The sequence below is a fragment of the Pararge aegeria genome, chromosome 10, assembly GCF_905163445.1.
Source record: "Pararge aegeria chromosome 10, ilParAegt1.1, whole genome shotgun sequence".
NCBI classification, from domain to species: domain Eukaryota; kingdom Metazoa; phylum Arthropoda; class Insecta; order Lepidoptera; family Nymphalidae; genus Pararge; species Pararge aegeria.
The window spans coordinates 3849665-3921753 of NC_053189.1; the positions used below are offsets into that span (position 1 = coordinate 3849665).

A 72089-nucleotide genomic window follows, 5' to 3' on the forward strand; every position below is an offset into this window, starting at 1 on the left:
TTCGTATTATAATATGCACCTTTTTGTTCCTATTTTTTCTTCGTGTACTACACTGAGCGTCGCAGCGTCTCTAGATTAAAAAAGTTAATACGAGACGTGATTCTTGTTAGTGGCAAAGCTTATGTGTGGTAAGCTATATATATGACGCCCACCCAGGGCGTCACTGACATGCGACTTGTTATTGTGACGGTACGCGGTAAGTACATGTATAGGCATATTTAATATACACGAATGCTTTCACTTCTCATGTTTTCATGATTGCCTTTTTATTTTTTGTTTGGAAAATATTCATGGAATATCAATTCTAACTAATAGATAAACTAAAACTAATTTATATTACAGTAAACTGTACCCTCGTGTATAGATTCTTTACATAGAGCAATAGTTTAGACCATACAACGTAACACTAGCAACAATATACCGATTGTTCATTTAACACGCCCCGACCAGTGAGACAATGTTTAAATTTCAAAAAATATAATAAAAAAAACGTAACGTACATGCGTACACCGACTTATGCTACCGAATTTTATACACTAGATTTATCTCCATTTTGCAGTTATTTTGTACTATACGTTTTTAAATATCATTAGACATTATTAATATTACATTGAACAATAAATATTATATTGCTTTGGAATTTATTCATATTTTATTATACTTTATAATTTATATGGGAGCTACATTATCTATTTGGGGCGTTGCACCTACATCGAAACTAGAATCAACTAATCACTTAAGTTAGAGATCCGCTGGCAGTGTTAATAACTACTATTCGCTTTATAGCTACGTTAATTTATTTATATTTTAGAGCAGTGTTTCTTGATAAGTACCATGAAAAAATAAAGAATCAAAGGGATACAACTGATATTTCTGCAATTTTTGTGGTCTTCTCATAATAAAGAGGTGGAGCAGTGAAACTATTAAAGCATATTTCTGGGGCGATATCCTTTTTGGAATGAAAAAAAAACACCGCAGAAACTTCAATGAAACATTTGGCATCAAATTTATTTTTTAACTCAACGAGCTATTGAGTTTATGCCTATTTTATCACTAAAATGAAAAGTTGTTTATTTTTACGGAGATTCTACTTTGACTTGCTTAGAACTAATCAGGAATCACTGTGCCAAAGCACACGATATTTTGCGATGCTTAACGATTTAAGAGGTCCCATATTGTAAAGGTATTTTAGCCAGTAAGTTACCAAGAAAATTTACGAATAAATTTTGCCTCACTGATCCCCACACAAATAACTTCACATTGCATACTATGCCCAGATTAAAAATACCTAAATAATATACAGCGGAGGAATTTATATCACTAATTGGTAAATGGACGTTTGAATCGTAACACGATTGATTTTGTGCAAGATATCCACACTTACTTAAGATTTGTAAAAACACTTAATTTCTTAACAATATCGAAACCAGGCTTGGGTTTTTTTTGGATCAATAACGATTATTTGAGTAGGCCAAATGTGCTAGTATAATTCGATTTCTGCCTTGTGCTTCAAGTTATAAATCTGCGCTGGATTCTAATTATTCGATTAAAAATGCAATAATTGCTTCAATTTTGATTATTGAGTGCCCTCCAAAAATATTTCGAAAATATGTTCAACATACAGAATTGGACCTTTTGGTTTTATTATAAGTAGGAAGAATGCTCGTATATCGTTAACCATTAGCGTTAGCATATACGTTTGAGAATAAAGGAATAGACGTCTCAATCAACGGTACAAATTTACATCAAAACAATATCAATATTATACTACCGACTATTAAATAGTAAGTGTCACGTGATCTTTAATTCATTTGATTGGTGAAACCGACGCAGTGTGTCTACTGATACTTTCTGGGAAAGTGTTTGTGAACACGACTGCGAATATAATAATTTTGCGTTAAAAAATAAAAAAAAAAGTTTAATGTTCACTTTTTGATCTCATAATTCGAATAGCAGTTGAAAAGTTTTCATGGCCAGATATTATTTATTCCATACCAGGTTTCGATGTTTTACACTTTAAAAAATATATCGCATCATTCCTCAACTGTATAATTATCAACAAACTAAGCGTAAAATTTGCTGACAGACTACGACACTATTGAAAAAATACTATCTCTCGATTCAATAATTTGTCAATAAGCGCTGACCCAAAACGTACAACTGACAAAATCGTCCAAATATAATTTTAAATAAAAACTTTATTTATTATTCTAGTGATTGCACTGAAGGCGACACAATCTAAACTAATCTGATCTGATCAAAAGAAACATAAAATGAAACACATAATTAGAACATGTAAATGAGCAAGGTCGGTAATAAGTTTTTAACACTCGGGGTTAAAGCCTCGTACTCATTTGTATACAGTTTTGTTTATATACATATTTCAAAAAAAAAATTAAGTAAGTTAGTATGTCACTCAATGGTTTGTAATATTTGCACGCCAGCTACTGGCAATACACTGACTTCGTAATTGACATTGAAATGACATCTATGTAAACATGTGTATTAAGCAAATAAATATCTATCTATCTATCTGTCAAAAGTTTATTGCACACAGAAGGCTTGAGGAGACATTCAGGGCAGGTTTGTATGTTTTTAGCGAAATATTCGCTGGAAACCTTAACAATGTAGAGGGAAAATCATCTGAATCACTTGTTACAGTATGCACGAACATTCTTGGACAGTCTGAAGTTTTTCACCATTTAATTCTTAAAAATGATTTCTACCATTTGCTTTACGTGCCCCAGTTGTGACTTATTTCAGTCCAGTCAATTTAAATCCTGTGTACTGCACATAATGCATACGATTTCTGCGATTTTTTTGCTTTCCTGCTACTGTCTCATATAGCAGTGAATAATTAATGTTTTGTTAAATGAATGTTTGAAATTTAGAATATATACAAAATGTATACTAGTGAGTACGTGGCTTAAATCTACACTGGAGTTGTAAAAAATATAATTGAATCTTATAATACATTACCTACGTTTATGTCAATAACTAAATTACTGGTCCAGTGTAGAGAAAATGTTGCAGCATACAATCCACTAAAACTAATTTACGATCCAGTTACTATATTACTAAGGCATATTACCGGCGAGATACGTTTTCTAGTTATTTGCGTTTACAATGATTTATCCAGTACCTCAGGTACGATATTGTTACACATTGCAAAAGTACGTGGTTTTCAAGAATCGAAACACTGTAATGTCAAGAGTTAAATAGATCTTCGGTCACTTGTAATAAAGTTGTGTATTCCGTGCTATAGATTTTAAGTATAGAAAATTTCGTAGCTTTTTAAAATTACACAAAATTATGCTTTAAAACAAGTCACATTGAGTCCATTTTGATCTGATAAAACGTGACACGATAAGCATCTACGATATTGAGGTGTGAAAACTCGTACTAAAGGCACAATACTGTGATACAACTACCAACTTTTAGTGTATATAATTTGATTTTTAACTATATTTAGAATTTTCGTTTGAATATTAACAATTTCGACGGGCGCATTTTAGATAGATGAAGGTTTTGTAATAAATACAATTACTGTATCGATAAACATTGAAAATATGATTGCTATGTAAAACAATTGTACTATTTTTATTATAAACCTGACAGACGAATCTTTGAAATCATAATTACGCTGACTGTACAAGAGTAATTAAAATAAACTCTGATATCTAAACTAAAAAAAACTTATTAGTGCGATATGCGAAATAATGGTTTACCTCAAAAAACCTTCATTTTAGAATATGAAGGTTTTTTTGTGCTAAAAACAACATATAAAATGTCGGCCGAACTTCTAGACCTTCCTTCACTCGCCAGCGGGCGATGGAATATTAGATCTATTAACTTATTAAGGGTTTACGTTGAACTATAATTTTATCCGCATGTATCGTACTGGAGTTCTGTCTTTCTTAAGCATTGTTTCTTTTTTTTTCTATTAAACTGTCTCGCACAAATTGCGTTTTTAACTGAACACTTGTGTGTTACTTTTTGCGTTTCAGTTCCGGGTAATGAGCTGCCTTAGCGAGTCAACGTTAAGGAGCGATGACTTCTATCTGCACTCAATGAATCTGTGTGCATACTTTCACAGAACAAACTAGAAGTTGGGCACGACCAGTATGTACGCAGTAAACTATATATTAAAGGAAACAATCCTAAACATCAGCAAAAATGCGCCCCCCAAATAACGCAAGTCAATAAATTTACTAAAAGTTGGTAGGCGTCACTCTCACGTGTCGGGGTGTTTGTTTGGTTTCTGGTGTTTGTGTGGTGGTTGTTTGTGTGTTGGTTGGTGTTGGCCCTTGTGCTGGTGCCGCTGGCGCTGCGCGTGCTACCTGCGCCCGATCAGGCCGTTGCTGTTGCTGCTTGAACTCGGGGACATCTCCAATTCTACTAGCAGCGGGAAGTGGTCTGAAAAATATTCAGTTAAATCAACGCCTGATGGTAACAATCAATCTAATCCAATATCTCCAGAAGGCAGATAGCTTAAGATCTTTATTTCTCAACGCTTAGTAGAGAAAACATTAAACTTAAAACCATAATATGTTGCGAAAACTCTATAAAAGAAGGTATATACAACGTGTAAATGCAAACCGAGGCTTTAAGAGGTACATTATTTACCGTCTCTGAGACTTATCTGTGAAACCGAAACGCTAATAGTTTTTGAGTTAATCATTGCCATAGCTTTTACTGAAATAAATCAGATATAGCTCTAACATCACATGCAAAGTAAAATCAAGCGACTTCTGTCAGGTACTATGCTTAGCGTAGGTCTTTAATCTTCAATAAGGTGGAATCTTTTGAATTAGTTTGCATGGAAATATGCTTCTTTTGATTTAATATTTTTACAGGGTGATTCCTTATGAAATATACACAGTCATGCACCCTTCAACAGTATTCCGTAATTCCGTTACATCTTAATATATATAAATCTCCTGTCACGATGTTTGTCCGCGATGGACTCCTAAACTACTAAACCGATTTTAAATTAAATTGGCACACCGTAAGCAGTCTGGTCCAACTTAAGAGATAGGATAGCTTAGATCTTTAATTATAGTCGCAATTTTATTTTTAAAAGCAAAATCAAACGCAGACGAAGTCGCGGGCAACAGCTAGTGTAGTATAAATTAAATGCACTAGTTACACAAATAATCCGAGCAAAAATATAACACTAAAACAAAGATAATCGTTTACTGGAATCGACTTATAGTGACATATTATTTGTAAAGTAGAATTTTATTTTTTTCTTGAAAATAAACAGATTTGACTTCTTTTATACCAGATGGTAGGTTATCGTTAATCTCCGCTCCTTTAAATAAAATATTTTTGTTGCTATACGAATTTGTGATGCAATAAAAGGTGATTTGCACGTTCTTAAATCCATTTTTGCACTAGAATTTTTTAGCATTTCGCATTATTATCAAAATTAAGCTTAATTTGCTATACTCCGCGAAAAGCAGGAGAATCTGTGTGGTGTAATTTATAATTTCTTCAATCCTTATACTCCACACCAAACAGATCTTTGGCAATATACCGTCTACGCACGTTTCGCTCGCATGTTGACTTTACAATGAATAATTGTTAAAGCCAATTTCAAGTCAACATCTCCTGAGGATGCTCCGGTTTCGGTGCGAAACGTGCGTAGAGGGTATATTGCCGAAAATCTGTTTGGTGTGGAGTATGAGGATTATAGAAATAATAAATTACACCACACAGATTCTCCTGCTTTTCGCGGAGTGTAGCAAATTAAGCTTAATTTTTATAATATATAATGGATTTCCGCAAAGTAACGCCTGCTTCTATCCAATATTACGCATTATTTTAGCTGCCAGGCTGTATATGAATTACGGTTGCTGTATTAGGAGGTCGGAGACAATTATGCAGCGTCGGTGCTCACCTGAGGGTATGTGCGGGTGCGGACAGCCGACGACCTTGTGCTCGCGGAACCAGTCCTGCGACAGCGGGCCCAGCAGCCCGAGAGGTGTCATCGACTGCTTGCTATAGAAGATGTAGTCGATAATGCCTTTGAAGTCGAATCTGAAACAGGTTGCATACATTTAAATAAAACTGTACCTTATAATATTGACTTGGTTATGCATTGTACTTTTATACATGTAGTACGGAGTTTTTGTCTAACATGTAGCAGGTATATTATTCTCAGTGCCGGTCTCAAGGAGGTCGTGCTCGCTGGACTTACCCCACTCTTCTCTAGCGGCAGCAGTAGCATAAGGCAGGTCATCATCATATCAACCCATTGCCGGCCCACTACATGGCATGAGTCTCTTTCCACAATGAGAAGTTGATATTATATTATTTCATAACAAATTACCGAATGAAATCCTTGAGATGTCTCTCAATAAGTTCAAAGTTTATATAAAACGTAAGCTTGAAGAAAAATTCTATTATAATTATTACTTAAACTATAAAAAGCTTGGGTGTGAATTGCTCTAATTTCATAGCTTAATATTAATTTACCTTGAGATGGTGATGAAAAATAAAAAATTACCCGGCTAAGTTTGTTGTGGGTTATTCTTAGACCAGGGCGCGTTTGGAACCCTCGTATCTTTAGGTTTAAGTTGGCGAACGAAGCTATCACCATTCACAATTATGTAAATAAATATGTATGAACGCTTGTGATAGACCTACATGAATAAAGAAATTTTGAATTTGAATTTATTGCTTAAAACGCGCATAACTTAGAAAAGTTAGAGGTGCTGGGATTCGAGCATACATGCATTATATCATCATAGCCTAGCCTAACAGTCCACCGCTGTACAAAAGGGCTCACCCAACCAAATTTGCCCGAATATGAGTTTCTTTACCGGCGAAGAAAATTATAATGAACGACGGAAGCTTGCATTCCTGAAAGTTCTCCATAATTTTCTCAAAGTCGTGTGAATGGAATATGGCCGAAAATCTTCCCATTCTGGCAGGAGATTCCTACAGTGGGTTAGTAATGGATTGCTAATGATGATCATATACTATATGCACATATGACTAATGAATTATTAGGATTTGTCCAACTTATTCTAGAGTACCTGATAATAATTAAATATTATTAATTTCTTATCTTCTTTTTAGTTCGCATAGAGTTATATATTATTAAGTTATTATTCGATTGTTTTCTTTTGCTCTAGAGTAGGTACTAATTGTGCTCACGTGTAGTTAGTGTAGGGCATGATGTCTTCGCTGTACGCGGAGGCCAGTTTGAAGTTGTGCGTGAACTCGTGCTCTGAGCCCGGCATGCGCCGCAGCGACCCCGCGTAACCTAGCTCCTTGAAATCCCGATGCTCCGACGATACCCGTCCCGCTGATAGGAACTCGATCACACCTGATAAGTAGACTCAATTTTTAATCTTCTCTCTTTGAGGAGATTTCCTCTTAGGGGTGGCCAATAAATAAATAAAATAATTCAATAAAAATACTACGACATTACACACATCGCCATCTACCCGGAAAGTAAACGTAGCTTGTGTTATAGATACTAATATGATGAGCATATTTTTATGATTCATATACATAAATACTTATATTATATATATAAAACTAACACAGACACTGAAAAACATTCATGTTCATCACACAAACATTTTCCAATTGTGGGAATCGAACCCGCAGTCTTGGTCTCGGAGAGCAGGGTCGCTACTCGCTGCCCACTGCGTCTGCTTAATCGAGTGTAGATTGGCCAATGCCGATCCCCTTCAATATAAGATTAAAAAGAGGGGTTCTCTATTTTCTCCCCGTCTGACGGAAATAGTATAATTTATGGTTAGTTGTAATACACTGTAGTCTGTAACTGTGTCGCCAGTTCCTTATTCTAGGCTGGACCTTGGCTGACACACTATCGTGTGTCTTGATTAAGTTATATTATGCAACTAAAAACTTATTAACAATTATTCGGTTGTAAGTCTTCGACCGAGCTAATGTATTTGAAAATAAGATTTGATTTACCTAAACGTTTACACCTATTTGTACCTAACCATTTATAACAAAATGCCTATTTGTATTAGGTATCTATTAACAATATCTCCATATAAAGTTATATTTCTTTTTCCATGCGAGCAAAATTTAAAATGGTCTATATCGAAATCACTAGTTTATTCCTCACGGTCGGAGGTGGGATGATGCTGTCTTTTTGTAAGTCGTTTTTTGGTTGTGTACTAAAGAGAAAAGTTTAAGTGTTCTGTTGTCCATTTCCGATAAACTTTAACAGATCTTCTCCAAATCAACATTATACTGGTAGTCTGTGACGGAACCTCCATAATAACTTTGAAATGAAGTAAGGGATATCCGTATTCACGTGTTCAGCCGACGCTCGAGTTTGTTGAGTTGAGTCGAGAGATATCGACATCGGTTTAGATCGCACGGAGATATTGAAATTAGTAAAAAATTAAACAAACAAAATATTAGACGGCCGATTGGCGCAGTGGGAGCGACCCTGCTTTCTGAGTCCAACGCCGTGGGTTCGATTCCCACAACTGGAAAATGTCTGTGTAGTTATTTTTTTTCAGTGTCTGGGTGTTTATATGTATTTTATAAGTATTTGTGTTTTATATTCATAAAAATATTAATCCGTCATTTTAGCACCCATGAAACAAGCTACGCTTACTTTGGGGCTCGATGGCGATGTGTGTATTGTCGTAGTATATTTACATTTTTTTATTTATTTTATAAGCGCCCCCCTTTATGAAGTTGGTTTAAAAGGGTTCGAGAAAACGAAACCTTTTATGTTTAAATGTCGGGTAAAGAGATCGGCGCGATAGCCGAAAGGTTAATGGTAAACCCGCAAGTGTACAGTCCATTAAAAAGAGGTTTGTTTATAACATTATTTTTTGTCAATCAATCATATGTAAGTGATAATGAGGAGTAGGTAATAAGCACGTTTGCCTTCTTCTTCCTTAAAAGCCTTTCCATTACCGAAGGTCAGCAGTCAGTTTTTAAAATTCTTGTCCATGGCTGCACGGAATACCGTCCGACCTGGTTGGTTCCGGTTCATTCCCGTATATTCCGTAGCCGATGTAATATAGCAAAAGATAGATTATAGTCTGGAGAAGCACAAGGGCATACTTTTTATCCCGGTGTTATGTCAAAAACGTACGGTTCCCGAAGGGTAGGCAAGAACTAGTAGTTTGACGCAAAGCGTCTTTGCAATGCTGTGTTCCGGTCTAAAGGGCGTGGTTGCAGACGTTATTACGGGCTCACGAGGCTAAACACCTACACCAGGTTCATGGACACGGGTAGCAGTACGTGTTCCTGGCACGCCTTGCGAATTGTTGCTCCGTTTACAGGCGATGTTTTTTTCACTTTCCATCAGATGGACAATCTGCAAATTAATACGACAAAAAAAAACAAAAGATATATCTAAGATAAAATATCTTACCGCTATCAGGTAGCGAGTTGAAATCGCCGCATAGCAATAACTGTACATTTTCCTTCTGGCCGGACATACGCAGCGTTCTGGCAGAGTCGTCCAATAAAGACCGCAATTCGTTGCTCAGCATCATGGTTTGGATCAATTTCACGTCGCAGAACTCAGGGTCCCAGTGTATGTGCGCCGTGCATACTAGAATTGGTTGTGCTAGGGTCGACGGGTCCGTAGGTATCCCGGATAGATCGTTAAACGCTGAAAACAAAATTCAAATTTAAAAAACCTCCACTTTATAGAGTTTAGATTATTCAACTAGTCAAGCTATTTGATACCATTTTGAAGTAGTTTTGAAAAAGGAATGCAATTCGCCATTTTATAGTGGCGTCCATGTTGGATTTCAAATATGTCATAGTGTATAGTACACACACACACACACACACACACACACACACACACACACACACACACACACACACACACACACACACACACAGATACCCACACGACATGCAAAACTTTAGTTTTAGCACCAGGTTTTTGGTTGTTATTTATATTCGACTCAACCGGCTTCTTCTTGGCGACTATAACATTTTGCGTTTTTGTTTCCAATTATCATACTAAGCCAATTCGCAACCTTTAATACCTAGTCACTTTAGTTGACTGATCAGTTTTAGTAACTTTTACTATAAATTCAGTCCAAATAAGACAAAAAAAATGCGGCCTAACTCGTGTTAATAAGCTAATACTTCTATAAATACAAGTAGGTAATAAATACATTTTAACGGAATTTGACACTTATATAGTGTCAAATTCCGTTAAAGTGTTCCTGCTGTGAATTTAAAACCATATTTTCTTAAAAAAAAAAAAGGAAAAGGAATAGCCAGTTGAGCTTTTGTCCCTCACCATTGTCCCATGCCGCATCCTTTGTTTTTAATAATGCAGCTAAGCCGATGTTGTCCTTTGGCATCACCCGATTTAACATGTTGTCTGAACCTTCGCTGTTCGCCATAGCTAGTTGATTGAATTCAATAAGGTGCTCCTTTACTAAGGTGAATCTGTGGAAATAAAAACATAGCAGTAAAGTATAGTATAAATTATGGATAGAAGAAGGATGCTATGCGGAAATCCATGATATTATGAAAATTAAGCTTAATTTGATATACTCCGCGAAACCGCGAAAACCAGGAGAATCTATATGGTGTAATTTATAATTTCTCTAATTCAATTTAATTGTTAACATCTGAGGATGCTCCGGTTTCGGAGCGAAACGTGCGAAGAGGGTACATTGCCGAAGATCTGTTTGGTGTGGAGTATAAGAATTATAAATTACACCATACAGATTCTTGGGGCGAGCAGGCAAAGTATAGCAAATTAAGCGTAATTTTCCCAACAGTATAAATGACTACGTTATTGATAAAATAGCTTGGGTGTAAATTATTGCTCTAACTAGGTTGCTGTTCTAATAATTCAAAATGACAATGTAAGATGGTGATAACAATAAAAAAAACACACGGCTAAGTGTTGTGGGCTTCTTCTTAGACCAGGACGCGTTTGGAACCCTCGCAGTTTTAGTTTTAAGTTTACGTAAGTATATGGTTATCGCCATCATCTTACTACCGTGTAATTCTCAATAGAAAGTGCCACGTATGGGCCTAAATAAATTTTTTTTTGACTTAAGGTGTGTGGATTCGAACTCGGTCCTTCGGTCGGTGAAGACCAGCTCCTACCCATTGGGCTATCACCGCTTATCAAATATTACTTGCTTTAAAATAGTGCGGAACCTGCATGGTCTCAAGAATATTCTTAAAGGCGTGTAAAGTCTAGCAGACTGCACTACTGAAATCAATCTGTCATCTAAAGGTTTTTGGATTAGATCTATTATAACTTTCGGGCGCAGCATTCATATATGTACTTGTTTGTAGGCTCAACAAAATATTAGAAGAATGTATTCTCCAATATTTAAGTTATAGGGTTATGCGAATTAACTGTGCTAAAAATATATTAACACATTGCTGTCGATTATAGTATTGGAATTCTCATTCATCTCAATCATTGTTGATTATATTATGGATTACCTTTACCTAACCTAAACTATATGAGCTTTGGTAAGGGTAAGGGTTTTGGTACGGCTTTGTGTGGTATGAGTTCCAATAAAATAAATAAATATACTACGACAATGCACACATCGCCACCTAGCCCCAAAGTAAGCGTAGCTTGTGTTATGGGTACTAAGATGACTGATGAATATTTTTATGAATAATATACATAAATAAATAGCAATATACATATAAACACCCAGACTCTGAAAAACATTCATGCTCATCACAGAAACATTTTCCAGTAGTGGGAATCCAATAAATTAACTAAGTTCAGTGTCAAGAAGCCTGTTCCCCGTGGTAGGTGATAAACAGGATGTTGAACTCACTTTGAAGTTCTGAAGAAAATAGCGCATCCATCGACGTACTTCCGTTCCGATTCGGACATTGTCTTTGCGCGTGATTTGGGCGAAAATATACCATCGTAGCCATCCTGTTTTAACTCCGGCAGAAAAAAAGCATAGAATTGATCCGTTTCGACTTCCTGTAATTGAAAAAAAACGAGTAAATAGGTGCTCTGGTGTATTGCTACCATAGCTTTAAATCTTTATTATTTTAATGTTGACGCTCTTGTTTCAGAAATATAATCCTAACTAGCCATTACCCACTTTCTTTGTCCACTTTTATCCAAATCCCTCGGGAACTATTTGTTTTGCTGGGATAATATGTTACTCTCCGTTCTTTAATCTAACTCTATGCAAAAATCTATTTGATTGGTTGCTTAGGTAGGGCGTGAAGGAAGGACTGTTTGTCCTAAACAAACATACTTTCTATATATAATATTATATTATGTATTTATAATATTATTACTAGTATTTATAATATTAGTAAGGAAGCGAGTGCTCTTTTTAATTAAAATACTACAATAAGCGATGATTACTACCTACCTACAAGTAGAAGGAGCCAGAAACTTAGGACTCGGTGCGAAGTTTCTGGGATTTTGAGAAATTCCAACTAAATGCACTGAGAGGCTTTTTTTAAAACATAATTATTTCGAATCGAAACTCGCAACAAACCATAAATCTCCATACATTTCACAGTTGTCTACTACGCATTCCTGTTAAGAATTTCTGATAAAATCAATGAAAACACCGGTTAATTTTTCATTCAGTGATCCAATGGTGTTACAAGAAATAAGAGGTAACCACTGGTACCTACATGCTTTCTAAGAGGACACGTTTAAACTTGGATAATTATTTTAACGAATGGGCTTTGACTTTACCTACTGCCCTGTACTGTGGGTATAGTTTTGAGAGATGTTCTATTGACCAGGGCAGGACATCTTAAGCTATAACCACATAATTAAAAACATACATTTACAAGACCTATATTAATGCATAAAAAAAAACTCCACTTTAGTAGTGTTTCTCGAACGAAGTTGAACTTCATATCATTTAGCAGTTAACAGTCATTATTTTACCTCTAATGTTCTAAACATTCGCATGGCTAGCAACATTACGCGGTTGTGAAGTGAGACGTGCGCGGGGCGTTTTTACTGTTTTTGTACAGAATGTACTCCTGGATTCTGTACGTTCTTATTCCATGGGTATAACTAACCAGGGGATAAGGAAGTATGCTTTGGTCGTGGATTTATTATTTCATACCCATAAGATCAATGCGCCTTACAGTCGAGTCAGCGGTCAAGTATTGTTGTTAAGTCTCATACAACTCGTGAATACGCGTTTACCTTTCGACATTGATGACTTCTTTAATGGGATACAATGTCCAGATTAATGAACCGCATTGCATGGTTGAGCTGGGAAAGAATGCTCGGACTCTTTTTGTTGCTTCACGTCATTACACAGTACTCCATCAAAGTTATGAATTGATTGACGTTTGAGACTAAAGTATCATTTTTTATACCATCCAAACATTAGTCTTAGTAGCACTTTTTACTCGCGACTTTGAGATAATGTTATAATCGTTTAAGAGATTGATTTTGAGTTTTTTAATCTGCTTTAGGTATGAAGAAAAATTTATGTATGAAGGAAATTCAGTAACGAGGCTTTTGATAGGAGGCGGTTGCCGGGGTAATTTACAATTAACATCTTATGGCTCAGATTGATGGACGCAGCACGTTGCAGAACGTGTTCCTTGCATGCCCAAGTGTTGCTCTGTTTAAATGCAATGGTTTTCCACTTACCCTCAATAGGTGGCCCATCAACTTGGTCCGTCAATTAATAGTATATAAAAAAAAATACGACGTAGGTGCTGAACAAACAGCGTATAACTCAGTGACGTTCCGCTATAATTATTCATCATTATACAGACAGGGCTTCACACTAATGAAATTTATACGTTTTTGTGATTAAATAAAGATATATCTGATATCTTTAAACGAGCAATTATTGTATATATATAATTGGAATCTCAGAATCGGCTCCAACGATTTTCATGAAATTTAGTATACGGAGGGTTTCGGGGGCGATAAATCGATCTAGCTGGGATTCATTTTTAGAAAATGTAATTTATTCGTGTTTTCCGGTAATAACCGATTTGGTGCAGACGATGTTGCGCGGGTCAGCTAGTTATTATTATTATTTTAATTATTATATTTGACAGCCACCTGTAAACTGATGATGTCCGCTGAGTAATGTCTGATCTCATCGAGGATGCCCTTTTTCCTGTAGTCCCACTCCAGCGCCCAGCTAGGGCAGTAGCCGTACATCTGTCTGGTCGCGTACTTGTCGCAGAGCACGTTGTAGCACATCACGGTGAATATACCTGGAAACAAAGGCAACAGTTATAAATAAGAGGCACTGGTATATAACAACTTCAGTTTGTTACGAGCTTTATCTTAAGGGGTCCATAATTCATTCCGCTACATATCATCATCATATCATTATCATTATCATTCATTTCATTCATTCATTCATTATAAAGACCCATTGCCGGCCCATTACAGGACACGGGTCTCCCCTACAATGAGAAGGGCTTAGCCCGTACCAAGCTGGCCTAGTGCGGATTGGAGGATTCCACACGCCTTTGAGATCATTATGGAGAACTCTCAGGTATGCAGGCCTCACGATGTTTTCCTTCACCGTTGAAGCAAATTATATTTTAATTACTTAAAATGCACATGACTCCGAAAAGTTAGAGGTGCTGGGCTTCGAACTCGGCCCCGAAAGTGAAGTCGAAGTACTAACCACTGGGCTATCATCTACTACCAAATAGACGAAAAACGAAAAAAGTTTTGTTCATTATTTAGTAGAGAAGAAATACTATACTGACAATAGAATATGTATTAGAGAAACCATGTATATGAAGAGACAGCAGTAGAAACTGTCAGGAGAAAACAGCCCGGTAAATGCCGTAACTCAAAATGCAACATTGTCATGCTTCGAGGATAGCCACGCGACATCGGGTCTTCGTTTTTCTAAACCCTACAATGTCCGATATTGCCGTGACTTCAAGTCGCACCTAATGACGCCTTTTTGCAACACTCGCTGCAGGCGCGCGGCGAAAATGAGCCGTTTAGATGCCATTAACAACTGCGTTAAGCACCCTAGAGCCAGCAGTTCAGAACATTGTTGAACGTGGTAATGGCGTAAACAGCGGGCAACGTAATCGATTATGAATTACTTCACTCGTAACCGATTACGTTTACTACATTGTATCTAGGGGCGGCACTAGAAAGTTTTTAGAGTGGTGTAAGATGTCGAAGTGGTAGTTTGAGATATCTATCTATCATATCTACCTACTGCCAATGCTGATGTTGGACATGGGTCTATTATAGGATTTTTTTTTCTGGTCGGAGGCTTCGGCCGTGGCTAGTTCCCACGCTACCGCCAAACAATTTTGCGTTCCGTTACGATGTCACGCAGAAACTGATAGGTTTAATATAACTGTCATACCCCTAATTAAAGGTCTAACAGGTTAGCCCGTTAACCTCCAAATAATTTTATGTTTGACAAATCTCGACGACGGTAATGGTTTTCATGATTTTCGATATAATAATGTCATAGTACAATAAAATTGGCAGCTAATTTTTTTAACGTCATAGTTCCTTTAAATTCGTACAACCCTAAAACTGGCAGTTAAGATATTGTTAAACGTGGTAGTAGTAGCAAAATGCAAAATGTTATCGATCATTAAATCCTTACCGACAACGGTAGTGAACCGATCACTGGTACTTTATTATTATTATTATTTAACTCTTTATTTGTACACCACAATGAAGTTAGGAAAATAAAAAAACAATACAAATACAAAGACAGAAGTAGAATACAAAAGGCGGAATACATTAAGAACTGATCTAGCATAATATGATTGAGAAAAGTGCAAAAGATGTGAGCAGATGTCGGATGATGTTTAAAATAAACCAAACCAGCAATAAGCCTATCATACAGCAATAGCTGAAACTTATAAAGTTCATTGAATTAAGGTTCAAAAAGCGGAGTTCCGTCCTCCATCTCATCATCACAAATTCAATTAATTTATATGCGAGCAAAAGGCATAACCTATCGATGGAAAATCATCAGATCCAAATTGGTTCACCTAGTTAAAGTAAAACATATACGAAACTAATATTCCTTCTTCCATATCGTCGTCATATTTAATTGTTCCTTTGAAAAAATGAGAATTATCGATGTTTGAAATTGGAAAAATTTAATTTTGGGGCCTATAAAAAACCCTAAAAAGGTCCAAACTCTAACGAGACTGAAAAGAGTTTAGGCCGTTCACGCTGTGCAAGTGCGGAACGTTATTAATACTCTTATGCATGCAGATTTCCTTTACCCATAAAGCAAGTATTTGAAATGCTTAATAAAAACGCACACAACTCTGAAAAGTTAGAGCTACGTGCCCTCTCCGAACAAGAACTTTAAGCCTTACCTACTGCGCTATCCGTGGTTACAGCAAATATTAAATAAACCAAAACAAAATAATATAACCAAAATAAAATGAACATTTAGTATAGAAAATAATAAATCAATATCATGTTACCTCCGGAGTTAAGAGTTCGTAACTCCTAAGTTACGTGTATGATTTAATGAGATAAATCGAGACGTACGTTTCGTTACGGATGTGGTTTCCTGGTAGTAAGGATTTATGGTTCAGGAAAACGCTGTCCACAAAGTTAATTGCAACCGGCGACAATCCTCAATGGCAATTAATTTCCGAAGGCTTCTTGCGCAGATATTGATTTACAATACTCAACTTTGCCATTTGCTTAGAATTGGAATTTACATTATAATCCCCTGCAAGGCTAGGCTAAAATTATATCCTAGATTATATACATCCCCTGACGAGGGGTACAATTTACGTGTACCCCTACCAAAGCACAGCAACTGGGAATAGGAGTTTACCCCCGTTTATACTCGTATATAATTTGGATATTATTTCCACACGTGCGCCAATGCTTGGAGAGAAGATATAATTTGGTCCTATTGTCGGGAAAAATAATGTCTGCTGCACATGTTATCCGTGCAGAGGGACATAAAATAGACTGAGGATGATGATCATTTAGTGTTTTCGTCACCAATCGGCCGTGGTTATTGAACGCAAAGCGATCACATGGGTCGCTCCGGCACGTTTCGCATGTGCGCCGCGTCCCGTGGCAACTCATCGGGCATACAATGCCCGTCGCCCGGGCACGTGCTGCGGCCGTATTGATCGCAGGTGACGTTGACTTTGCGCCGATTAGCATGGGGCGCGGTAAGGACGAAACGTGGCTCGTCACTGTTGACGATATGTTTTTTTCGGCTGCCGTTTTCAAGATTATCATCCGAAACAGATCCCTAGATGCATCACTCGCATAACCTTCGAGCATAGAAGAATCTACTGGAATTGTCCAGTCTCCCACATTTTTATACACTGTCCGTGGGATAGGCGCACGAATGTAGACAATATCCAAATAGGGGGAACTAACATATAAATAATATGCCTGTATGCCATGTGGTGACGGCAGATCAGAATCCTATTGTCACAACCCCTCTTCCCGCAGATGTCGTAAGTACAAGGCAACTGAGGGAATATAACGGAGAACGGACAGCAGCATCCTCTGTGCTACTACCATCTAATGCGACCACTTACTCGACTGCCACAGCGTGGCGATTATGGACAAACCCTTCCGTTGGGAGAGGCCTTTAGTCCAGCAGTGGACTGTTATAGCTATTGATGATACTTGTAATATTGAACGGGGGCCTTGTTTAGGAAAGTAGTTTTTTCCCTTTGTAAGAGAATAAAATCGAGGTTGATTTTTGGCACATCTCCTCTAGCATAGGAGTAATCTGAGCTCATACCCCTTCATGCTTTTCAAATAATGGAATTTACAGATTCTTATCATATTCTAGAGATAAAACCGGAACGAAGGCTTGAAGTGCTCTCTCGTCACTACCAGGGTGGTAGACAATGTCGACTTCCTAGGGGCGCTGAGAATTTATTTTTAAAAAACCAAAATAATGCAATTGTAGTAGGTTACAAATACTCAGTTGATCTATAGGTTCATTAAATAAATATTATAATTCAAAAATAAACAGAACTTTTCTTTTGTCAGAATGCATTTCAACATTATAGTCAGCGATGATACAGCAAATCAGCCGATCCACCGTTGTTGCTCACCAATGTTCGCTGATGCGATCATCACGTTCCGCGTAAAACAAACGTTGTTTATGCGATTTATTTGTCGATATTCGCGTCCAAATCTTGAAACCTCATTAGACGGTGGACGTATACCGTTACAAAATTCTATCACGCTCGCCTAATTATATCCAATAGTAATAATACGAAAGATACCTTATCCAATTTTTTAAGAGAATTATATTTAAGGCCGGGATTAAGCGAATAATAAAATTGTATAGAAGCAGGATTTAGGTACAAATACAGATTCTAAAGCATTGCTAAAGCAATCTTTAATGGGTGGGTAATTAGCTACGATGTAAGAGCAATACCTACCCAAGCTTTTTTGTCCTTTATAAATTATTATCCTTAATATTTTAATGGGATTTGAATAAGCTTACTTTTAACATAACCTTTGAACTTATTGAGGGACGTCTCAAAGATTTCTTTCGATAATTTGTTATAAAATAATTTCCCTTGATGTCGCCTCGCATACTTCAATTACTTTGCGGAAGTAAATTTACCTAGTTATCTAGAAAAAATATACATTTAAAGGAGATATCTTCTTAAAAGAGTCAACGTTTGAATTAGTATTCAACAAAATAGCTCGATACATTTGTATTGAGTGAAGGTGAAATCAATAGAGCAGCGGTCAGAAACTCGCCGGCCACGTGCCGACAAGCTCGGGCTCTGTGCCCGACGCTAACGACGTCTTGTTAGCACCTATTGAGACTTATTACGTCATATTGTCAGCCTCTCTGACGCAGTGGCTAGAGCTGTGGGAGTGGGAGTTCCTGGGTACGTTGTTAAAAGACATAGCACAGCGGAGGGTAAGCATTGATACCAAAGACCAATGTTTGTGTTACCAGTGATGTCTTACAGATCTGAAATGTGGTCGGTTAATATGGGCCTCATAAGAAGACTCGAAGTCACTCAGCGGGCGATGGAAAGAGCTATGCTAGGAGTAGTTCTACGGGAACCAATCAGTAATGAGGAGATCCGTAGAAGAGAGCTAGAGTTACTAAAATAGATTAGCGAGTCGCGAATCTGAAGTGGCAATGAGCGGCCACATATCTTGTCAAATGAGAATAATATACCAGCATTTATCTTAATAACTTGATAATCATCACTATGAGAGATAGTTTACTACTTAGATTAGTTAACTACTTCTAAGGAGTTTCACATCTGCCGTGTGTGAATTGCACCAAGGTGTGACGTGCTCTGGTAGGTTTTGACCGTAATTTCATCGTGTCACCGTACTACGGTTGCCAAGAGTTTTACATACAGAGTGCGAATCTAAAGATTTAACCATTTTGCTTCACTGGTGCAGTGGCGAACGCTGCGATTACAAAAACATCGATTAGGAAACCTGCATGCCTAAGAGTGCTCCATAACATTCTCAAAGACAAGTTTTCTAATGGGTGCTGATGATGATGATGAAAGATAAGAAAAGCTTTGTATTGTCGCCACTGTCACAATTGATGTCTACGCGACAATCATACAAAGGTCATCAGAACGTGTACTAATTGAAACGTCACCCATAATACTCGACAAACGTGATCGGACTGAGAGGTCCACGTTTTTATAGCGATCAATCAAAACATCAAAAGAACAAAAAACAATGATATTGGAAGGTCGGAGGAGGACGAAAATATGTTTGAAATTATTCATACCCAATTCCAATTAGCACGTGTATAATTTACAACAGGAGTTAAATCAATTTTGGGGTTGTATAACTCAAAATTTAAAAGTTAAGTTTTGTTAATTTGTAATGCATCACCCACTTGTGTTGGCGGTAGAATCTACCGAGAAGAAACCGGCAAAATACTCAGTACTTGATCCTTTCGAACATCAATATTATATTACTAAAAATATTTTATTTCAGCAAATGATGACAACGAAGCCCTGCGAGCTGCTGCGGAGCTATAATGGCGCTATCGTAAGTAGTAATCTTATACAGATTTTAGCTATTGCGCCGCTAAAATACTATTGCTCTATTTTATTAAATATTTCATTCTTATTCTTTCTTCATTCACTGTCAGGTGCGAGAGAGCTTGAGATTGCAGTACTGAGAAGGCGAACTGTTAAAGAAAAAAAGATTACGTGGATCTTTTCCCCACTACTAATGGATAAGTTGTCTTGGTAGGCAATTCTATAACACCAAGGACCTACCCGATTTTATATACATGTTAATAAAACTTTTATGAATCCATAAATTATGTTTTTACGGTTTCTGCTCGATGTAAAACGTAATTTGCCATAGTCAACTAGTTATTGGATTTCACTAGACATGCGTCGTTTTACCCCTGGAACATTCACGTGTAACAGCCATTTGCATAAGAAAGCATGTGGCGTATTGAAACGTGTAATTTGTATGGATTTTCCATGCAACCGAGGCATATGGGAGAAATTTCGTGGGAACAGAACACATGTCGAATTTCAACCTTCAATTTCCGATTTAAATCACATATCAGTTTCAAAAGCGATATGTATGGACAGAACTATCTAATGATATTTTTGCTATTCCGCTTTTGTTAGTAGAGTAGAATTTCATATATGCCCTGTAGAGTAGAATTTCAGGTATCGAAACGCTCAATCGGTTGGAATCTTTCTGGGCTATCACTAAATACAAAAGGACATACTGAACATACTTACGTTCTTTTATTAACTAGGTGATAGCCACTTTAGTTACTATATCGATAACTCTGGTTGGTAATTTCTGGTGAGTATAGCTCTCTCCATCGCCCGATGAAGAGTCATTAGATATAATAAAGCTCTCTTATAGTGCAAATAGAGCGACCATGTTTTGGAGCCATAAGTTATTATCAGCAAATATTCACTGCTCGAAGACATTGGTCTCTATGCACTACCAGGATTTTGGACATATCACCCACGTGGAATTAAGGCGTGACGGGTTCTAATAAAATAAATCTTTGTTTACGCCCACATAACTGCCATGGTAAAGAAGTAATGGTCATTTTTTGAGCAACACAAAAAGTATCAAAATTAATACAACGTACATTACTCTGCGTAGGTATGTAATAGTCGTGAGTCATGCAAAATTGGGAGTTGCTATTCGTGGGAATTAATAATTACTTCTAATCTCTGAAGAGGTCCAGTTTAGGGCTAACTGTCGCAATTGTCGCCGCAAATGGTTACTATACTAGATCGTAGACGATTAATTCGGATATCTCATGCAAACTGGCGCGTTTACACATGCAAGTGCACTCGCTTACGTCTTGCACAAGTTTCTTGGTTTACATTACTTGCAGCTTTATATTACTTAAAGCTGAAAGGGGCAGACACATTATATCTACAATTTACATAAGTAAATGACTGGGGAATTATTTTTGCAGAGTTTTCTGAGATTGCACGCCCCGATGCAAATGATGAAGAACATGTAGTAGTGGTAGAGCTTTTTGGGAAATAGCTCGTCCGGGGAAGTACTACCACCAAGCTTATTGCAATGCTGTATTCCAGTCTGAAGGGTTAAATATAGGCACGTGATGCTTAGAACCTACGGCTCAGGTTATTGGACACAGTGCAGCACGTTGCAGGATGTGTTCCTTGCATGCCCTGCGAAGTTTTTCTCTGTTTATACCATCAGGTGGGCTTTATGCTTGGTCCGTCAATTATAACCATACAAAAATATCCCAATTCACAATCCGTCGAAGCGACCGATAGCAGCTACAGATTGCGTGTGTAGACACCCATTTGAAGGAATCAATCAGCGTGCAATCGATCGCTGCGACGGATTGTGAATAGGGACCTTAATGATTTACTCGTGAAGTAGATCGCAGACAAGCCTCATATTTTTAGTAATAGTAATGGTATAATAATAGCTTTTCATGACAAAGCTCATCTGGGAAGCACCAACTACTGCCATGCTTATGTATGCCGCAAAGCAGCATTTATGTAGTCAATCAGCAGAGTTCGGACTGAAGGGGGGTTAGGTGGTTGCCGGTGTAATTAGGTTCCTACCCTGCAAGTGTTGATGTGTTTATTATAGGCGACGGATTTCCACTTACCGTCAGGTAGACCAGTTTAGTCCGTCAAACGATACCATCAAAAACACTCGCACAGATACACGCCCACGGGCTAATAAATGAGGATATTTTATGAACTACCTTGTCATATGTAGTAATTGTTTAGTAAGGCTTTCTACAGTTATAATGAATTCTTGGAAAGTAAAATATTGTGAAGATGCATGATATAATTTATTATTTAATAATTACTATGTGACGTATAATATTAATATTTATGAATAAATGACTATTGACTATTGACTATTATAACGTATCATAGCATTGATCTTTTAATCTTAATTTCAAAATACTGCACGTTGGCGAAAGTAAGGCTGTATGAAAGCGACGTAAGATCAAGTCCGCCTCGCTGCCATCTGGTCTCATATGAATATAATGGAAGGAGGCGCGAACAGTTTATTACCGATGTCATTACACAGGCATCTTGTATGCTGACATGTTATTGCATGCCTCTTTCACTTCGAACTTAGGCAAGTCATGATACCTACACCAGCGGAGATTTTCACTAACTGGTCGATTACTAAAAGATGTTTGAGTATTCCCTTCAAATTTGTTTACGGTTTGACCACAATACAATTAATTTAGTCTTCTCTGCCCGACTGGCAAGCCGACGACAAAAGCAGTTCATTAAATTGTGCCAGGAGCGTCTGGTGAAAGCCAGCTGTAAGTATTGCCCATCTAATTACACCTATTATTATTGCCTTTAACTGCATTCTCATCTGGTGGTAAGTTATGATGCAGTTCAAGATGTTAGCAGGTTAATCTGTTATGCATATGGCAGTATTATAAATCCAAATTAAATTGGCAACCCCAAATGAGGTGGACAGATAACATCAAGCTAGTTGCTGAAAGCCGCTGGAAACAAGTGGCCCAGGATCGTGGATTTTGGAACTCCTTTCAAAAGACCTATGGCCGTCAATCAAGCAGTGGACGGGTGTTAATCGGTTGAATTGATGATGATGTTAAATTGCTTCATGTTGCGGTTTGCAACATGAACAATTTAACATCATCATCAATTCAACATGACAATTCTTTTTCGTGTGAAAATATACTATTATTATGATTAGCATAAGTCATAATCGATGCAAAAATACGAGAATTAGCAAACCAATAAAATGAGTGACAAAAAGCATTAACCACCATCGCCACCTAGACATATCCAAGAGTCACGGATGCGAGGAGGCCGCAGCCAATGTCTCTCATTGTGCATTGTTCCCCGAAAGGCCAACGAAGGGCATTTCCTCTCTTCCTGGGCCAATTGACCGTGAGCTTCATTGAGTGCAATTGTATCGCCTAATTTGGCTCGTAAACGGGCTATATATAAATATTGCGTCTAGTTGTAAATCTTGCGGACACTAGAATAAGTTAGTTGTATTCCGTTTAGGAGTAACAATAGAGCTAATAGCATGATACCCCATGGACATAAGCAAGTACGCTTGATTTACTTGTTTTTAATGCCCGACGCGACGCCTCATAGGGGTATTTTCAAATCAAGAGTAATGGCAGTTGCCAATTGCACTTCACCGTAAACTGCATCATTACCAAAAATCTGGAGTGAATTTAGATAATGTTGGTGTAGATATTTACTAATTTGTTATGCAGAAATGGCCACGACGCCTTATTAATGTTTTTGAATCTGCGATGATAAAATATATATCTGTGCAAATTTAATTCCGCGAGGTAACGCCCGCTTTTATCCAATACTTGGGGCTACACAATTGCATGTAGAAATTTAAGAAAAAAAAACAATCCGTTTATGCGAGCCGCAACAAAAAAAGGGATACCGCGTAATGGTTACACAATTTGTACCGATCGTGCGTATCGGCCCGTACCTGCGACGCTGTTTGCGCATGTTCATTCGACTGTGCTTAATATATCAGACTGTTGTCCGTACTTGGCCGCGGTTATTTAGGTTTTTAAAAATCCGGGTACCCTTTCTTTTGTCGGGATATAATATATCCTATGGTCGTCTCCAGGCTGCAAACTAGTTCTATCAATATAAGTAAAGTGGGCACGCCATTTACTTATACTTAGGAAACAATAAAGCAAACAGAAACACATTCGCATTCATAAAAGTCGGTAATCGTAGCGTTAGTGGAAAGGAAAAGTGACACCTACCGAGTTGCTGCTGGACCCAAGACCGTGGTATTTGGACCTTCCTACAAAATCTTTATATCTAGCAGTAGAGATCTCCGGCAGTCTCCAAATATAATGATTACCATCCTTAGGCAGGAGACGGCACGCTAAAAAGACCAAATGAATTCGTTTCCCACCTAGATGGGAAAGACAGTGCGCGAGTAAAGACTTCCTATGCACCTATATAGAAAAAGCAATGAAGATTATTTCAATCGGCGACCAGTAATCTTTCAATTTAACGCAACGTATAATATTCAACAAAAGGCATGTTACGTAATGAGATATCCGTGACTCCAAAGGACTGATACGTTTCGTTAAAATTTGATCGTGTGAGCTCAATATCGTGCCTACAGTCGGGGTTTGGGAACGTAATGACCTTCTGGCATTCTCTGTCTTTGTATATAGATTATTAAACCTACTGTGTACAGTCATTCAACGTTTATATTCCTAGAGATAATAAGAATTTTACTCTTGGTCTGTCGGACGATTTTTAAAGGAAGACGGCCAAGTGGAATTCAGCCTTGCGAACTTAGGGCTCCGTACCTGCACAAGAATTACGTATGAATGAATATGGTTTTATTGTGCACCACAAAAAGTACATAAAAAAGAAAAGTATAAGAAATACAACGGATACAATTTGGCGGTATTATCGCTTCAATGGCGAAGACAACAAATATCGAAAACATACCCATATATATATATATATATATATATATATATATGTAACAATACTTGTAACTAAATTCAAATATAATAACTAACAATATCAATATAATATATAATAATGATATTTACTTATTAACAGTTAAATAAATTAAATATGAAACGAAATAAATAATTATCCTCAAATATAAAGAACAAAAGTAAAAAAAGAGAAAAATGGAGCAGTGAACTATCGTGGTTCATCAGACGATTGAGACATAAAAGTGATCTTTCACAAGTTTTTTTAAAGATTTGGATGGATTTTCCTCTCGTACGTGCGTATAATTATATTTGTCTAGATATTGTCTGCGTTTTTTACATATCCCCTGGGAACCATTAAATTTCCTGGGATAAAAAGTATATCAGTTCTTCACATTTTTTCCACTAACTCTGTGCCCGAAATCAAGTTTATTGGTTACTTTTCAAGTTTATTATTTGTTTGGCCTACCTTTAAGCCAAACAAATACACTTTCACATTTATATTAAAATATCGATTGGTTAAATTATTTGAACGTTTTTCTAAAATTTTGCGCGTACCTACAATGTCGCGCGGAACCGCTATGGTACTTACTTAAGTCCGAGTCTTTGACTTATTATTGGCAGTCGCAATTGAAATAGGACTTATCTACTTTAAATTGAGAATATGCAGCATTTTGTATTAAAATATCCCACTTTACCCCTGTACCAAATGAAAAAAAATTAGATGCCCAATCTCTGCAGGTTTTTTGTTATATTTATATTTTTCGAGAAGTTATTCACGATAAATATTTTCTTACTGTTTTGATATGGAACCCTAAAAGTGGTAATTGAGTCGCTTCCGAGAAAATTACTACGTAAAGATTTTCTTGGTTGAAATACTTCTTTGGCCGCCCTAGGGAATAGTTAATTAAACGGAACATTGTTTGACCGCGGCGGGTAGAACATTTTTAAACATAAAATGTAAAATACTGAGTCATGATACGCTGTCAGGCTGTAAGCTATGAGAGTAGCACAAATATTAAGGCAAAGCCAAACGGCGGCGTCAACACTGCGTCCTATGCGGCGTCAAATTATTGCGTACAGCGTTTGACCAACCGCAGCACTCTTTCTCCAAGGCGCGCTTCTTGGTTTTGTCGCGGTTTACTCGTCTTTTTACTACTCTTACTTCAGCCAATACGAGCACGAATAACCACGCACGCACACACCCTATTATAATAAGTAGATTTTCGTTCGTATTTTTTTGTGTCACTGTAAATTTTATATTCTCAAAACCAATCAAAAGAAGCGCCTGTTCGAGGAAGGGTCTTATTATTGACAGCAAGCAGGGCGCAAATTTGGGCGCTAATTACCACCGCTGCGTTGAACCATCCACTTATGTGGCTTTCAAGTGTGCGTTCTGCGAGCAACAGGAGTCTTGCTCGTATACGCGCTTCTTTTATTCCACAATTTTTATTTTATTCCACTATAGGGCTGTTAGTACTTGACTGCAGTTCCAACTGTTGGTAATGCATCATCACTTAAGTACCACCAGATTATAGAGAGTTTAGACTAGTCTAAATGGTAACTGGCAAACCTGCAAGGGGTATGGCAGTTAGATGAAACCCATTCCCCTAAATGGTTTCTACGCGTCATCGTACCGGAATACTAAATAGCTTAGCGGCACGTCTTGGTCAGTCGTGTGGTAACTAGCCACGGTTAAAGGCTCACACCAGAAAAATCAGAAACTATAAATTCCAAATAGCCCCTGCCGAGGATCTCACCCGAGACTTCTAACTAATAAAAAAATCCAGCGCTCCCCGTTGCGTCACGGACGTCGCCAAAAATCACACCCAAACTGGTACACGAGTATGAAATATTTTCAACCAGTTGCCAACCGAAACCCACCGCGATATTTCCTTAATACCAATCATAAGAATCGAACGTTCTAGTCTGGGGATTGATTGCTCACAGGACGCAAACTTGGACGCTGCTTAGACGCAGGTTCGACAATGTGGTGTCGACCTCGCTTAAGAACGTTCGCGGTTTAAAATTATCAGAATTAATCTAACTACGACAGTATTTTCTACCGTCTGTCTCCTATATTAATGGCAAAAGACCGTAAACAATTTCGACTTGTCCATTGTACAATTTATCTCGCTTTGCACTAATAGCAAAGTTCACTTAGACGTTCGCGTTGCTTATTGCCGTTATTTTGTAATTAAACGAATCCTTTGCTCGGCTAACGGGACCCAAGTAATTTGCTTGGTAAATCAAAAATAGATTTTGATGAAGGTAAAGTTAGTTAGTATGCTTAGTTATCAATGTTACAATTGGAGACTGCCTGTCTAATGTTAAGCTTACTAGGCAACGGGTCACAAGGTAGATTTCCGGGTCAAGTCTGAAATTGTTCGGTTGGTTTTCAATTTTAATCACTCTAAATAAAATTAAGTGTTGAATTTGAACAATCTATTGGCGCGTCTTGTCACTTATGGCAAAAAAAAAATCGATATGCCGTCACGGAAAATGACCTAACGCTAAATTTTGGCTCCCTTGTGTGGTACCATAAACCGGATGGTGCATGGTACTTACTGGTGCGAATGGACATGGAAGCGATGTCGCTTAGAGATATCGCGTCATAGTTAATACACACAAATTCCGAATTTTTCGAATAATGTTCTATAAGAGTTTAGGTTGGCACTTAAAGATCGCTTAGTTATAAAGCCGCATTTTGTATACTGAATAGATACTTCTTAAAGTTTCTGCTTTTCATGTTCATATCTCTATCTTTTTCCGAAATGTATAAAAAAAGCAACATGCAGGGTCCCTCCTACGAGAGGTGAAGCCTGAAAGAAATTAATAAACTGAGATTATATATCCACGAAAATCAAGAGGATAGGCATAAAAAAGCTATATGTTTTAAAATGTGCGTATCACAGTCTCCCTATGATAGAGTATCCCGACACTGGTTGTCACTCTGATGAATGCTGAGTAGTGTACTGAGCATTCATCAAAGTGTCAACGTAAATCAAGTAGATAACCATAAAAAAGCTATAGGTATGTTGCAAAATGTGCGTATCACAGTCATATCAAGCGTGAGTGTACGTGAATTACCTCACACACAACTCAGGGTAATAGCCGACAGTGAAACAAAGGTGAAAGGCTGCGATCAAACGTTTTGCACGCTCGATTCTCGCCTTTGATTTATGCAAATTAGGTGTACACACGGCAAAAACCCTCGCAAATCATGCATGCACCTTAACAGCTATACTTCATAGGTCAATTTGCAATGGCAAGATATCAGATGACTATCTGTAGACACTGCAGTGCCTACATGGTGTATGTGATAGCTACAGTCCGTGACGGCAGGATGCAACGCCAATTGAAGACCAAAACAATTTATTTATGCTTTCGTTATTTTCAAAAGGCCATTCCCTTTTAATTTCATGGTTCATTTAGAATTTCGTATACAAGAATTTAGGGGCCCGTCTGTTAAAACGTATTTATTCAATTTTCGTTAATTTTTTTAAGTTTAGAATATATATAAATATAAATAAATATATATACTGCTACAATACACACATCGCCATCTGGCTCCAAAGTATGATGATTTTTTAAAGAATAATATACATACAAACTTATAACACACATATAAACACCCAGACACTGAAAAAGAGTCATGTTCATCACACAAACATTTTCCAGTTGCGGGAATCGAACCTACGGCTTTGGACTCAGATAGCAGGGTCGGTGCCCACTGCGCCAATGGGCCGTCAACACTAGGCTATGTCCGGAACTAGGTAGATCAACACTATAAATAGGTATAGAACCTCCAAGTAATTCGACCCCTTTGTTCATGAACTCATGCCGCCACCGCTTAGCTATCAGCACAGAAAATTACTTAGGAGACAGGGTTGGCATATAAGTAATTGCAAAGCTAGAAGCAAATAAAAGCGAAACTTACTATAGATGTATTTTGAAAAATAAAATATGTTTTTATAAACTTTTATCTATAAAAAAGATAATATCACATATTCTGTCTCTCTGATACCGTGTTCTGTTCAATCCGGCTACTCCTCCATATCTGTAAGAACGGTTTGAGTTTCTCAGTGATTGTCACTTTCGCTCTCTACGTTCTGAAGATAACCTTATCCTAAAAATTACCATATACTATAATATATAATAATATAATAATATAATAATACCATAGTACTTCTTTCTACTCTAAATCCTTTTCAGTTGAAGCTGTTCCGCTATGGAACTCTCTCCCCTTTCAAATTAGACGCGCGCAGTCACTACCGATTTTCAAGAGACTTCTTAAAAAACATTTTATGCCACCCTAATTAGTCTGTTTTTTGCTTCTGAGTCATTTTTCTTTGTATTGTAGACCTCCACTTTGTATGATATAGTAATTGATATATATATATGTATATTATTTTTGAAGTGAAACTTCTTTAGCGGCGTTGAGCACTTTTTCTGTAATGGGTATAAAATCTTAAACTCGCGTCAGGACACGTGACCTGATCGAAAAAGCGTAAGACGGATGGAGAGTAGACAGCTATCTACTATTTATTTATTTATTATTTATTTACTATTTTGTATCAGTTTTAGAGATTGGCGATGATAGTTCTGGTAATGATGATGGTGAAAAAGTCGTTGAAATTATGGATGAAAGTTGATTTTTCGGAGAGATAAACTTTTTAATGTAAAATAATTGTAATAGTTTTAAAGTGTTAAATTTTTAATGTAATATAAATTGTCATGTTTGTGTACGATAGCGCAATAAATGAATATTGTATTCTACCACATAAATGATAGTCACACTCCCGGAGTGCAACCCGTTTTTTTTTATTTTTATAACTGTTTCTTGTGTACAACCTAACCCTAAAGTCTAAGTTTTTTTTCCCTTTCCTTTGTTGGGTTGCGTGGCAGTGATCGCTTTTTAGTGATAAGGCCGCCCATTGTGCCTGTGTTTTATTTAATGTTGTTTTTGTTTATAATTTCATTGATGTTAGGTGTACAATAAAGTGTATTTTCATTTCATTTCAATAATATGATATAATTAAAATTAAAAACAGTCCACAGTTGGATTAAAGGAATCTACCATCGGGAGGGTGTGCCCATAATCACCACGCTGGGCATTAAAAAATTATTAATGAAGATGGAATTAGTAGCACAGAGGACGCTGTTTGTTTTTCTGAGATAAATAATAGCTTATGTCAGTCCCCGTCCTTTAAATTAACTCGGATATCGAAGATACTGAGGTTAGATTTTTAATAATTCATATGTATGCCTAATAATAGGTTTAATATGATTGCTAATCAAATAACATTAGTTCAATATGATTTATCTGTAAGTGAATATGCAAAAATGATTCTTTAAGATAAATAAATAATTCTTTAACCTGAACTCCATGCTAACAATCATGTTGCTTAGTTAGGGCGAGAAGGAAGGAAAAATAAAAACCCACTTTCGTATTTATAATATTAATAAATATTATTTATCTGCAGGTGAAGTGCCTGCCCTGGTCAAAAAGTCTTCGCAAGCCACCGAGCAGATTCAAATTAATTAATTATAACTGTGGGCGAGTTTACGATCGGGGCACCGCCCCGGCCGCCCGGCTACCAAAGCGTGCATGAAGATGTACACCGCAGAGGTTTAAATGAAGATAACGACGCTTTACGATCGCCCCATTCGCCGCGGAAACATACACATAAAATTGAACCCATCTGAAGATATCGCAGCTTTTGCTTTACCTACCACTCAATCGTTAATCGTTATTTCCGTAACTATTTTGAGTGCAAGCTGGTGCAATTGAAATAAGCAAAAGTGGAGCGTATAGAGCAAGTATAGGTTATAGTAGTATAGCTTTTTGTGGCAGAGCGTTTGGGAAAGTTTGCTTTTTTTTAACAGCTACCGTCATGCTTATTTCTGGCGCGAAGCCTTTACTGCGATCCGATCTGAAGGGCGTGGTTTCAGGTGTTTTTAGAAGAACGTGCGAACGAACTTAATTTAATTATTTTTAACCGGACTTACTTCAATGTTGTGTATACCTGTAAGTGATAACTTGTACTCGGACAATAAACTATAATCTAAAATTATTAATGATAATACAGTGTATCGTTGGTATATCTAATGAAAAAAAAAAAACGTGAGGCTTAACACCTACGCCTTTGACCTACTTTGGTCGCAAATATGACCACGTTTGCGAATTTCATTCAAATAGTATTTACTGTTATTAATGTATTTGTGATATGTTATAGTATATATTAGTTTATTATTATTATTTATGTTATCCTTTTGTTTTCCTTACCCTAAGGTTGGCTGAAAGAGATCGCTACAAAGCGATAAAGCCTTTTGTATACTTCTTTTGTCGGTGTTTTTTTTTAATCTTCTTCTGTATTTTTATTTGTGTGCAAATAAAAAGTATAAATAAATAAAATATTCCTCAGATTTACCACTCGATCATTATTCGTTATTTCCGTAAAAATATTGACTATCACATGCAAACTAGTGCGGTCGAAATATGCGATAAAAGAGCGTATAGAGGCAGTGTGATATTTTTGTGGCAGAGCTCGTCCGTAAAAGTGCTCCTCTAAGCTTATTTCTGCCGCAAAGAAGCATTGCTCTGTACCGGTCTTAAGGGGTGGTGGGCGTTGTATTTACAGGCAGATGAAACTTTTCACTAACGCTGCCCGGACACTGATTGAAACTTTGTAGCACGTATTCCTCGCCCTAGGAAGTGGTGTTTCATTTAAAGGCGACAATCCGTCAATTATAACTGTTAAAGCAAAGCTCCAAATATACTCGTACATACAAACTATTTTTTGCTGATGTCATACAGCCATACAAATACGTAGATACATTGTCATACTGTTAATCGGAATTATTATTCAGTGGACACCAGAAAACTTGTCTTTACACTTTATCAATTTAAACAAGGATGTTAACTCCTTGAATTACTATCGAGTACAACGCCAATGCAAGTCAGTATGTGGATGATGTTATGATCAAAATTCCTTCCGCGCACGACGCAATACTACACAGCATATTTATAAAACAAGGAGGTGGACATTGCATTAATCTCTTTGTCGTACTATTAGTTAGTTTTATTCCGCCGCTGTCAAATAAATCCTTAAATGCGTGGTATCGATCGCCTTTTAATCTTGATTGATCGTGATTTTTTGTAGATGGCACTGACGCAGCAAACCATGTGAGTCGGTAGCATTAACCAAAATGCCGAGGGTTTATTTTGAATGGCAATTGATAATTCAGGTTGGGACCTCTTTTTCGAAAATTATGCATCAAGATACCTGTATTAACATTTGTTTGGAAAGTGAAACTATCATGTATATTAAATGAATTTCAATGGAAGGTTTTTTCTGAGCATTATCAAATGGATTTCATTAGGTAAGCAGATTTATATCCACACGCTTCAATAAAAAAGTGGCATAATTGGAGATTAGAGTTACGAAATAGAGCAATGTCCAAAAGTTGAATGAAGATAAATGCATAAAACCAGATTCAAATGTGTCGAGTGTGATCGCGATGCAAATATAATTATTGTACACACCGTCATATAAAATGCCCACTTCGGAAATTAGCTCTAACCCTCTTAGGTGAGTCAGGCTTAACTCCTATCCGCTTTAAACTAGATACTGAGTCCAGCTCTCGGGAAAAAATGAACCAAGAAATTAAATTATGTGGAAGATTACTTATACAAATTATATAAAACTAACGAGTTTGTATGTTTATAGGCACTTATCTCAATACTAGTGCAGTCATATCTGTAAAATAATGAGTTGATAATTAATCTGTTTATTGAGGAAGAAGGTTATAGGATTTTATTTTATTTTAATACGGTTGGAAGCACAGATCTCATCTTGATACTATAAAGAGGCTATGATTTAAAATAACGTGTACAAGATTCTAGCAAACAAAAAAAAATGGAAATAAAACCAGTAAGTAGCTTCTTTCATTTGAACAGTTATTTCTAAAAAAAAATATACTACGACAATTCACCCGTCGCCATCTAGCCCCAAAGTTAGCGTAGCGTGTGTTATGGTTACTTAGATGACTGATGAATATTATTATGAATAATATACATAAATACTTATAATATACATATAAACCCCCGAACACTGAAAAACATGCATATTCATCACACAACCACTATCCAGTTGTGAGAATCGAACCCACGGCGTTGGATGCAGAAAGCAGTGTCGCTGCCCACTGCGCCAATCGGCCGTCAAATTTTACGATAACAACTAAATGGATACACAGTAAATGCTTCAATAAGGAATAAGTGCAACTATATATTCAAAACTGTAGATAATGCTTCGATTAAGTTATAAGAAGCTTTTATCCGCGTCTTCGCTCACGTTTGTTTTTTTTTTCATCCCTACGGAAACCATTTTATTTACTTTGGCATGAATGTATGACTACGGAGCCTGCCTCAGTGCCAGTTCAACAATTTAATCGGTTTAAATGCCGTGCATGCCTAAGATTTTACATTCTAAATCTCGGAGCTTTTAAGGTGCCAGTCTCGGATGCATCCTTCTCTCTGCAACTAAACCCACTAAAATTAGGTACATATACCTAATTTCAGTGGGTTTAGTTTAGCTGTTGGTTGTGCACATGGAATAATAGCTATTTGTTCAACTCTTTCGTAATGACTAATTAGGGAGAGTTTAAACAATTAAGTACATTTGCATAAATGATTTTTATCTATGACCGTGCAAATAAATTAATATAAAAGTAAAACCAATTTATTCAGAAAAAAATACCTTTATGCATTTTTACGTTTTAGTGAATTTGAATATTTTGGCATGGAATTGAAGACTATTCATATCAAGTGGGTTATTTTATAATTTGTTGTCTATTGCCAACGTCGACTTAGAATTATTTGTTAATAACCTATCAACTAAAATAAAAATTGCAAAAATAATCCCAAATTTTCCGAGCAAATAGTACCTTATATATAAAATATCAGAAAAGGGCAAATGATGATAGCCTAGGGGCTCCTTTTCGAGAAATCGAGTTCCTCTTACTTCTGCCTAACTTTTCGAAGTAACGTACGTTTTCCATTTAAGCCATCAAAATATCACTTTCTTTGACGGTGAAGGAAAACATCGTGAGGAAACCTGCATGCCTAAGAGTTCTCCATAACGTTGTAAAAGGCGTGTGATGTCTATCACTTGGCTAGCGTGGTAGAATATGGTCTCATTCTGAGAGTAGACCCGGGGCTGATAATGGGTTGATGAAAATGATTGCATCTTCAGATCAAACCATTACCGGCCCACTACAGAGCACAGTCGCATTCCAAAATGAGAAGGGGTAAACGCCGTAGTCCACCACGCTGACCCAGTGCGGATTGGTGGACACCTATGAGAACATTATGAAGAACTCTGGAATGCAGGACGATGTTTTCCATCACCGTTGAAGCAAGTGATATTTTAATTACTTAAAACGCATATATCTCAGAAAAGTTAGAGGTGGGATTCAAACTCGGTCCCCCGAAAGTGAAGTCGAGCTCCTACCCAATGCGCTATCACAGCTTTACATGATTGCATACAGGAACTATATTAATATCATACAATAATATATAATACAATAATATATAATGTCATCTTTCATTCATTAGTGTTATAGTTATCCATTAATTATGTTGTTCCATCTAGTAGTGTACGTAGCCCTGCCGTACTAACAAGATATAAAAAAAGAAAAAGGTAGCAGATGAGCTGCAGACGGTGGTTATAGCATAAATGGTATAGATGGACCTTTGCTCTTGGCTTAGATTAAAAAAAAATCGCATTTCGACATAGTTAGCTGGATTGAAATTCGATTAGTAATGTCAAATTCATTTCTGGAACATTTCGATACCTTATTAGATAAATAAACAAATTGACACACTATCGCATTTATGATATCAGTTAGTATGGATAAAAGAAGATATACGGCTATATGTTGAAGGGCGTACCCCGGTCTGTTATTTATGCATGCATGCATGAGCCGCACCTATAAGAGATTGCGATGCACTTGCTGCATAATTAATGACAGAACTTGTTCGCGATTATTCTATTAACGCTTTTTTAATAACTTTCTGCGTGTTTATTGGCCATTAACACGTAAGATGAATGCCGGTTGTTGGTATGTTAATTGTTTCATTCGCAAAACTGCGCTCTTTGATCGAACGGTTTTAGCTCGTAAATGAAAAAGCAAATTATTGAACGACAAGTTTGTGTATTGCAAGTGAAACAAAAAAATTATAAACCGAGCTCGAGCCTCGGGGTGGATTGCGATCTCGGCATATTTTAAGTTGTTTTATAATGATTGTTTCTGGCGATAAAACAATGAAAATTATTTATTTTTTTATTCGAATATTCAATTAAAATTATTCTTTTGAATTTGGAACGCGTGATTGGGGAAGGTATATTTTATTTTGTTTTTTTTAAAATATCTTTTTCTGCACATTTATTTTGTATCACTGATACTCTTTGGCTAATTTTAATCTTTGATTATGTGTGGTATTGGAATATTAACTGCAAACCAATAAAATGGATGAATCGTTGTCCTTAAGTTATGACACGTGTTCATGTCAATGTTTACATTTTTACGACAAGGTTTATAGTTAAAACACTACACAAAAATAATAGTAGCGTTAAAACGTAAAGCCCTGAGTCAATGTGGAATTTAATTAAGATTTGCGTCCAGAATTTTAATTTGTTTCTGTAAAAAAAATCAATTATACGATGAGACACGTAGCGTTCACGTATAAATGATTAATGAACACATTTTGCATTGAAAACAGCACGACATTGACATAGATAACAAAAACGGAGGAGGACAAAAAAAGTACTCACATGTCGGCCGACTCCTATTCGGTCTCGTCAAGGGTATCCAAGGCCTCTGTGGTGGTAAGGTGGCAGTAACTGAAACAAATAACAATTAAAATTAACATTTTCTTGTGTTAATGAGGGATTTTTTTTAATACGGTTGGTCAAAAAGTGATACTTTTTGTATAGCGTGCCGAAACTTGGATTTTCTGCCCTTGTGCTTTCAACTAAATTATCACATGCAATAATAACCGGGATCAAAAGCTTATCGTGCTTTCAGATTCACGACGAGGTACATTCCCTAACTCAGGACTAGTACAGCGTTTTTAAAAGAAAAAACAGTTTTTTCCTGGTGAAAAAAACTGGGAATTAAAAAAATGTAAAAGGACCTCGCTATCTGTAGTTGAGTATAAAAACCAATAGACCCAACGAGGTACCCTGGTAGAATAATTTTCAACTTAACAGTTCAAACAGCATGTAAACGTTAAAGGCTACCTAGACAAAAAAAAACAAAAAAGCAGTTTCACATGAGAGTAAATCAGGCTTCAAATATTTTTAATACCAAGAAGTATGGCTCAATAATTGATAATCCTGACACATCTATCTATAAAAATTACAGGACAAAAAAGTAAATCAAGAATCTTGAGCAAAAACTATTAATATAGAGATTGGAAGATCGTGCATCATTGCTACATCTCATTTCAATTGTATTTCGCTCTCGCTTATCCTCGCCTTCCTATTTAGGAAGTGACAAAAAATCAATTTTCGTTTACGTTCGTCGTCAAGGTGCACGTTGGACACATGGGTTTACCCATGGGTGGCAGGGAGGGCAGCTGGAAAGTAGGAAGCCTCCCCCTTGCAAATCTCGCAGTCTTGGAAGATTTAGAGGTGACGGAATCAATCCAACAAGCAAATCCTTCTTATAATTTTAATTAACTTTCATTTATTTGCCTTTTTGCATACAAAGTATGTATAAACTTGTAATGAAATCTCTTTGGCTCTAATATTTGTATCTCTGTCTGGCTGGTTTTTATGACTTTAGAAAGGTAAAATTAAAAAAAAAAAGAAATAAAATTATCAAAGCCAGCAAGACTTAATTAGATTTTCTTACTGGCAATATGAGTGAATCGAATGAAGAAATTCGATACATTTTTAAATTTTATTACAAACTAGCTGTGCCTTGCGGTTTCGGTATAGTAAAAAAAGTATTATAGTTAAACACAAATAATAAAAAGTACAATGAAAAACTATCCAAATCAACCAACTCTAACGGTATAATAAAGAAAAGTATTATAGTTAAACACAAATAATAAAAAGTCGGTACAATGAAAAACCTTTGTATTTGAATTGTATAACAATAGGCGAAGTGCATTGATCCACATACAATTCGTTTCCTATTAAGGGCCACACAAATTGTTCCCTTAGCACGACTTTACACATCTCGAGAGCGTTGTTGGTTTTTGTGAGTTCGATACTGTAACATGCAGCAAACATAGTTGCCTTTACGAACTCTTGTTAAAATAATAATAGTATGTTGATCGATCTAACTTATTGGTCTAACTTACTAAACTCATATAGGTTCACGTGTCATATTGAATCTCCATTGGTAATTATTAATCTTTATTACAATAAATCATCCCTCTTTTTAAAAATAATCGCTCTATTTTGCAACTAGAACTACAAACTGCATATCATCTCATGATTTCCGTCAGTATGTAGGGTTTTTTTTATTCCACTACAAGTAAGACTTGACTGCAATCACACCTGGTGGTAAGCAATTTTGCTATAGCAGTTAAATTAAGCATAGGTTAACGATATCGTACAGGAACGCGAAATCGCTAGGCGACACGTCTCTGTTACTAGGGTGGTAACTAATCAAAGTACGTAGCAATCACAACACCAGAAAGAAAGTTCTGCCATCTCTGGAAAAATCTCAAGGCATATCGATGGAGACAACAAAACTAAAACTAAACGGAACACTTTTAACAACAACTACGACGATCGTTCAAGCTTTCAACCGGTTAAATTGAAAGCTTTTGTTTGTTTGGAAACATTTCGTCATAATATCAGATACGCGATAGGAATCAGCGCTCATCAGTTATTTCGTTCCGAGCGGTCTTGTCGCTCGGTTCGGTGGGCGTATAGCGGATCATGTCGTGTTTATATTGCCTATAGAAATTTGAATAATTCTATAAAGGCGTGTACAGACCGGCTGTGTCGTTGATCTAGTGATTAGCATATATGGCTATGAATCTGAAATACCTTGAATCTTACCAAAAAATTTTTTATGTGGGGCACTAAGCAATAGTTTTAAGTTAGGGAATTAGCTTTCCCAAACCTCTTCATCGAAGTCGGTCCTGCTTATGATAATAATAAGAAATAAATAAATTAATCTCTCAATGCTCTTTCACGAGCGATGGCGTGACCTTCTTACTTATAGTAATAAGGTCGTTACTCTGCGCAGGCCCTGCACTAAATTATGACAACGTAAGTATACGCCCGACGAACTTTCTCAATGGATGTGTTAATCGATTTTAAGATGATGGTTTTTGAGCCAACTATGCATGCTAAGTCAACACGCTCTTACAGCTCGGTTAGGGAGGCATCCGAGTCAAGCGTCGTAGTGTGCCGAAAGCGCTGGCGTCATCTCATTACCCTTTGTAATTAGGTCCGCAGGCTACGCCGGCCCTGCACTAAATCACGACAACGTAAGCATGCAACCGACGCGTAACTTCCCCTGCATAGATCTCAATTCGTCAATTTAGAATTTCATCACAGTAGAAGTGACGAATTGCGATGTCATTACCCTGCGCAGGCCCTGCACTAAATCACGAAAGCGTAAGCATGCGTCCGACGTCCGATGCATAGTTCGCAACTCGCTCAATAGATATGCTATTCCTCTAATAAGGCAGATGTTGGTTTTTGAGCCATATACCCATCGTCAGTAAGACAGCACTCTTACAGCTATGTTACGGAGGCGTCCGAGTCAAGCGGCGCAGTGTATCGCGGGCGCGGGCGTCATCTCATTACCCTTTGTAATTAGGCCCGTAGGCTGCGACGGCCCTGCACTAAATCACGACAACGTTAGCATGCGACCGGCGGCGTCCCCTGCATAGCTCGCAACACAATACCCGTTTATGGATGTGTTATTGAATATTAAACGCTAAAACCCCCCCCGTCCGACGCCTGATGGATGTCCTTTTCGTAAACAATACTAAAATCGAGGGTCGTTCACACTACGACAAAAGATCCGAATGGTTTTTTTTTCAAATGTCGGTACTATAATTTAGAAGATATTCAAATGATGGAATACGGACGTGCTTTGAGTAAACTAAAAAGGTTCTTTGAAGAACCGATCAGAGTAAAGTTTATCGGAAAAGTTAAGGTTTGAAATATAATTTTAACGCGCGTTAGGTGTTATTTTCTATCTGAACAGACTGCCATATATTAATTTCGGGTTATTTTGTTGTTAGCATACAATTACAAAATATACCTTTATAAAGGCATTTACATACGGACGTATATTTTAAGATCACTAACAGCAAATTGTTGCATTTTAGAGAAAAAAAAGCGAGTACAAAGCGACTGAATCTTATTTACAAGGGGTTAACACGCGTGTCAACTGCACGCAAAAAATATATCTTTTACGATGACTCTAATATTTATGGGCGTCAGTATTTTCTATTTGAGTTTATATTTCGTAAACAAAATCACCATATTGGGAAAAACGGCGCGACCTCCGCCACAGCTCTTGACGACGAAACTCGCGAACATCAGGTTTCCGACAAGCCTAATAAGACAAGCGCGCCAACAAGGTGTTGTGGACGACATGTTGCGATTTAGACACAGAGATGTTGGAAAACTAAAACACCACCTATCTTTACTTATATTTTAATGCGTTTGTTGGTTTGTTTTACAATTGCACAGAAACAGTGCAAGGAATTGAGCTAATTTCTTATAAATTAGCTCAATTCCTTGCACTCTGACTAATATTTCAAAAATAAAGTTTATAAATGCTCCACTAAAACTGACAATCTACAGAAATGTATAATAAAACTGAAGAGTTGCTTTTTTTGAATCCGCTGTTGTTGTTTTTACCATCGCACTTTTAACTATGAAGCTAGATATCCACGCTACGACCACAGTTAACACGTGAATAACCGCAGCGCTGAACTAGTATAAGTTTAAGGTCACAGCGCTAATCAGTTGGAGATGATAGCGAAAATATCATTGCACCTATAAATTATTTTTTATAAGTATCAATGATTCCTTTTTATAGAGAACTCTTCAAAAGTTCCCAGCAGCTCTTGAACTAAACGGCTAGTGAGAGTCTAAGTGGAGTCGAATGAGTGCTAGATGCGTCGAAGTCGATAAGATCCGGCATGCTCTTCACATTGTTCGCGCTCCGATACGTAGATAAGGCTTTCACCGCTCGTCTCTCGAGAGCTGCCGTGAGAACCGTCCGTTACATGTCGACACTGGTTTCGACAGAAGCACGGGCGTTTGTCAATTAGGCCGACAGTAGCTATTTTTTTAGCACTCCGTAGCCAAATGGAAAAACAAAACCATTGTTATTGTATCATATAAACCAGTGTTTTCATTCATTCATTAATTCCAAAGAAAACCAACCTTTCAAACTTATTGTAGAAAATTGGCATTTTAATACCCATTAGACCGAATTCTGAAGATATATTTTTCTATGCCACTAGTATATATGTCATAGTAAAATGACGTGGGAGTGAAAACACATATCCTACAACAAACATGTCAATGAAGTTTATGAAGACCAAGATAAACAATGTCAAAGTTAAAAAAATACTTATTGATTTAAGACAAATTACTCGTAGAATCATGCTTCTATAGCTGTAAAAACTGTCGTGGCCACTACATACTAGCCTACCAACCATATGGTGGGAAATCCGAAAAAGATTTCCGGATGTCTTGAAACACTACTTTTACTTCCTGAAAACTGACTGTTGTAACAACTAACCTTATAAAAACTAGAAATAGTTTTAATTAATATCAAATAATCCACTGATTAAAAGAACGAGTGCAATTTTAGAAGTAAGTAAATTGTATGCAATAGAAATATAAAGTCTGCAGAGTTTAGCTGAGCAGATCGAAACTAACAATATACGGCCTGCGGTAGATTACTTAAGCGCCAAGGAAATAATACATCTTGGAAGTGCGTGTTAGAAATCAGGAAACATAACTTATCGTGGCACGTATACGAAAAATGTAAGTGACATAATAGAGGAAGAGTCTGTGGGGCCTTGAAAAAGTTCTCTGTTACGTTACGTTAGAAGACACTAACAAAAACATCAGTTACAAGTAAATAGCAAAAGCAGACACCGAATTCAATTTAGCCGTTACAACGATAATAATGGAACCTAAGATGCTGGGTCAGTTAGAAAAAATGGTGCTCATAAAATTTTGCATGTTATAAACGATGAAACGAAACTACGCCCTGTATAAGAAAGTGAATGACGTATAAGAGCAAAAATCCGCGATGCCTTGAAAAAGTTCTCCGTTACGAAGAAAACACGAGCAAAAACAACAGTTAAAACGAAATAGCAACAGCAGGTGCAAAATTTAATCAAGCCGTTACAATGATAATAATGGAGCCTAAGATGCTGGGACAGTTAGGTAAAATGTTGCTTATAAAATTTTGCATGTTTTAAATGAGGAAACGAAACTCTTCACCCCTGTATAAGAAAGTAAATGCAGTAATGGAGCAAAAATCGGCGGTGCGTTGAAAAAATTCTCCGTTACGAAGAAAACAAGGACAAAAACCACAGTTAAAACCAAATAGCAACAGCAGGTGCAGAATTTAATCAAGCTATTACAGCGATGATACAGCAAAACTCTTAACAAAAATAACGTAGACCATCTTTTCCAGCAATATTATTAACGAGATACAGATCGATGTCGGGGTTAATCAATTCCATGCAATTTTTAGTCCATTGACTACGCCATCTCGAGCCAGACGCCGGGGAGCCGTGCAAGAACCGGTATAATCGGTTGCATCACATTCTAAAGCAAAAACTATACACGGGCCTGTTTCTGCATACCCTTTTTTTGTTAACGAGCGAGAAGTCTTACTTTTATTAACTGACATGTCGTTATAACGGGATAGTTGACGAGTTAATGAATTTGTTATTATTTTTTACAGATTATAATTAAAACGTCAAAATTCTATCTTAATATATTCTATCATTTTAGGTCTCGGATTTCATATTATTAGGTCCTTTTAAAATACATATGCAGCTCATCAAAAAAATAAGGAATACACTATTAATAAAGTATAGATAAATAAGTTATGTTTTGATATTTAAATGATATAGAACAAAAAAGATGTTAAGACATGATTATATTCCACACAGTAGAATATAAAGATTACGCACACGCATAATATCACTGCCTCCCCTATTATTTTTGGTTGGTTGGTTTTTCTTAATATCTGTCTTATAAAAACGTTTGGACAGTATATTAATGTGTGGGTTTCAATAAGGATGACTACATCCCTAAAAAGTGGTGAAACAGGAAATAAACTTATTTTATGGGTAATAATATCCGCTTGATCAGAATGCATTTCTTAACACAAAAGCATATTATGTATTCAGGCTTACAATGAAATACTCATATCAATAGGGTAACCTTGTAAATAAAATGTGATGCCAGTTTATATTACCAGCTTGAGAATGTATTTCTATACTTACACGATGACGAGATAAAATCACCATAGATTTTAATTATTTTTTTCAAATTTGCGGTTTAAGGCTGCTATACAATAAAAATAAATACACAACATTAACATTTCAAACGTTTTGACACGACATCCGTTTTACAAGGACCCGTGGTGTCAATGCCCGCACATGTCTAATTTGTTGATTAAATACCGTCTAGCATAGAGATAACACGTTTACGAGCAATGAGCATGCAGACTGAATTAACACTTACTATTCTCGAATTTGGCAAATAAAAAATCCGAGTGGATTATTCAACCGTCTATTTATTTAAGTTTTTTTAGGTTTGGTTCATACAGATGTGCGAATAGAGATATAATTGTCATCATGATCATAAGCATACGCAGGTACTATTTAGGAAATCGGCGTTGTCCACCTCCGTAGAGCTCGTTAAGCCGTCGTCGCGTCGCTCCGGACCTCCTCCAGCCGTGGGACTTTAAGAATCCGAAGAATGGCTTTACTAACACTAGTACTAAGTTAAGACTAACGCGGTTTCGAAACAGGGTTGGATTAAATTATTCTGCCAAATAAATACTGTTGTTGTATCATCAAAGTAAAGAAACAGGCTTCTCAATGGAAGCTGGTGGGTGAATATTGATTAATGAGACAAAAGTTCATAGGAAATTCCTACTCATGAGTTCACGTGAGCGATGCAGGTAAATAGCCTTACCATTATAATTTACAATAGTTTTAATACAGAGCAAACTGAAAATCAGCGCTGAGCATTGATTGTTGCCAATGAACATTGTTACCAATATGTTGTTAATATTGTTTTTTTATTTTTGTTTTAGTAATTTTATCTAAACTAATAATAAAGCATGGCGATAAAGCGATTCATAGTTTTTTTTAAATTATATAACAATACCTACATACATACAGTACAAGCAATATTTCTCTTCACCGTAATCTTTGATCGCATCTTCAGCCAACGTTTGTAGTTTGGCTTAGCAAGCCATATTGGAGGACACTCAACGCGCTAATAGGCCCACTGTTAGAATCCTACGCCAAGCGACAAAGAAGCCGATAGGGCTATCCATCTTGAATTCGCACTATAAAATGGCAAGCAAAATGCATTGTATTTTAAGAAGAAACGGTCTTACGAGCGGAGAGGAAAATAATCAAAAGGACTTTTTTTAACACGACTTCTCATACTACTTATTTGGGCCGAAAATAGTTACATGAAACGGATATGTGCAATGTGAATATTTTTTCTAAATATATTACTCCCATAGTAATTACAAAAATCACTTTTATACGTCCGTGATACTTCTTCAACACAGGTTTTAAAAGAAAGGGTAGAATTATCGAAGAATTTCATTCGCATGGCCGATGATTGAATTAAATTTTCGCGTCCGCGGTTATTGACCGCGCTGCGATCTTATCTGGATAAAAAATATAAAAGAGCTAAGTTGTGTTATGAGCCAAATACACTTGTAACCTTTATACAGACAACTAAGTTATTTTCTAAGACTATAAATTTTCTAGTATTTATTTGTAGTAAGAATGTTTCTATTAAATAATTGTGTTGTAGAATGGGAATGGGCTTGAACAATACTTATTTTCACTTAAAACATTTGTTCTATATTCGGACTGAGGAAACTTCTTTAAATAATTGTAACAAAATGAAAAAAAGAAAAAACACACAAAAAACCCCTTTTTCAACTAAGTACTATTTTAATAAATGTGCGTGAAAATTTGGATGAGTAAGCCTTATCTTAATATATATAAATCTCCTGTCACGATGTTTGTCCGCGATGGACTCTTAAACTACTTAACCGATTTTAAATTAAATTGGCACTCCGTGAGCAGTCTGGTCCAACTTAAGAGATAGGGTAGTTTAGATCTTTAATTATAGTCGCAATTTTATTTTATTGCAAATTTTTTGTCTATAATTAATTGACAGTCACATGTTATATATATATACTACTATACTCATTTAAAGCTTAGCGATACTGAATACTTTAAAAACAAAATCAAACGCAGACGAAGTCGCGGGCAACAGCTAGTATTATATAAAGACCGCTGGATCACCATTTTTCAAAAATGTGACGATCGTGTTTCTAGTTTTTCACAGCTCTGCTCTGTGAAAAACCAAACAACCGTAAACTTTTCCGGTATAAAAAATAGCTTATGTGTTTTTCCAGGGTATAATTAATCTATGCTTGAATCCATCAAACCGTTCAGCCGTTCTGGCGTGATTGTAAAAAACATCCATCCAAATTTACGCATTTAAAATATTTCTAATTCACATTTAAATTATTTCTAATATTATTAATACAAAAGTTGTGATGGATGGTTATTAATTAAAAATTAAAAATCAAATAAATTTAATGATTTTAAAATAATGACAGTGTATGTGTAGTGTGTAGTGTTTAAAAAGTCAGTAAATATTTGAAAATTTAATGTATGTTCATAAAAGCATTTCTAAATTTAGGAAAAAATTTGACTGCAATAATTTAAACATTAAAAGTAACAATAAACTTACAGTGCAAAATAATGGTTACACAAAATTCATAATTCGTTTAAAGGAAATTGCACACAATTCTACAATAAACTATCCATTGACATCTTGGAGATGTCTCTTAAAAAGTTTAAAATTTGTACTAAACGTAAGCTTATAGAAAAGTCCTATTATAGTATAAAGGACTACGTAATCGATAAAAAAGCTTGGTTGTGAATTATTACTCTAACCCAACCTGGTTAGAGTAATAATTCACAACCAATTCTTCTAATATTTTTAAATGACAATGTGAAAAAGAAAATACCCGGCTAAATTTGTTGTGGGCTTCTTCTTAGACCAGGACGCGTTTGGAACCCTCGTAGCTTTAGTTTTAAATTTTCGAATATGGTTATCGCCATCATCTCACTACCGTGTAATTCTCATGTTATGTACGCATCAAACGTGGGCCTACTTGTATTAAGATAATTTGACTTTGACTTTGTGATGGTCAAGTTTACTAGGAATGGAACTTGGCATCTCCCATTAAAGGTATAACGCACACCACTAGGGAGGTTCGTTAAATATGTTTCCGAAATTACTCTAACAAAATAAGTGTGATATAACATCATGCGTTGGTTTGATAAACAGTTTATTTATTGCGGTCACGTTTTAATACTGGCCGTCGTCTATGTCAGAATTTGTTTCCGTTTTCCGTATAGGAAAGTGTTTAGAGTGCTACTTTATAATGAAAACTTGTAAACATACAAAACTTTTAATCAAACATTTAGGTAAGTACATTACGTAATATATTATGTTGGTTGCCAATGCAATTTCAGAAAAGTCAGATAGACATCAGCATATGTTATGACATTTCCAGCCATGACAGCACTGCAAATTTAAATTCAGTATTAATTACGTATGCTTACTCTAAGCCGTGTGGTGGCGGCAGATCAGAGTATTCTTCTAGTCGAGCCCTTTCATTTGATACCCATATTGAGGGAGTTGTAAAAGAATATGTAATCCGCGATTTTGAGGTGGCGGCCATCTTTGAACACATTTTTTATCAAACATAGCTAAGACACTCCCGACTAATTCACCTTTCAAATGAAAAAAAAAATAGATTAAAATAGGTTCATCCATTCTGTAAATACGATGAAGACACACACACACACGCACACACGCACAGACACATACATACACGTCAAATTTTTAACACCCTACCGTTTTTGCGTCGGGGATTAAAATACATTTGGAAAATGCGACAAAAATGAATGTATCCAAGAGATTTCGAGTGTCGAGAGATACATTTCGAGTAAGTACAAGTGATTCCTGCGTATTATCCAATTGGCCCGCAACAGCCGTCACTTGCAGTAAATGTACATGTCACTACAAACGCGTTGAGATATGCTGTCAACATATCAAGCAGTTCTGCTCAGATAACATTCATAACAAAAATTAAAACATTTTATTTTTATTCCACTGTAAGTTAGCCCTATACTGCAATCTCACCGTGTGGTAAGTATTGAAGCGTTTTAAGACGGTAACTCTAATTCTCTTAATTGATTTCTACGCGGCATCGTACCAGAACGCTTAATTATATGGCCGTAAAGCTTTATCGGTAAGGTGGTACGATAACTAACCACGGTTGAAGTCTCCCACCAGACATACAGTATACTGTGGTGTATAACACCAGAAATTTTGCAATACACTAAAACAACCTAATATTCAGCTACCGGCAAAACGCTGCTGGCGCCAATTAACGAACCGTGAAAAGCACGGACAATACTAGAACGAATGACTTCGCGCGACAGTGTAAATAATAAACACTAAACATAGTTAGCAAGCCGAGTTCGGCAACTATGAGTAAGATGTAGTATCTAGAAGTGGAATGAAATATAATTTAATAACTGTTCACGTTTGTGTTTCACAATTATAATCCTTATTTTAAGGACGTCAAGGTACTGACATATAAAACTGTAATTTCAAAATAATACTGTTTTAAGCGATGGATGTATGGACTGCCAATACCAATAGGTGAGACAGCAGTCAAGTGATAACTTACTCGAACAGAGAACATACGTGTGTGGGTACACACACAATTACTTTAAATTTGTAAGTCATCAAAAACAAATTAAGAGCAAATACAACAATTGCATTGTGGGCTTAATTCACGTTTCCCATAAAACTAAAGTACACAAAATTTGGCGGTGGCAATACAAAACGCAATTTTTAAAATGGTGAGAACTTGCAAATTGCGTAATGGGGTTTACGAGAGTGCAAATTGCGATGGCTTCGTCGGCAGCAATTTGTCTTTTTCTAAACGGATTCAACAGACAAGGATAGAGAGAAAGATCGATTTAAAAGTAACGAGACATTTCGATTTTACTGCTGCAGGCTTGCTTGATGGGTTGTTGAAAGAATCCGGTCATGAGAGAATACATCCGAGGATTCTCTGGTTCCAGATATCTACAATATTACATCTTTAAATACTTTTACGGTCGAAAATTTCCGGCGGAATCTTTGGAAATTTGTAATGAACTTGTAAACTCAGAGGAAGCTGTATCTCGGATTTAGTGGAATGGAAGTTGGATCAGTTTCGTGTTAAATTATGTTATCAAAAATTGCAAATGTTTTATCTTAACTTTTTGTCAATATATATAAGCATATTTTGCGTTGCAGAACTAATAAATATACAACGTACTCGTATTAAGTAAAATTTTATAATAGTAGCAGTGGAATTGAATCGATCGTGAGTAGCATTAGTAGTTCTTCTTTAATAATTTCACCTAATTCGGCTTTCATGATAGATACTGATGGACATCTTCTGCTGGGCATACTGGCTATTGTAGGAAATTCCTAACTCTACAGTCTTGTTCAATTGTGTTCTATATACATGCCATTCGGAGATTTATATGGTATAGGTGGATACCGAATATAGTAAGACTGATACGAATACAGTTTTCATCACCCCATCTGTTCTCGCGGGTCTCATACGAGGCGATTAAGGGGATATAACAGAGAACGCGTCTCTGTGCTACTACTACCATTTACTGCGTTCACTAACCCGTCTACCCGGGAGAGGCCTTTAATCCACTACTGAACTGTTACAGGCTTTCGATGATCCACCTTTTAGAATATAGAGAACTATGGATTATGGAATGTCAATATCCTCAAAGCTGTGCGCTCCGGAGATACACAATCCAAAACACGCGTATGTAAAGTCAAAATATTTATTATAGCAGCCATGATGCTCTACACAATTCAGTACGATAAGTTCATTTTTGTCTCCTAGGAAACCCTAAAAATAATTGCAATGTATTCTGCGAATGCTCAAAGAGGACCGGGTGGAGGCGGTTCGAACGAAGTACGAACTAGCAATTGATGCAATTGACCTAAATGGACACCGGGATTAGACCGTCCTATAAACCGGTAACAAGCAATCTGAAGCTTTAATAGATTTCGCAAGCACTTCTCAAGTTCGCAGAACCTTACGGATTTTTCGTTACGAACTATTACGTGAAGGTTAATCGCCTCAAAAGTAACCTTCACACTCAATTGAATACTGGAATATATTTCAGCATGCATAATTTTTTGTGTACATTTATTTTGTGTAGATACATCATGAAAGCGGTTGGTAACAACTGAGTACGAGGTTGTCGGGCGCCCACTTCAGATATCCATATATGTTTTTTTCATTTATTCGGTGCTTCGGAGAGCACGTGAAGTAGTTGGTTCCTGCCATTATTGCTAAATCCTGATCATAGTTAACACAGCACATCCCGACTCCTACTAAGCAACGTAAGTTTTATATCCCTCTGTCCTTTGAATTAGGATGCTTGCTCCCAAAAGGGGGTTCATTAAACCTAATTGATGATGATGAAATAATTTTACATATTTCAATATTTTAATTATTTTACTAAATTCTTGAATTCTTTCACTAAATTCTTGCTAATATTAAAAATGCAAAATTGTTTCTGTTAATTTGTTTGTTACCTATGTTTAGCTTAATCTTAGAAAGATCTTGATGAAAATTGATACGCACATAGCTTGCACCCTGGAAATAGACACAGAATAATATTTATCCCGGAAAACCTGCTTAAAGTTACCCGGACATTTAAGAAAAAAGCTTTTGTTACCTATGCATGGCTTGACTGCTAACCTTTTGAAAATACTTTGACATTTTGCATATTAGTTTGCATCCTGGAGACGGCCATAGGACACATTCTATCCCACATTTAATCCGCCACTTTGTAGTGGTAGCATCTTGGATTTGAAATTTGTCCTAGTGTATAGTATTCTAATACTCAAGCCCTGAAAAGGTTGATACGCATATTGAGGTGGTTGTGAAAAAAATGTAATCCGCAATTTCGTGGCGGCGGCCATCTTTGACGGATTTTCATCTAACATAGCAAAGAACACTCCTGACTAATTCACCTACTAAATAAAATAAAAAAGTTGCTGGGCGACAGCTAGTCTATTCACATAATCCTCTACCGAATTCGACCACTTCAATCGGACACTTCAATTAATTATTTTTTTAGACCGACAGTAGCGAGTAGGTTGTCCGGTGATTAATTTTTTTGTCATGGTGTCTGGGAATAATATCATGACGTCATTTCTATAAGTAATTATAGTAAAAGTTCGTGACTTTAACATGCTAGCACGTCTTATAAACTGAATAGAATGACGAAATCTAGGTACGCGCTCACTTTACCAAGAAGAATGAAGACTTACGGTAGAAATATGAAATTACTGGTTTGAACCGCAGTTTTACCCAGGTTTTAATATAAAAATTAGTATAAACTTAAAAAAAAAATGTCACATCTTCACGCCCTAACTAATCAACCAATCAACTTAATTGTTGGCAGAGAGTTAGTTGAAAGGACGAAGAGGAGAGGAACATAAGTCAATCCCAGGAAACCAAACGGGTCCCGCGGGATTTTTAAACGCGGACGAATCATATCAAACTATTACCGGCCCACTACAGCGCAAGGATCTCCTCGCACAATGAGAAGGGGTTGAGGCCGTTGTCCACCACGCTGGCCCAGTGCGGGTTGGTGGACTCCACACACCTTTGAGAATATTATCGAGAACTCTTAGGCATGCAGGTTTCCTCACGATGTTTTCCCTCACCGTAGAAGCAAGTGAAATTTTAATTACGATCCAATTATTAAAACAAAACGAAGAACTGATTTGGCGGCTACTTATAAGTCTGTTCGTACTGCAATTTCCAAACGGCATTATCCTTTCTTAAGTTGTCTACTGTACAACAGAGCTAACAAATTATTAAACATACTCCCCCTCACAACTCACATTTGTAAAGAAAAATGTTCCAAATGGCTTTAGTCACTCTCTTACGAAGAGACTGAAAAACTGCTATTAGTAGTTAAATAATGTTATATTTTCAATATTGGATAGAAGCAGGCGTTACTTTGCGGAAATCCATGATATATATTCATTGTAAATAATTGTTAAGACTTAACAATTATTCATTGTAAAGTCAACATCTCCTGATGATGCTCCGGTTTCGGAGCGAAACGTGCGTAGAGGGTATATTGCCGAAGATCTGTTTGGTGTGGGGTATAAGGATTGAAGAAATTATAAATTACACCACACAGATTCTCCTGCTTTTCGCGGAGTAGAGTAAATTAAGCTTAATTTTGATAAGTTATATTTTCATACTGTTTCGCCTTATACACATGCACACGCTCGCATTATCACTCCAACTCAAAACAAGCATACACACTCACACACACATATACACATGCACACACACGCACACATACACACAACAATTATTATTGCATGCTGAACTAACTGTATACTTTATTTATACAACAACTTGGTTTAGAACATAATATAATCATAGCTTTAGTTTCGGAGGTGGGCGCGGCGGCTGGAACGCAGTTTTAAAGTTTTCCTGTCGCCATCGTCTCTATTGTTATTGATCCAATGTAATCTGATCATAAATAAATGAATTTTAATTTAATTTAATTTAATTTTTAATTGCTATAACTTACATAATTTAGCAAAGTTAGAGGTTTGTCCTGGGATTCGAACTCGGCCCACCCGAACGTGAAGTGGAGCTACCCTACCTGCGGCTACGCCTACGCCTACTGGACTATCACCGCTTCTATGCGGGCAATAGCTAGTTACATATATCTTTAAGACAATGGTAACTCAACCTCTCAACCAACGCAACCTCTAGGAGAGTGGGTTTCATCTTGATGCCACATCTTTACTTTTCAACACGTGAGATTGTTGTCAAGCGCTCGTCTATTACAAATTTAAAAAAAAATGAACATACGTATTACCGAACCCCTCCCACCATCGAGGTTAAAAAAGAGCTAATAGAAAAGCTACACAGGTTTTTGAATCAGAAAAAAAAGGCTTGAATATCCATCTAATTAACCACACTCGGTGATTTCAAAAGTTAAATTTGAACATGATACAATCGAAATGTACCTACTTGGATCAAAACGTTGGATTTTTTGCTGTAAAGTAATATTTAAAGAGATGGTGTTTAGTTACGAGCGATGTGATTTTAGGGTTCCGAGCCTCAATAGATAAATCATAATGATTATCACATATCGGGATTCTCAGGCGGCACAGACCTTATTCTTCATAAGTTGAAAGTTTTCGACATCGATCTAACACTCCTTTTCTTTCTGGGGCCTATTGAAGATTGGCCGTCATCTTGTCATTTTATTTTCTTCTCTCCAAACGGAAAGAAAAGTTGTGCTACGTTGGAAATACTAACCACGACTTTCTTCTTCTAACGACGCTTCTCGATTTCTCAATGTCTGCGGTCAGTTCTTGTAAATAGATCAATCTATTTTGGTCAGTTTAGGGCTTTTAATATATGACCGCTTCTTTTTTTAAGCATTACTTTTTTATAATTTTTTGGCTACACCTTCACTCGTTTTTCATTAAGTACGCCTTTTGTAAACCATTTTGAATTAATAAATAAATAAAATTGTCGCTGGTTTACCTAAGCGGTGCGGCACCAACTACAGAATATAGTTAAAAACCTTGCGGGAATTTTTCTCCAGTGTTTTTGTTAGTATGTATTTCCTTCTCTAGGATGCGAAGCTATTTCCGTGCCATATTTCGTCCATATCGGTGCAAAGGTTGAACCGGAAAAAGTTCACAGATAATAAACCAGAGTAACTTTTGAATTTAGAAGAATAAGTACGAATTTTTGACTAAACAATACACCACGGAACCCTCAAGCTACCTCAGACTTGTCCTACTTTTTTTGTACCTACCAAAAACTCATAACATTGTCCATAGTTAGCATAATATACGTTGTCCTCCGCGCGACCGTTCACGGCCAAGGTCACTATACTCCGGCCATTATCGTTATTTTCAATTTGACAGATTGGTGCAATGACGTCCGTGTCGCATCACACCGATTACGCTGTCACAAAACGAAGCTTCGTCCATTGTAGATATATTATTATTATATAGACGAAATAAATAGAAATAATGAACGAAGATATATATATATATACTAAAGCTAGTATCGGGTATAAGATAAGCGCTGGTGCAGCGGTGAGGGCTATGGTTTTAAGGACGAGGTCCCGGATTCCATTTCCGGCAAGGGGTTAGGAATTTATAATTTCTTAATTTTCTCGGATGTGGTCTGGTTTGGCTGCGGCCGAAGCTAGTAAGCATCCACCGGCAAAAACGATTTAGCGGCCACTAAGCTATTTAGCGTTCCGATACGATGTCACGTAGAAAACGATTGGGGATATGGGTTTAATATAACTGCCATACTGCCTTACGGCTTAGCCAGCTACTTTGGACATTAGATTGCATCATGACTTACCACGTTGAGATTATCAGTCAAGGGCTAAAAAAATACACACACAAGTTGTTATTGTAACAAAAAACTGAAGTGCGCACCTCCACGTGGCGAGCTCGTAACGACATTTAATGGGACGGAAAATCACTATGCCACGGACAGACCTGTCGTGACAGTGAAAAGCGTCGCGTGACCACTTTTGCATTGGTCGCAAAAAATGTGCTCAATTTTCATGAAATATGATATGATACCTATACGTAAATTACCTAAATGTTTGTGTATGGAACATCATGTGTTACAACTTCTTTCTTTCATCCAAAAATATCTATACAAATATTATAAATGCTAAATGGATTGTTTGTTCATTATTTACCTAATACCGACCTAACAGCTGAATTGATCTTGCCAACATTTCATATAGATACAGCTTGCATCTTTGGAAAAATACTGGATACTTTTCATCCCCAAAAATTAATGGGATCCGTTTTGGAGGAATTAAAAACAAAAAACGTGTGTGTACTTACTTATGTACACGCGTTAGAAGTTATACTTGTTTGGCGTAACAAAATAAAAATCTTATCAAAAATTTTTTCTTACACCGTATTCTACGTTTGTAGAGAAAACGACATAAAGGTATTTAATTAAACATTGAAAGTTTTATTAGAACGCATTACCACGGGACCACCAAGTTTCACTGAACATTAAAATTTGAGATTTTTCTACAATTGAATCAATTAAATGACCTGAATGAGCCCGCAGACTTTGACAATTAAAAGTGGAAACTGTCAAACCTTTTTTAAAAAACTAAAATGTCGATTAGCTATCTTCAGGGTGTCGGTTATTTGTGACGGTGTGAGCGCGTATCGTAAAAAGTGTGCTGGCGGACGATGTATTTCCCTCTCACTCTGTTGCACAACTACCTTCATCCTGTTCAAATCGTGTAACCCATTTGTGTGCACACATTTCGTTACATCGTCTAATTTCACTACCATGATTTTCCCCTAACGCCGCTAAATAACCATTATTTTGTTGACGGTTGAAAAGTTAAATAAAAGTTTTTTTTACTGTTTTTTTCGGCGTCGTCGCAATGGTGAAGCGCTGTGGTTTATACTTAACTGTTATAGTTTCTTGATTTACTCTGGACCCAACAAAGACGTGCCGCAAAGCGATTCAGCGTTCCGGAGCGATACCGCGTAGAAACCAATTAGGGGTATAGATTTAATATGCCTGTCATATACCCCTTACGGGTAAGCTCGCTAACGTCTTAAGACTGCATCGGCACCTATCTACATAGGGTGAGATTGCAGTCAAAGGCTCACTTGTTAGTGGTAACAAGTTAAAAAAAATATCGCAAGCCAATAGATACTTGGAAGCTCAAAATTTTCGTAAAATCCTTAAAAGCAAGAATTTGAACAATTCCTCTGGAATTTTTAAAAACCGAAACTAAAGTAGATTTATATTTTTAGGTAAAGCGCCGATCGTTGCGCCAAAATTGCTTGTGTACTTTACAGAAATAACCTCTCGCTGAATGGAAAGGTGAATTAAGATGACTGAGTTCTAAGACAGTAAAATAAATTAAACACGCACATAAAATTAAAGTAACTACAGTCACGAGAAAATCGATTAATCTAACGAGATTCATGTCAGTGGTATCGTCTGAAATGCGCGTAGTAATGTTAAAACTTCTAAACCAATTATTTCCTAACTAACCGTTAATTGAAAATAACTCTAAGGTTGTTGAAGGTGCCTATTTAACGATTTTAAGGATTCCGTACACAAAAAAACAGGGTAAAATGGCTATTATTATCCTTTACTCTATATACCTACATATATGATATTCGATTGATCCTTTGCGACAGTTACCGGTCTTACATCTTGATCAAGGAATTCTAAATATCCTAGAGTGTGAAATGTTGGTCCAAAAGGAACATTACATTTTTTAATGAAAAGTTGAACTAAATTATCTTTGAAATGCAAAAATAATCCAATTTTGTTTTTCTTTTACAAGTTGTTCGTATCGTATGAGTAGGTATATATAAATATTGTGATCTATCTATTAAACTTATATAGCAAATTAAATGTTAAACTTATATTGTAACAAAAAATACTTGCGATATCTTCTGGCGAGTTTCGCACCCGTCCCAGCACCCCCTTTGACGCCATTACAATCCTAATATTATGAAGCCGAAGAGTTTCTTTGCTTGAACGCCCTAATCTCAGGAACTACTGTTTCAAATTGAAAAAACCCCCAATCGGCTCACTACGGTTAAAGATACAACATAGTGATATTCAACTGAATTATTCCTCGTTAAAAGTTTTTAAAAAGTCTAGGACAGCATACATGTGTTTTTTAAGGTTGACTCATACGCGATCGTAGTAGCAATGTACCGGTATAAGCAACAATTCATCCGAAACTATAATTATTAAGCGTTCATACGTATGTTAACGTTATTGCTAAGTGATGGTGATTACTACATATACATACGTGACTTAAAACTAAAGCTAGAAGGGTTTCAAATACACCCTAATCTAAGAGCCCAAACAACAAACTTAGCTGAGGCTTTTTTTTGTTATCACCATCTTACAGTCAATTAATATTTATCTGTGAAGTTAGAGCAATTTAGACCCATTTCAATAAAAACAAAATATACACACGCTCCGTTTTAGATTGACAGAGCGAGTACTGGAGAATTCAATTTGTTGACGGGGGAGTGGTTTGCATCAACGACGGTTTATGTCCAGATAATATCTGACCGACAGAATAAAACGCTCTTGTATTCCCGTCACGCGCTCCCATTCCTTCAACTTAGTGCATCTAAAGTGCTTGCAAATGTGCAATAAAAGCCCGCATGTGTAGGTGTCACGCACACTAATGCAAAAGACCTTGGTGACAGTGTGAACGAACTCGCGATAGGTAAATACCGCGATCCACGCTTTCAGAACTAGTATAGCGTTTCCCAAACATTTGTTGATGCGAAAACCTAAGCCATAACGGCAAACGGCTTAGTAGTCTTTTCTTGTAGGTACACGTCTTGCCCTCTATATTTTCTATGCGTGTATGTCTCTACATATTAACTTATTTTGTAATTATATAATATCAAATACATAAAATACCCTTACTAATATTATAAAAACAAAAGTGTGTTTGTTTGTCCTTCCTTAACGCTTTAACTAAGCAACCAATAAACATGTTTTGTGGCACTTTTGAGTTAGTTGAAAGGTCAGAGTTACAGTACATAGGTTATTTTTTATCCCAGGAAAAAGAAAAGTTCTTTCTAGGAAGTCAAGGTATCTATATACATAAAAGAAATCCACAGACTCACTCATTCACTAACTCACTCACTGACTAATCACGAAATCTTAACAACTACAAAACATTACAAACTTGAAATTTGAAAGGTAGGTTTCTTCTAGAAAGTAGGTATCAACTAAGAAACGGTTTAGATAGGATTTGGAAGTTTGTATGATAGTCCTATGGTTTAAGTTAGATTCATGGAAATCGGGAAAAAAAAAATTTTGGAAAATACCCAAGTCATTAAGTCAAACAACAAACCTGAAATTTAGAACATACTCGTAGCTTTCCAGTCACTAAACGCTATGCCGGTCGCACCGACTCAAACGTCGCGAGGTTAGCACTTAGGTCCCGTGACCGCGGCGACCCATCATTTGGGAAACGCTGGTTTTATATTAAACTAGTTTTTTCTGTTACAATAGCTACTACTGTGCTACAGTAGTCACGAAGCTTAATTCTAGTCATAATCATTGTAACTTAAAATCACACAGCGTTTTTGAGAATCATGATATCTACGTTACTACTAGATACCATAAAGATTTTCTAATATTGCGGAAACCATAATGTGCATATTTAAAAATCTTTGATATTATAAATGGGAAAGTGCGTATGTTTGTTTCTTGTCTTCTCCTATTGAGCTGATCTAGGTCGAATTTGGTACATAGATAAAGCTTTCATCGATGGTCGATTCAACGTTCTGTTTTTAGATAATTGCCATTTCCACATATTATAGGACTTTTTATATTAGGAATAATTTAAATTCTATTCTATCCACAACCAAATTCTAATAACCTAGGCTTCGTTCATGCAAAGCTATGCCAATACAGCATAGCAAATAGTATACTTACTCTTAACTTACTTCGGTATAGTACTTATAGATAAACAATAGATAACGTAACAAGTAACGTAAAGTAAAGAAAACGTAACAAACAAACGCAGACAAATATGGATTGACGTACAATATTGGTTTAGCGCTTTCTGTTCGAAATCTAAATTAGGCGATAATAATATATTTTAAAGTAACTTAACAGAAAGGTTCTTTTTTGATCTAAATTAAAGATCCATCGTACCTACTTTGTAATTTCTTTTTAGAATGTACTGGAAATTGGAGACCCCAGGAATGTTTCAGGAAATAACCTTAGTTATGGTTTATACAAAGCTTATTAGCTAAATCACTCTTGTCAAAATATACTGCCGAAGCCTATATCAGTATTATTAATTATGTCAGGTATTTCACAGACTTTAACGGCGTAAAAATAAGGATAACAATTCTGAAACGAAATGTCAACAATATTTAGATAATCAGGGTTTCAGCGATAGTAGTAAAGTGTACAGGCGCACACCAGACACTGCTGGCACCATTTAACTACGTTACGTTACGTACGTACGTAGACGACGTAGTTCGAAAGGTCACGAAGAGTTCTTTAAATCCGTCTGTTTTAATAAAACCACACATAAACAAACGAATTAGACACGCCAAGACACGCGCCATTGCGAGTTATATACTCCACTAAATTAGCATCGACGTCCGGCTACGCCGTCGCATTTATAAAACTCCTAAATTGTAGGGTGAAAATGGTCTTGTACAAGTCTATACTCGGCAGTTTATACTCAAAAACGGAATTTTACCTGTCAGTCTCTCGGACTACGATGTTTGTTTAGTTTAGACGTACGCATTTGGTAAGAGGAAGTCATAACCATTTACTACATATTCACAAGGGATTCGTGGGCTAGGCAGTAGGCAGGTAAACAGTGTAATCTTTCATCAAATGTCACAAATGGTTAGGTCGGCCGTCCGTTTATCCACCGCGATGCCATGTCGAAAACAACTCCATGTCATTCCAAAGATACGCACGTCCATATTACCACAGATATTACCTACCATATTCATACAGAAACCATAGATTAGACAAAATATAGAAGGAGCTCTACGAATCCCAAAAAAATCCATTGCTTTAAATAGTTTCATATGCATCAATTTATTTGCTTTTGGGTATCGAAATACCATAAAATCGAAATTTAATAACGCGCACTAAGCGAAAACTTGAAATACCAAGGTTCCAGTCGACTTAAAAAAAATAATTATACTATAACATAATCAATGCAAGGTCATAGTGCTTCTATGCAAAACACCAATAAAACACTAATTTTCATAGTTGAAACTACAATAGGCCAGCTAAACTCAGTTTACGTGTTAAACTGAGTTGAGAACTGCAGTTTACACATTTTAATTTATAGTTTTTTTTTTAATCCAAAATTGAATTGTAAAGCGAGCGGTGAAAGCAGCTCCAAATAAGTAAACCTAAGCACTAAAAAGCGACCCGATTATTTGGTAAAAATCTTAGAGCCGACGCGAAGCCAGGGCTGTTTACGTCTTTCTTTTTTCTTTAGTCTAAGAAGAAAACATGGAATTAATAAGAATTCCGGGAAATAATGGACGTTGTAGCGGCGGTTAATGATGTTGAATATATCATCATCAGCCGTAATTTTGGTAAACGTAAAGATGAAACACGAAAAAAAGTTATAAAAATGAATCACTGTTTTATACAATCCGTCGAGAACTTTGAAACAAAATAATGTCAAAGCTTTTCCCACCTTCGAGCAAGTATTCTCGACTCGATTTTCGAGTGAATTAATTTAATTGTACATACTAAATTATTCATCAGAATTATTCATCAAATTTATACATCTGTCCTTGTCGTTGCTCGTAGGATGGTAACTAACCACGGCCAAACTCTCCCACCAGACAAACATTTTCTTATCTTTAACATGTTTTAATACTCCCATGAACATGTAACAATACTTTTCACCTAAAAATGAAGAGGCTTGTACAGTGCGAGGTTAAAAGGTTGAGAAGGATGATGATGATGATGATATCATAAATTCGTAACAAATATAAAAGCCTTGTAAATAAACGACAAAGTTTTAAGTGAATATATATATTAAGAGACAAAGTCCTTATATCTCTAACAAATAGCGGGTTGATATTCACCACCATATTGGTTGCAACAGCATCGCTGTGAATAGTGATTAGTGTGCGGATGAGTGAGAGCGTATAGCTTCGACTAGATTTGAGCCCTAGGGTAGATGGCATTGGAGGATCGTCAACCTAATGATGCCTTCAGAAAGGCTCGGATCCTTCGACTGGGCTTAGTTCGTATGCCCCAAGGCAGTCGATAAAAGGAGCGAAATAGAATCGGAAGGATTTATTACTGCGTTATACATAGTCGTAAAGTGATAAAGTGCTTTAGTTTCAGTACATCCCACTTCTGATATAAGCAGTGCCTGTGATTATTTTGATCACAGGCACTGCTTACGACTGTAGTTATCGCCATCACTGTTTACGAATGTAGTTATCGCCATCACTGTTTACGAATGTAGTTATCACAATCAGTACTCACTACTATTTACAAATTTTGTATGTTTACCTTTTGAAGTTATTACTTCTTTCAGCACGTTAGGGAAAAATGATGAGAGTAAACTTTTACGATGCGTGCGCACACCGTCCGATAAACCGACACCCTGAAGTTAGCTATAGTCAACTATTTTGTTTTTTGTCAATAAAAGGTTTGACACTACACTTCGAATTGTCAAAGTCTGCGGGCTCATTACGGTGATTTAATTGATTGTAAGAAAAATCTCAAATTTTAATGATGAAACTTGGTTTTGCGATAATTAGATAACTAGATAATGCGTTATAATAAATCTTTCAATGTATTAAATACCTTTTTCTATTGTTAGAGTAGTTTTTTCTACAAACGCATGATAAGGCGAAAGATAAAAGTTTTGAAAAGATTTTTGTCCTGTTACGCCAAAGAAGTAAAACGTCTATCGCGTGTACAAAAGTACACACAGTTTTTTTTTAAATATGACTTTCTAATTGAGAGCACCTAAATAGCCAATCAATCCGTAAAGCTAAATATGTTTAGGGTTCATTTGAACGTTAGTTAAATAGGAATGTTCCAGATATCGCATTATTGTTAATCTGCCTTCTCCACTATAGCGACTCGCAGATAGCGGAGCTAGGTAAGTAATGGGCATGCGCCGCCCTGTACGACAAACAAGGCAATTGCTCGGACGCGTAGATAGCCATCACGCACGCAAGCTTAATATCATCCGACATTACGCATATCTCAGTTTAAATACAAGAAGACCGTTGATATTATACAATTCTCTCTATTACATGTATAATCTGTTGGTTTATGTGAGATTTAATTACTAAAACTAATGCCATCTTGTATACACCTTATATTTCATTCCTTTCATAACATTTGATATCAAATTAAAATTTCAGTTATCAACCAATATAATTGAAATATTAATTTGATATCAAATATATTATGATTTAAAACAAAGTAAAAAGGTCGTGTTCAAACTGTAAGGATATTGAGGTATTAGGCATCTCCCTTTAATAATAATACTAGCTGACCTGCGTAACTTCGCCTGCACCAAATTGGTTACTACCGGTTCTAATATGTTCAAAATACCTAATTTCAGCGCCACCTACAGGATCCAGTTTTATTTCCAAACTCTATGATATTTCTTTACTCGTCGTAACCTTTTTCTTTTCCGGAACCTCTCCACTAACACTTAAACTTTATTTACCCCTAACTAATAAATGTTGTTCAGTGGCCGTACAGCTACATAATGCAGATAAGCTTCTTGTGAATGCCAAACTACTTATGCCCGACTTTTAGGAATCGGTGTGTAACTGATCACCTGCAATATAATATTTATTAGTAAAGGGGCAATAGCGTCAATTATGTACACAAATTTCTTAACTTACCTACAACTAACTTTCAGATAAAGGAAGATTTTTGGGGGAAATCACCCTTGTAAAAAAATTACTATTAGCTAAAAAGAAATTTGTCTTAAGACCAAAATCTTATAAATAAGTTACAATAACACATTTTATGTCCAAAATAAAAAGTAAATTTCTAGTGGCTAGTTAACACCCCACCGACAAAGACGTGCCGCTAAGCGATTTCGCATTCCATTGTCGCGTAAAAACCGAGGAGCATTAGTTAAATATAACTGCAATACTCCCTAACAGGTAAATCCGCTACCATTTTAGACTGCATCATCACGCAAAAAAAAAAGTAACATAAATCCTTACCTAAAAAGTTATTTAATTATGAAGACCATATTTTAAACATAAACCTTGCCTTTTACAGCAAATAAGAGGTGTTATTTAGGTGTTATAAACAGATAGTTTAGGAGATAATGAAAAATAATAGTATCGCACAATCCACGCCGTCGGGGGTGGGTTTTACGTTAATAAATGAGGGTTTAGGAGCGGCGCTCCGTTTTACGATGCGGGCAAAACCGCGAGAAACGCTAGCTTAAAATAGATATTACATGCCAAATCAGGCCATTTATTTCAACGAAACTTAAAAAAGGAGATAGCATGTCTTTGGATTTTTTGATATCAATGTCATGGCCCGATGTTTGTAAGGTACATTTCATAAAACACAGGAATTTATTACAGGCCCTTAACTGTTTCGACCTTACCAACCTACTCTATACGGCACTTTAATGCTAAATCTGAGAATCGCGGGTCATAATATTATATAAACATTGAATTGAATCCATTTTGCTTTTTATTTCATATTTATTGGAGTTCTAGGGAGCTGTAAAATAAGATAGCGACAGATTTAATGGTGACTTAGAATTGAAGAACGATTTACAAAAAAGTATAAACTATTTTATTTATTATCTATTATTATTTATTTATTATTATTATTTTTACGGCCGACTGGCGCAGTGGTCAGCGATCCTGCTTTCTAAGTCCTAGGCCGTGGGATCGATACCCACAACTGGAAAATGATTATGTGATGAACATGATTGTGTTTCAGTGTCTGGGTGTTTATCTGTATATTATAAGTATTTATGTGTACTATATTCATAAAAATATTCAACAGCTATCTTAGTACGCATAACATAAGCTACGCTTACTTTGGTGCAAGTTGGCGATGTGTGTATTGTCGTAGTATATTTATTTATTTGTTTATTTTATTTATTACGCGCAACCATCAGGAATAAAACCAATGTCATAGATTTTTTTTTTGCGCTGGGAAATGCATTAACGCATCCCTCCCGGAGTGAGGTAAGAAATTCTCTAACCTATTTCCGGAAGGGTATGTAGGAACGGCTGACAGGCCAGGATACCCACTTAAACCCAGCGAAACCGTCTACGCCATACAGTAACACCACAGGATCGCTTTCGTAAGCTACTGTGGCATCCCTACGTTAAACCTGCAAAAAGTCATAGATGCCTTACCCTATAGCAGAAGCCAGAAATAGGAAAGAACACACACACACAGCTAACACAGCGTCTTCGCTGGCGCTGGATTTCAGACGTCATCCGGACGTGGACCACTCGCGTCACGAGGGCGTTCGGACTAAATAATGATAAGTCCAAAAGTCCACCAACAGTAAGACTAACGTCGAACCGAGCCGAGTCCACGCAGGAGGCAGTCCTAGGACCTAGGGTCCTAGGTAGGGTAGGGACGTCTTCCACTTTCCTCACGATGTCGTCGACCCCTGCTCGTCGTCGGGCTCTCGCGCTCGCCCCACTCCCCCGGTTACGCCGTAGCAACCCCTCAGGTAGTTATCTGCAAGTGTCTATCCGAAAAAGAAAAAGAAATGGAAATGGAAATGGCAGGTAAATTAGCACGCACCTCTAATAATAAATGAACAAAACGCACATCTCTATGGAGATGTCCAAAGGACATTAGAAAACAGGGCGGATGAAATTGAGAGTGTGGCTGGTGAAAACTGGCTTGAAGAGCGCTAAACAGAGCTGAGCGGCAGAAAATGGAGAAGGCCACACGGGTCCCTGGTTGCATTACTCAATTAGTCCAAAAAAAAAAAAATTACGAAACCAATTACATAGCAATAACTATATTCTTATTTATTCTTACTGTTTATTATGTTCTTCTTTGTTTATTTTTTCTGAACTTGTCAACCAAATAATAACAAAAGGCTTTTTTTATTTTTATTTGTTTATAAACTATATTGAAATACTTTTCATTTGATCACGTTAAAACGTTTCTGCGGCTAGCTATAATTAAATATTGAAACAGCAGTAAATTACAAAGGAAGTATTCTCATAATCTAAATTATCTAACTAGTAAAAAATAATTTTATTTTACGTATCTGTTCATCTCTGTCTCATTTTATGTAAAATGCTTTAGGCAACAGCAGTTAGCTACGCTTCCGTGCGTTTTGTAACATCCATTCAAATTACATCATATTATTTATAGCTATGATTAGAGGAAAACCACTAAAAATATAAGCATGGTTGTAAAAGAAAATTGGACGTTTTATGTATTAATAAATCGTCGTAATCGTCATTATCGTCATTATCGGCAACCACCTATAAAAAATATCAGTGTGAGTAAATGAATGTGAATTGAGAACTAACTATTAACCCTAGGAATTCAATAAAAAAAATTCAAACCGATGGGCTTTAAAAAAGAAACAGTAGACCAAACATTAGTACAAGATTTGCAAGCTCGTTGTTATGGAATCATTATCGAGCATCGAAACATTATATTTTTACTGTAAAGTGAACGTAATGTAATTCAACTTACAGTTGAAAATTCTATACTACCGTATTTTACAAACGTATCACCAAAAGCTCCGGCTATAGAATTTAACACGACTTCGAGCTTATATAGCAAAGTAAATCAGTTTAAAGTCGTCAGCTAGTCAGTGTTTTGATACTCGAAAACTATTTTATATGTTTGAGATCTTACAAATCGCAGCACACTAAAGTTAGTGATCTTAAGCACTTAAGTAATTAAATTATAGTAAATATTTATATTCTTTTTATATACTTCGATGTTCTCCGATGGGTGAACATATACCGGCATCATAGCATGTAATATTTTTCAGACTTTCGGATTTACGAATGTTTTGGACTAGCCAAATCGATGACCCTATTTGATGTGAAGGTTTTAACAGCTGTCACTCCTCACTCTTAGTTTGCAACTCAAACGAAGCGGGCGTTGCTGCGTTATTAAAAATAGAGTATACTAATAATTATTTTTTAATTCACTACCAGTTAGACAAGAAGACCTAGCCTCCTTGACCCTTGAATCTCACCTGTTGGTGATGTAGTCTAAGACGGTAGCGGGCTAAACTATTTCAGATAAGACAACCCCAAACAGTTTCCATGCGTAATCATACCGAAGCGATACATCGCTTGGTGGCACGTTTTTTTTCGTAGGGTGGTAACAACAAACCACACCAGAGAACATTTGGAAATAATAAATTCTGAAATTACACCCGCGGATGGGGATCGAACAGGGATATCCACTTTTAAGACCACAGCGTTCACTACTGCGCCAATGAGTTCGTCCATATACTAAACCTTCAACCACCGGTTTCTCTGGAATATGCGAGTACGTAGTGAAGATAGTGGTTTGTTTCAAACCAACACGGTGTTCAATGAACTCAGTCATTTATATGATTCACCAAGTTTGATATAATCACTTTCACAGAGACCGGTCACGAATGAACATAGCTCAAACAATGTTACCCAACGCACATCCTCATTACCGTCTTACAGTTCTCGCTAAGGGTCCTGGGAAAGATCACAGCTTTCCCTCCGCCGCTGAGCGTGTTACGTCAGAGTCACGCAACAACGCATTTAGTTAACCCACTTGCCGATAAATTTTGTTCATTCGATTTTATGGACCGGTTCGATTTTATGATACCACTTAAAAGTTATAACAACTTCTGCGGCTTACAATGTATATGTTACGGTTGAAACACGTTGTGACCGGTCAGAACGCACAACTTCTAATGTTTGGTTCTAGTTCAGTAAATATATACGGTGGAGGTACTGCTCAGTTAGCTTTGTTGAATTTTCAACCAGCTTCATCTGCTTTACCGGATCATTATTATATTTTATACTAATAATTACTACGAAGTAAGAAAAAATAGTAGTTTATGTATGTGTGTGGATATTTGGGCTACATTAAATCTTATCTGCATAAAACGGAAGTGGTAAAACTTTGTTCAGGGCTACAATTTGATCTTAGGAAGAAGTTATTATATAAACGAACCCTATAATTATATCCCTTTTGTACTATGTCACTACTCACAATAATTGCTTGAAAAAATGTTATATTATGTTTGGTTTATTTCTTAATTTTGTAATATATAGCTTGGTGTACATAAAGAATAATTTCTTTGTTTTTATTTTCAAAAATAAATTTTGTTTAAAAATTTGCGTAGTTAAATATGATTATTAGTTGTTATTACAGCTATTAAGTGAAACTATTGGTTAGGTATGTACACGACATTAATAATAATACATATATACTACACTTGGCGTATTAACTAGCAAATTGCCAGGAAAGCCCATAAACACGTTATTTTGTTGCATATTATCGTCATTTTTCCACGAGATTACATTTAACCGGTTAATAGACGTAATGAGCTGTTCGCATATATTAACCGTAACATATCATACAAAGTTTATGTTTTGGTGGATAATGGATATTGTAAAACTGTCTTAGACAAACGCAGCTTTTAGAAAATATTTTTTGAGGTATCAACGTGATACATACTACTTGTAGCACTTTTGGGATTTTCATAGTAATGGAATAACCTAGGGATTAGGTACTTATCTAGTTTTTTTTCCCAAACTAATGTACGACGGATTACGCAGTAGTAGAACAGAAGCGGTTTAACGAGATTTTTTTTTCGTTTTAGTCTGATTTTGTGGAAAGGCTTATCTGTGAGATAATCTGCCTTAGTAGGCTACAAAAAAATTGCTAGTTTGTGTGGTCTCAGAAACCCGGAACCTGAATTCATAGTAGGAATTTTACATGCAATCATCAACCTCAGTTCTCCTACATATTTACATCTCCTACATACATTAAAGCGTAGGCCCACCATATTTCCACAATGCAGGATAGCGGGCTCGTAATATTATAACCCCACGCTATAGCGATAATAATCGGGACCGTTGCTCTTAGCTTCGCGTCCGCTTAGCACGGGGTTGGAAATACCTAACTTAAGGTTGGAAGAATTTCTTAACAAATGTTTAAGATGAGATTATTTGGGAAAAGAAATAGATAGGGCTGAGGATTATGGCGAACTTTTTAGTATAAGCAATTTGAAAATCTCAAGTAAATTTAACTACATAGTTGATTAAGTTCAGTCGGAAATTATCCCTACTAATATTATAAATGTCAATGTAATTTTGTTTGTTACGCTTTCACGCAAAAACTATTTAACCGATCCTCATGAAACTTTGTACACATATTCTTGGAAGTGTTAGAAGTAATATAGGATACTTTTTATCCCGACGTTAAGCTCGGTTCCTTTGGGAGAGGGGATGAGTGTTTGACGATTTTACACCATAACTCCGACAAATTATAACTGATTGAAATAATTATTTTTGTACTATAGAGGTTATAATATGTGTTTAATTTTGCCCAAACTGTGGTTGGAAATGGAGGACAGATCTCCTCAGCGGACAGACAGCAGCAACCCCCTCATCTAAGGCTTAGCGATACTGAATACTTTAATTTTTTTTTAGATCTACAACTAAATTTAATGCTACAACAAAAATCTAAATCTAACGCAGACGAAGTCGCGTGCAAAAGCTAGTAGTTGATAAATTTATAATAACGACCGATATAATATAGAAATAAATCTTTACAAATACATAAATATTGTACGGCGTCGTATTTTCGTCATGACTGCTAGATAACATTAAACGTGAAGCCATGAACCATATAGCTTTTATCTGTGTTTGTTTGGGTTAAAGCAAACTTCACTGGGATAGCGATAAAACAGCAGTAAGTGTCATGCCATGTTGTACGAGTGCGTGGTTTACTATTACTAACTCTTGCGTAATGAGTTTGAATGCTATAAACCCAATATACCTACATACTCCTATGACTATACCTATGGTTATTTGGAAAGAGGTTATAGAAGACCACCTCTATTATAAGCTGTGGCGTGCACTACATACATGCACAAAAGCACTGCATACCCTAACATTTTTTATAACTCGAATAGGAGGAGAATTCGTGCTGTTTATGCAATTTTCCTGGTGTATGCATACCCTGGTAAGAAACTCAATGCGCGCCACTGATTATAAGTATGACTCATGCTCGAAAGACAAAAAAAAATCGAATTAATAAGGAATAATTAGGAATTAATTATATACACAGGCTAATTTGTTTAATTTATTCGTTTTTTACCTCATTAATACCTTTATTAAAAACTGTCACCTTCATCAATTTCTCTTTTTGGCCGAGCAATCAATATTGACAATCTATTAACTGGGCCCCACGATACAGGTCGCCTAGTGTGGGGTCCACAGGTTATCAATTATAAGAGGCAAATATCAATATAAGCTTTACAAATATGTTTACCAATTTATGTGAAATTGTTTTACTTTTTGTGTTGTATTTCTTTTTCGTTCTGCTGTTGTATTGATATTCTGTGTAACATTTTTGTTTCAATAAATGTTTTTTTATTATTATTAATGTATTTTTTCACTTTTCATGCATAAGTATTACGTAACTAAAAAAAATTGGACAGTCCTACCTAATTCTAATGAGTTCATCATATCAACCGATAGACGTCCACTGCTGGACATAGATATTTTGTAGGGAGTAACAAATTCGCGCTTTATGTCGTCTGTCCACCTCGTTGTGGGCCGACCAACGCTGCGCTAACCAGTTCGGGGCTGCCATTCCAGCACCTTGGGACCCCATCGTCCATCCTTTCTCCGAACTATGTGCCCGGCCACTTCAGCTTCGCTACTAGTTGAGCTAAGTCGGTGGTAACTCTGGTTCTTCTACGAATCTCCACATTTCTGATTTGATCGCGTAGAGATACTCCGAGCATAGCTCTCTCCATCGCCCGCTGAGTGACTCTGTGCCTTCTGATGAGGCCCATATTGGATTGTAATGACTTACAATCATTTAAACAGGTAGGTTAATGTGTGTGTATGAAAGTGTTTTAATTATTAGGTATTATAATATTATCATACTATTTTTTCTTTTGTCGTGTATTATTTCGTGAGTATATGTATTAATTATTAGGTATTATAATATTGTCATACTATTTTTTCTTTTGTCGTGTATTATTTCGTGAGTATATGTATTAATTATTAGGTATTATAATATTGTCATACTATTTTTTCTTTTGTCGTGTATTATTTCGTGAGTATATATTTAATTCGTGGCCCCATTTGACCTTAAATGTGAACACAGCTGATGTTATGGTTGTCACTGCGTAACTTTTTGTGACAACTGTGCACAATTATTTATCTAAAAGTAGTGAGTATTTCAGCATTATGTATAATGAATATAAATAATAAAACTTAAAACAAATGCAATTCGCAACTATCAACAGAGGGGTAAAGTTAACAGATTTTGTATGAAGCGTCGCTTAACAATGGCCTGAACAAAAGACACAATAATTATTTATTATAATAAGAGGAATTATTGAAAAGCAATACAATAATGATCGCGCGCCTTAAAGTGTCATCTAATGTTGCAAGTTTACATACAATAGTCCATAGCTTTCTAAGCGTTCTCTTCGTTCTACATCTAACGTATTATTATATACTATAGTTTCTAATATTTTACAATGGAGTAGAAGAGAAATATCGATCTGCGGAAATTTCACTTGAAGTGTAGATGTATTATTATTTCTATTCGAAGACATATTAGCACTTGCCAGCAATTTTGAATGATGATATAAGTGTTGTCACGTAAGTGTTGTGCAGGCGGACTAACTGAACTATGTAGAGTTTTACAGTCGCATGCGAATAATGTGTCTTTAATTTTCAAAAAAAATCAGAACCTCACATTTCCATTATCGATTCATAAGTGCGTGGTGGATTTATGCTCTGCTATGAGAGGGGCCTACGTTTAGCACAGTAATTAATAGGCTGAAGATGATGATTATGGTCTCCACGTTAGCAAAACTAGATGGCGCCACAAGATCGTACATCGCGCTCACGAAGTTTGCATAAATCAGGTCTATACAACGTGTAAATGAAAACCGAAATAATACTTCACAGGCTGTAGTAGTACGTTATATACTGTCTCTGAGACTCATCTGTGAAACCGAAAACCTAACAGTTTTTGAGTAAAACATTGCCACAGTTTGAACTGAAAAAAATCATATAAAGCCCCAACATCACATTTATAACTAAAATCACATGTCTCCTGTCACTTTATTAGGTACGTGTCGCGTAGCGTAGGAACTATGCGCGTATATGTCTTTAATCTTCAATAGGATTGTCATAAGTAAACACTTAAAACGTTATGAATTCGTTTGTATTTAAAAATAAACACGCTTCTTTTGATTTAATACTTTTACTGGGTAATTCCTTATGAAATATACTTGCATGAATCCTTCAACATTATTTTGTAATTCTGTTCACATTGTATATACAAATTCCACAGATGCATGGTCGGACCTCGGTTCCCGAGCACCAGCTCGGAGGAAAATCTTCGTATTGCTACGGACGAGCAGATCACCATAGCTCCCGTACATTATGATAATAGTGATGATGTTGATGATGCGTGGTACATCATAATTTTTTTCGATCCAGAGATCGGTTCAGAGATTGAGCCAGGCATTGCTAACAAATAAACAAACAAACCAACACACTGCATTTATAATACCTATTTAAAGGCTCCAATCGATTCCCAAGATAACTTTGCTATGATTTCTGACTACATACAAACAGGTGAAAATAAAAGTGTGTCAAATATATCCTTCGACGTAAAAGAAAGCTACGGGTCAAATAAAGACAAATGGTTAGAGCCTTTAAAAGTCAACGAGCTGTCCATATAAAACGAGAGATATTTTTACAAAAACAAAAAAACTCGCTAGCTCTAATGTATCTTAATGTATTTTCCTTAGGCGTGACAGTTCAGATTGATGGTTAGACAGGGAAAGTGAGGATCGTGCGGTGACTGCGAACTCGGCTTTCGACAAATGGGAGGTCACGTCGGAAGGATTTGTTCCTTTGCTAGTTCTTTTTTTAGCTGACACTCTGACCATTGATCCGAGAAGAGGAGGAAAATGTTACCGTTACAATAGCAATTTCGGTTTCGACATCTTAGCTATTTATATCAACATGACGTTTCCTAGTTGTTACCCGCGACTTCTTCAGAGTTTTTTGATTTTTTTACAGATCTCACTGGAATTTAGGTTTATTGAATTTCCCAGGTTAAAAGTAACTCTTACGTAGTCTTAAAATGTCACTCTACTTCGATACATAAACTTTATCTATGATAATAAGTTTACAATTGTTTTCAATATGGCGTTTAAATGGCGCCATAGTGACTTGACTATGCTACGTAACTATTGGATCTAGTTCCCCCCTTACTATTTTACCATTTAAATATGAGACATCATGTTGATCTGTACTGTTACGAAATGGATATCCTATGTGGACACGTCCGAGTACGAAGCGCTTAGCTTCCTCGTTTCTAGTACAATTTTTTTAAATTGATTGAGAGATTTTTGTGACAGAGCTCGTCTGGGAAATTTGGCTTTTTTCTCGCCAAGCAGCTTTGCTGTTTTCCGATCTAATAGTTGTGGTTGCCAGTGTAATTACAGGCCAGGCACATGAGGTTTCACACCAACGCGTAAGGTTGGGGGACACAAGGCGGCAGTTTACAGGACGTGCCCCATGTATCTCATGTTTTTAGGCGAAGGTTTTACACTATGTCCGTCAATTATTGCTGGAAAAAAGTGCGTGTATGTATATATACATATACGCAACGCATAAGTATTGAACGCCATTATGAGTGACTTCCGATATGAGTTCCTCCGAATAAAAAGTGAATAGACTCTCTAGCATGTTTCACGTAGGGCTGCATTGTCCAATACCATTGGGTTTTACGGCAGCCATGCGCTGATCTATCTATATAAGCACGGTTAAGTCGAATTAAACTCATAAACATAGTTGATTATAGCATAGTGGTTAGAGCTACGGCCTCCCTTTCGGGGGGACCGGGTTCGATCACCAACATGCACCTTTATCTTTTCGAAGCTACGTGCGTTTTTTATTTAAGGAATTTGAAATATGACTTGCGTTAGCGGTGAAGAAGAACTAACTTAACTGAGAGAACTTTGATGCCTAAGAGATCTCTTCCATAAAATTCTTACATCATCAACCTATTACCGGCCCACTACAGGGCACGGGTCTCCTCGCAGACTGAGAAGGGTTTAGGTACCCTTGCGATACAAGATACCCTTGCGATGTTGTAGGCCGGGTATGGTTTAATAATGATGAGCATGATGATTTAGATTGATAAAAACATTACGTTTTTTTATATCGCTCAGTGTGATAGAAACGCATACCTCCGCACGCACGAAATATTATGTAAAAAGCAAACAACTAAGATTAGATATCCGTTTCTCCAGCACGCGGCCGTGCTCCATTGTTATTCAAACCGCGCGATGTTTTAGGACTTCCTATATTGGAAAAAAAAATACAGTCGTGAATAGAAGTGAACTTTTTAAAATTCGACACGTCAAATATTAGCATATTAGTGTGGTTATACCTAAAGCGGTACAAAAGGAAAATAAATGTTTAGTATCTCTTCGTGACTGTTCTATTATTTATAGCTAACATCTCCATAATAATATGATTATATTTTTCTGAGCGCGACTTTGACCAGGTGTTTGGAATATGTGAACTTCGATCACACATTCTAAGTCATATTACTTCATCTTGTTTTGTAAAGTGGATAAATAATACATTTTATAACTATACTCTTGATGTGTGGCAGGTATTTTCATAATTTTTTTAGCATTTTAACGAATGTACTAAATATACATAAGTGTTGTTATTATATATATATTAGTTTATTTTTATATTTATTTATTATTTATATTATTTACTTTTGATCTATTTGTGTACACTAGTTTATGTATTAGCATGTAGTTATTCGCATGTATGTATTTTAATATTTGTACCACCAGCAGTCTATTCTCCTCTTCTTTATTTTTCCTAATTCAAAGGTTGCCTGGCAGAGATCGCTATTGAGCGATAAGGCCGCCTTTTGTATTACTACTTCTTTCGATATGTTTCTGTTTTTGTT

The 72089-nt window shown here is 36.4% G+C and overlaps 1 protein-coding gene across 1 annotated transcript; it reads right to left on the reverse strand.

Annotated features, from left to right (window-relative positions):
• Positions 1-3870: 3870 nt before the first annotated feature.
• On the reverse strand, positions 3871-35795 carry LOC120626838 (CCR4-NOT transcription complex subunit 6-like). The gene is made up of 8 exons (XM_039894606.1): positions 35726-35795; positions 14036-14193; positions 11799-11953; positions 10277-10428; positions 9386-9628; positions 7165-7336; positions 5903-6042; positions 3871-4416 (listed from the first exon to the last, which is right to left on the reverse strand). The coding sequence occupies exons 2-8, from the start codon at positions 14177-14179 to the stop codon at positions 4337-4339; spliced, it is 1086 nt and encodes a 361-aa protein (XP_039750540.1). The 5' UTR covers positions 14180-14193; positions 35726-35795; the 3' UTR covers positions 3871-4336.
• Positions 35796-72089: the final 36294 nt, after the last annotated feature.

What these genes read in the sequence shown, in the direction of transcription:
- LOC120626838 (XM_039894606.1), bottom strand. Translation starts at nt 14,179, where the DNA reads ATGTGCTACAACGTGCTCTGCGACAAGTACGCGACCAGACAGATGTAC. An exon ending in CGGACATCATCAGTTTACAG is followed by an intron (nt 11,954 to 14,035) that starts GTGGCTGTCAAA and finishes TTTCAATTACAG; the next exon opens with GAAGTCGAAACGGATCAATT. An exon ending in CAACTCGCTACCTGATAGCG is followed by an intron (nt 7,337 to 9,385) that starts GTAAGATATTTT and finishes TCTACTTATCAG; the next exon opens with GTGTGATCGAGTTCCTATCA.